Genomic DNA, 72,089 nt, shown 5'->3' with positions numbered 1-72,089 from the left:
CCATACGGTACGGTGCCTTAGAGATTGGCCCCGTCCCTGGCTTCAACTCTACGGTGAAATCTATCTCTCTCTTCGGTGGCAACCCCGGAATCTCCTCTGGAAAAACATCTGCAAACTCTCCCACCACTGGTATCTCATCAACTGTCGGAATCTCTATCCGGTCATCTCTCACATGGCACAAGATCAGAGGACATCCCTTCCTCAGATAAGACTTCAAGGTGACAGCTGCAATCAACTTAACTTTGGGTTTGACTAGAAACCCACGATAAGACACACTAACACCCTTAGGACCTCGTAAGGACACTTTCTTTTGATGACAGTCTATCTTAGCTTTATACTTTCCTAACCAATCCATCCCAACTATCATCTCAAAACCGTTAAAAGGAAACTCTAGCAAGTCTACAGGGAAATCGACTTGCCCAACTATCAAAGATACATCTCTAAACAACCTCCCACACGATACGGACTCACCCGAAGGTATGAAAACTTGCTCACTAATGAGACTCATATACTACGAAACCCAACTGTTTTACATGACTCGAAGACACAAACGACCGAGAAGCCCCCGAATCAAACAAAACAAACGTAGGAATACCATTAACAAGGAATGTCTTAGGGTGATAACGTGCGCATCTTCCTCGGTGCCTTCTTCTCCATCATGAACAACTTGCCATGGTCTTTGTCCACCTCCCGGACAAGATCTTGGCGATGCGGTCGGCTTAGCTTAGCACCCGACCCTTGATTATTGTTGTTGTTCGTCGGTGTTTTTCGATAAGAATTACCGCCGTTGCGGTTGCCTCCACTTTGGTAACTCTGACTTCCCCGGTTTGGCCATGATCCAGCCGGTAGGTCATTTGCTCGCGAAGCTCTGCGCAGTCTCGGAAATATCCGGTGCACTCGTGCACTCATGTCTCTTGTGGCCTACACCACCACAACCAAAACAGGTCACTCCCCAACTATTACTCACACTCCCACGGCCACGCCCAAAGGAAGCCCAAAGATCAACCACGACCCGGAAGAAAACCCCTTAGGCGATTGTGGTTGCCTTTCTTGTGATTCGATTGGCCACCACCCTCGCTCTCGAACTTCCTCTTCTCACCACCCGACCTCTCCGAGCCATCTCCACCAACCTCTCGGCTCTTCCGGCCCTCTCTCATAAGCTTCCTTAACATCGGTAAGGATCCCCACGGGTAACTTATCCATAATCGTGGTAGTCAACCCTCTTTCAAACCTCAATGCCAGGTTCTCCTCACTCAAACCCATATCCTCAGCATACCTGGACTTCTCATTGAACTATCTGTAGTACTCGGCTACGAGACATCTCGTGATCATCTTAAACTTATCAAACTCTTCCCTCAACTTACTCCTCACATGCTCCCAGTCACGAACTCCTTCCTCATGACCCCCTACGAAACTCCTCCCAAGGTATAGCAGGTAAGCCTTGGTTGGTGTATATCTCCTTAGCACTCACCTTCATTGAATCCCACCACTTGCCCGCTTTGCCTCCCTCGGATAGAACGCACTGTTCCACTCTCATCTCATCGGGACAATGAACCAAGTCTAAGATGTTCTCCATCTCTCTCAGCCAACTATCAAGAAGGTTAGGTTCCCTAACCCCCTTGTATTCCTTCGGGTTAAACCTCGCAATATAGAGGCTGATTTTAGAATGATCAACCTCCTTCTCCTTACTCTTATCCTTGTCCTCATTCACTCTCTTGGGGTCTCGGTAAGAGCATCCTGGTGCTCTAACATCTTAACGATGTCATCCACGGTCATAAGCTCAGCTCTCGCGTACAAAGCAGTTCTCTTGGGCGGCATCTTAAAGCTATATAAGAAAGGGGTAAACATAAACACGCGTACTAAACCTCAAAACACGAAAACACGATGCCCAGAACCCACTCGATCGAGTTCCCAAACACACTCGATCGAGTAACGGGCTACTCGATCGAGTGCCCCACGTACTCGATCGAGTACCCAAACTCCAGAACCAAACAGACCTTCTGATCTCTTTCCTACTCGATCGAGTATCTAGGCTACTCGATCGAGTGACCCCCTACTCGATCGAGTACCCCTAGTTACTCGATCGAGTGCCCCAAAACTAGATTCTGGACTCAAAATCGTCAAAAACCCACCCGATCGAGTCAGCCCCACTCGATCGAGTAACCCTAATTCGTAAGAGCTACCCGCATATTCCGTCATATGCCCACATGCTAACTTTATAAATCACATATTATATATAACAATCATGCTATTAATTGCCACGTTGTAAAACATTCAACATGCTATCGTTTCATCAACAGTTTCTATATATATCATCACTTTTCTTTCACCTCCTCAACTTCCAATTCGAACATCCAACAATCAACACATTCCATCACATTTGTAAACAAGTTAACCAAACACACATACGACTCGACAAACACTCCCCCCATGTGACCGTTTCAAAGTTGTAGGGCGACCCCCGCGACTTTAGGACGTCTCCCAAGCCTTTGCACTAGCTCCTACAACTTTTACCCCGGGTTCATTTTAATTGACTCCCTATGTTCATTAAGTTCATTGGTTACAGGTTTCAGGATCGTCGCTCTGATACCATTTGTAACACCCCCATGCTCCAAGTGCCTTACCAGGACCACTCAGGTATGAAGACATTACCATCTCGGTTACCCGAGGCAATGATAATCAAACAACAATAAAGAAACAACGTTTATTATAAATAGTTTAACGAATAGTTACAATCCATGAAACCAACTAAGAGTACGATACATTATTCTCAAACTGACTGTCTAACTGAAATGTAAATAAACTAAAGGCTACAGCGGAAGACTCCTATCATCATGTCGTGGCATCCCAGCTATCCCAGTACTCATCTCAATACCTGCTCAATATCTGCTCACCATCCCCGAATGGATCACCGCAGGTTTACAAAACAACACCGGGGTCAGTACTAATCACACAATCAATATAGATAACAATAGTAAGATAAACAGACAGCTGAACTGTCACACACACACACACACACCAACAACCAACTCCCATCATCTCAATCGATCGTCCACTTTGGACCAGCCACGCCGATGGGGGACGCGGGTTCCCACCTAAGCCCCGCTCATCATACCAAGCGATAACCCTGTCCCATTAATGTGCACATCCCCTTCCGTGGCGGGTTCCACGAAGGGCGAAACTAGGGCGTGAAGTCACTCCCGCAAGTGACCCCACTCAGCCGAGAACGCATCTCGAGAACCATCAACATCAATCACAACCACAAACACAGTACAATCATTATATCAAACAACCAAATACAGCACATCACCAATATCCCATTATGGGACTAATACTGAGTAGGAAATCCTACCTGGAAAGCACAACAAGCAGACGGTATCTACAGCTGTATCAAAACGCCTCTTCTACGAACCCTCCTCCTATCATATAACACATATAGGCTATACATCACATACTACACACAAAAACCCCCAATCCCTAAATTAGGGTTTAACCAAACTTAACAAAACATTATAAAAATTATATTAAAAGCTTACCCTCGACGCAAGGAACTCAACGATACGAATTACGACAAGAACTGACCGTCTGAACTCCGGGAATTGCTAAGAATGCGATTAGGAAGATGAACTGGCTGCTTTCTCTCTTAAACAGGGTTTTAGGTTTTTTAAAAGTGATTTAAAACAATGACGATTATGTTTAAATACCTTAATCGCATAATTAACAAAACCCGAGAAAACTCCCCGTAAAACCGGACACTCGATCGAGTACCCAAGGTACTCGATCGAGTACCCCCTTACTCGATCGAGTACCCCAGCTACTCGATCGAGTACCCAACAGGTCAGAAACTATTTTATTTCGCAACTTACCCTTACTCGACAGAGTAAGGGCTACTCGATAGAGTACCCCAAGACTTATAAATACGGAGTATTACAAGCATGCCCAATGCCTTTCATTTTTGCTCTTCTCAAAAGGTAGGTGTGCATGGCTACTACTTAGATATGATAATTGTGTTTTCCACTCAAGATAAAAACACAATACATATCTTACACTCCCTCCTCATTTTCGGTTTTAAGCATAAAATGGAGAATCCATTTTATTTTGTCATTTGTCAAATTTGTCACATGTAACATGTTACATGACATGTCACACTGTAATGTATTTTTAACATATTAAAAATCAACATACTCATAAAATATGTCATTTACAAAATCGACTAGTAATTCATAATTACTTGTACCAAAATGTTTCCAAATTATAAACTACAACATTCTGTATTTATAATAATTTATTCATTCCGTTTCAATTGTTTCTGTAAACAATAATTTCATCTAAGTAATAAAATAATTCGATTACTTAGACCGTGTCTTATTTAATCATATTTACAATAAGATACGTAAATTATACTCACAAAATCATCCGTCAATTTTAAGCAATTTAATTAACTCGTATCGGTATACGATCAATTAAATAATCAATTAAGAGTATTTCCCTATAGGTATGACCTAAGGGGATCAACTGATCACCACCGTCGCACGACAGTAATGTCAAACTCTAGTCAGCCAATCATTACCGATATGTGTGGACCAGTTGACTGTAAAATATTACATCCCACATGTATTCTTAAAATGAGATTTAATAATGATATTTAAATCATGTGATCGCACTATTGTTGAGGACACATTTCCCAACACAATATACACCTCCATAGTTCTTCTTATCTGCTCTTTGAACATGCGGTTAACCAACCTTTGATACGTGGAGCATCAAGCAGATCAAAGCCGTCTTGCAGCTAGAGTCACCTGAGAAGCCTAAAGATGTTCAAAGACTAGCTGGAAAGGTAGCAGCCCTGAACAGGTTCATTTCAAGATCTTCAGATAAATGAAGGCTGTTTTACGACGTACTAAGGAAAAGCCAGAAGTTTGAATGGACCGCGGATCACGAGCAAGCCTTTAGGGAGCTGAAACACTACCTCAGCAGCCCGCCACTGCTATCGAATCCGGAGCCAGGAGAACCACTATTCCTATACCTGGCCGTCACAGAGGTGGCAGTGAGCGCTGTTCTGGTCAGAGAGAAGGAAAAGAAGCAGAAGCCAGTGTACTACGTGAGCAAGTCTCTGCTGCCGGCAGAGACCAGGTACACATCTCTTGAAAAGTTAGTATTAGCATTGGTAGTAGCATCTCGCAAACTGCGCCCCTATTTTGAGTCCCACATCATACATGTTGTGACCAACTACCAGCTGAAATCTATCATGAGGAAGCCTGAGCTATCAGGCAGAATGTCAAAATGGTTTGTACACCTCAGTGGGTACGATATCCAGTATGACCCCAGAACAGCAATCAAATCGCAAGCACTGGCCGACTTCGCATCAGACTTCAACCCAGCCATCCAGAATCTGGCAGATGCGGAAATCCTCACCTTAGAGGGGAGCAAGGAGACAGAGGTTTGGCAGATGCACATTGACGGAGCCTCCAACCAAAGGGGGGCAGGCGTGGGATTAATCCTGCAATCACCACAGGGAGGCCTGATAGCACAAGCAGTAAGATGTGAATCCAAGGCAACCAACAATGAAACAGAGTACGAGGCCTTGATATTAGGAATGAAGCTAGCTCTGGAGTTAGGAGTCAGGCACCTGCGCATATCCAGTGACTCTCTACTAATAGTTAATCCCGTGAATGATGAGTTTATAGCCAGAGACTCGAAGATGATTGCATCCTTAAAAATAGCAAAGGAGTTAAAACAAAAATTCGCAACTTGCAAACTTATGCAGATCCCCAGAGATCAGAACGTGGAAGCAGATGCCTTAACAACTCTGGGGCAACATTCAAGCCAACAGAGCTATCCAGCATTCCAATAGCAAACATGCTGGAGCCTTCCATCCAGAAGGCTGATGAAGTGGATAAGGGAGAACTGGAGGATTCACAGAACGGGGAAGGAGCCCAGGCAGTTACAGAGGAAGGCGAGAACTCTCAGCTAACCAGACAGCTGCCTGACAAAATAGTCGAACATGCAAGTGACTGGGATTGGCGTACACCTTACCTAGACTGGCTGCGTCACAACAAGCTACCAGATGACAAGAAGGAAGTGAGGGCTTTCAGAGTGAAGGCCTCCAGGTTCATACTCATTGACGATATACTATTCAGAAAATCATTGGCAGGACCCTACTTACGGTGCCTGGAAAAGGAAGAAGCACAGACTGTGTTGCACGCTCTCCACAGCGGTGAATGTGGAAACCATGCAGGGGGCAGGAGTCTGGCAAATAAAGCCCTCAAGTAGGGATACTACTGGCCTACAATGAAGGCAGATGCAGCAGAGTACGCACGCAAATGTGACGCCTGCCAGCGCTCAGCACCAATGATTCATCAGCCGGCAGAACCCTTGCACCCTATCATTTCTCCCTGGCCATTCATGGCATGGGGCATGGACATAGTAGGACCTCTGCCATGAGCCACAGGAAACAGAACCTGGATGCTGGCAATGATAGATTACTTCTCCAAATGGATAGAGGCAGAAGCATTCACAGAGATAAAGGACAAACAAGTCATTTCGTTTATAAAACGAATCATTTGCAGGTTTGGTATCCCATCAGAGATCATATGTGACAATGGCTCATAATTCATTTCCAACGACACCGAGGGATACTGTGCCAGGTGGAACATCACCCTAAAAAAGTCAGCACCCAGGACCCCAAAGTCCAATGGGCAAGCTGAATCCAGCAACAAAATCATCATGGACAATCTGAGAAGGAGGTTACAGGAGTTAGGAGGAAAGTGGGCAGATGAATTGCCACTAGTATTATGGTCGGACAGAACGACACTGTTTTGTGTGGATTTTGCACAAGGCGAAATCAGATCAGGGTAGAATTGTGTAAGGTTAACTAGCTCTTGGTAATCTGTAGGTCAGGTTGTCAGGGTGCAATATAAAGCTGTAATTAAAATAACGATAACAATAATAAGACAAATAATTTTGTACGTGGAAAAGCCTTGAATGGGAAAAAACCACGGGCACCAAGCCAGGAGAGGATTTCACTATGTAATTTGGGAGAACTATTGTATGATAATAACAATGCTTATATTTCTCTATTTATTGCGTATGCTTCTTCTTGTGTGTGAATGAGATGTCTCCAATATCTTCAGAGTGTTCCTTATATAGGCTTCCATCTTGAACGGCTGCTTGATATGATATTAAATGCGGATTATTCTCCATTATTGCCTGTAATAATGACTAATTATTCCTCCCTTGATTACTGCATTTACTGTGAGATCTTCACACTTTAATGCTGCGTATATAATTCCTTTATAATACGCGTATATGGTCTAATATCGTCCTGATATTTTGACCGTTGTCCTCTCCATGGCCTGACGCCTATCTTCATGTGCCCTGATAGCCTAACACCCTGACGGCCTGACAGTCAGGTTCAGATGAGATACTGATCAGGAAGGTCTGCGGATTTTCAGGCCTAACAATTGCCCCTTATCTCCTTATTTGCAGTGTGCCAGGACGAAAAAATGAGGAGATAACTTTATTTTTAGGGAAATTACCCAACCGTTAAGTTTTACCTAGTCAGTTTCCTGTAACGGCTATTTTACTGCAGTTGATGACGCGTGTAGTATTTACTGCAACTTCCTTAATGATTATCCACTTCCTTTGCGGCTGAAACCCTAATCTTCTTCATTATAAATACCTGCGTGTTTTATTAAGTTGAACTCACCAAAGCAATTCTTCTTATTTCTGTCTTTAATAATCTTTCTTTTCAGTTCTCTTAATTTCCAACTTCTTCAATCTTCAATCAATTTTCCATAATCTTTCAAATAATGGCTGCAAAAAAGAAGTCTACCAGGGCAGCGGTTCCTGCAACCCCTCCTCCTCAGAATCCTGATGAAACTTCTTCTGAAAATCTGCCTACTTCTTCTGCTGCTCCATCTCCCACAATCAGTAAGCCGAGTGATTCTCCATTGGAGATGATCTCAATATTCTATGGTGATTTTCAATTCAAGCCTACGAAGGCTTTAAATGAGGATCAGTCTCCTGCAAACCGTTTGAAGCCTGAGTTTGAGAAGATTTTGAAGGATAAGGGGATCATCCCTGCTGATGCTGAAATCTGGATCCCTGAGAATTCTCCCATCAGGGCCAACTGGGCTTGTCCTGGTTGGTTCTGTATTCATGATTAGGCTTTTAGGGCAGGCTGTAAGCTTCCTTTTTCTCGTCTTATGGTTGAGGTCATAAAGGAGATCGGTGTTCCATCTTATCAGTTAATGCCAATGGTGTGGAAGGTTGTATGTTCCATTGAGAATCTCTGTAAAAAAACACAATATTTCTTTTTCTCTTGACGACTTGAAGACTTGTTATGCTGTTAAAACAAACAGTCCTGGCCGTATAAGTTTTAAGGTCAGGGCGTCTACTACTCCTCTTTTGAGTAACTTGGACAGCGGCCATGATAAAGGCTGGGCTGCTGAGTACATGTTTGTCAGGACCAATTCTGTGGGTTCTGACTTAGCGTATTTGAATCATGAGGCTTGCGTTGCTGGTGAGTCTTTTGGTTTCTCTCTTTGCCCTGCATATTTTACTTGTTAGTGAAAAAATAGAATGAAAATTAAATCATACCTTTCACGTGTGCAGTTGATGATTGGGTTCCTGAAACTGAGTATCCCACTCCCAATATTTCTGCTTTCCTCGCTATTCCTCCTTTGGAGAGGTCCTGGCCTCTCTGTTGTGGGGTTGGTCACCTTCCTCGCTGTTTGAAGGCTGATGGTGCTGCCAGGGCGGCTAAACCTTCAAGGTCTGCTAATGCTACTACCTCAGGCAGTAAGTCTATCTTAGTCTTTATTCTTTTTTTACTTTGGCTTCCTGATAATGTTTGGTTTATATTGCTAATATAGTATTTCGTGTTGTAGCCACCAGGTCATCTATTCGCCTTACCAGGTTTGGTATGGCTGACCTTTCAGCCAGGCTGGCTAAGATCAAGGAGGAAGGTTCCCAGGGAAGCGGGGATGCTGAGCCTGTTATTGACTTGATGAACAGTCGATCTTTGCCAAGGTCACATTGTACTTTTGCCCCCTTGAAACAAGTTCAAGTGCCCTAAAAAAGTAAAATTGAAGATGTTGACATTTCTGCCCCGGTCAGGGAAGTGAGAGCCAAGGTAGACAATATGGAGGCTGCTAGGGTGAAGATCAGGGATTACGCTGCTTCTAAATCAGATGTTATGCTCACCCTTGATCCTGTTGAGACTGCTACTCAGGCAGTTGCTTCAGTGGATCATTCAGTCAGCCTCTTAGTTGGTGCCTTAGCTGCTGTAAGAGAGGTAGGCTGGAACAATTTTTACGTGTGTTTTGTTTGGGTGGTTTTTATTATTGGGGTAAATTACTTATGCTTTCCTTTATGTTTTTGATCAGGGTGCTGCGACCTGTCTCCATAATGCCTATCAGGCTACTTCTTTGGTAGTCCGAATTGATCTGATGAGATCAGATTATGATAGGTTGAAGTCTGAGCTGGATTTTGCACGAGCTGACCTGGCTGCTAAAGTTGCTGACTTGACAAGGGTGCAGGCTGAGAGAGATGCTGCTAAGACTGAGGTAGTTTCGAGCAAGCGGCTATTCAGGAGGCCTTGGACAGAAATGAGGAGCTCACCCAAGAGAGGGGTGACTTGGAGTTCAAGCTGGATGATGCTTCCCTCTACTTTTATATCAAGGGAAGAGCGGCTGCTATGTCGGAGCCTGTCGAGGCCAGGGCGAAATGGAACCCTGAAGCTGAGATGGCTTTTGCTGCTTCAAAGTATCTTGACCTGCATAATATGGAAAATGAACAGGAGGTCGACTCTCCAGGGGAGCAGGAAGTTGACGCTGATCCGGCTAAGAGTAGGGAGCAGGTTGTTGATGCTGGTACTGTTTCTAAGGAGAAGCAGTAATTTATTTTTCTTTGGTTGGTATTTTGACCCATCCAGGGGGGATGTCCCTGGACAAACAATATTTTTCTTTTCCTGTCTTGGGTCAGGGAGACTATCCCTGGCTTTTATGAATATTTTGGCACCTTTGCCCTAGGGGGTAAAGGTTTTTATTAATATAGGCATGGTGGCCTTCTTTTGGCTTATTCCGCTTTTGACTTTGCTTGGATTTGTTGGGCCTGTCAAACATTTTGTTTGAATAACCTGCACATCATTTTCGTTTTATTTTGTTATTCATGAGTAATTCAACCAAGTATAGTTTTTTGCTATAATGGTTGAAGGGGTGGGAAAACCGGCCTGTCAGGAGGGCTTATGTCCCCTGCCTAGCTAGAGGGCTTGGTATTTGACCTGTCAAGAGGGCATTTTAGACTAAGTGTTTGGGAGAGAACACCCTTACACATGTCTTGCTGCGTCCAGCCGGTTGTAATCCGTGGCAGTAAACCTAGTCATGTCAGGCAATTATTTCATGCCTGATTGGTCCTGACTTTTTACTGTATCTGGTGGCGGTTACCAACTCGTCAGGCATGGTTAAGTGCAGAATTTTTGTTTCAGAAATATACAGTAGAGTAGCCCTCAATCCTGAATATTTATGCATATAATCTTTTATCATATATAATTGTTCAGGATTCAAGAAGTAAATAAATAGGTTAGTTGAACAGATATAAAATACAGACAAGGCATGTAAAACATGTAGTTCATCACGTAGCACGTCAGGTTGAGTGGTGATTGAATTTATACCTGATTGTAGCCTGATTTGATCTTTACATATGGAATAATTTTAAATGAGTTACATTCCAGGATCTTGGGATCATTTCCCCTTCTAGCGTTTGGATCATGTATGCTCCTTGTCCAACAATTGAATCGATTAAATAAGGGCCTTCCTATGTGGGAGCTAGTTTGCCTGCTGATTTTTCTTTTTTATTTGGAAATACTTTGCGTAGGACAAGGTCTCATTCTTTAAAGACCCTGATCCTGACGTTTTTATTGTAAGTCCTGGCGACTGTTTGTTGATATGATGCCATCCTGATCTTGGCAGCGTCTCTTAATTCTTCTGTTAAGACCAAGTTGTCTTGCATTAGGTCTTTGTTTGCTTCAACATTATTCAGGCTGCATCTGGATGTTGGTACTCGTACTTCCGCAGGAATGACAGCTTCACAACCATATACCAGGGGAGTAAGGTGTTTGGCCTGTTGCAGTTTTTGGAGTTGTCCTGTCTGCCCATAGTACTAATGGAAGTTCTTCAGCCCATCTTTCTCGTCTTCTTTTCAGCTTCTTTTTTAGGCAGCTTATGACTACCTTATTGCTTGATTCGGCATGGCCATTGGCTTTTGGATATCCAGGGGTTGAAGTTACCAGGTTAATATTCCATTCTTGGCAAAATGCTTGGGTCCTTTTCCCCACAAATTGAGTTATATTATCGCATATTATTTCTGATGGGACTCCATATCTGCAAATGATGTTTGTCCTGATAAAAGATATTACTTCTTTTTTAGTCACTTGCCTGAAAGAGTCAGCCTCAATCCATTTGGAGAAGTAATCAGTCATAGCTAACATGAATACTTTTTGTCCTGGAGCTACGGGCAGTTTTCCCACAATATCCATGCCCCACTTTATGAATGGCCAGGGCGCGGAGATTGAATGGAGGAATTCAGATGGCTGATGTATAATTGGTGCATGAATTTGGCAAGCTTCGCATTTTGAAGAGTATTCCAGGCAGTCAGCCCTCAGTGTAGGCCAGTAGTAACCTGTCCTGAGAACTTTGCTTGCCAGGCTCTTTCCTCCTTTGTGGTTGCCACAGTGTCCATCGTGTATTTCTTGAAGTACTAGTTTGACTTCGTTAGGCTCCAATCATCTCAGGTAGGGTCCAGCCTGCGATCTCTTGAACAGAGTGTTATTGATGATAGCATAAGTTGAAGCTCTAATTTTAAAAGCCCTTGCCTCATGTCTGCCCTGAGGCAGTATTCCTCGGAGAAACCAGTCATAATAGGGTTTAGTCCAAGAGTTTCTTTGTCTGGTTGACAGGATCGACTTGTTCGAGTTTCTTTGATGGTGGCTCTAATAAGTGCACAATTGGTATTTTGTCGAAAATAGTGGGGGTGAAATTTGAACCTAGGCTGGCTAGAGCATCAGCCTGGGTGTTTAGGTCTCTTTATATTTGATCTATGTCAAATGAAGCAAATTTAGCAGTAAGGTTTTTTGCATATTCTAAATACGAAATCATTTTTGCATCCTTAGCCGTATAAATTCCTTTTATTTGATTAGCAATTAGGAGTGAATCAGTTTTTACCTTTAGGTTTTGAACACCGAGGTCTATACATACCTTTAAGCCTGCTATCAGGGATTCATATTCTGCTTCGTTGTTCGTGGCTTTGAACTCACAGCTTACAGTCTGTGCTATCATATCTCCCTGGGGCAATTTAAGTACTAGTCCTAACCCTGTCCCCCTGGCATTGGATGCCCCATATATGAATAGGGTCTATTCTTGGTCTGGGGTTTTATTTTCTAGTTGGTTGACCTCTTTTATCAGCTCTGGTTCCAGGTTAGGGCTAAAGTCAGCCACAAAGTCTGCTAGGGCCTGCGATTTGATCGCTGCCCTGGGTTCAAAGGAGGTGTCGTATGTGCTAATCTGTACCGACCATTTGGCCATTCCGTCTGAAAGTTCAGGCTTACGTAGAACAGATTTTATGGGCAAATTGGTCCTGACTATAATGGGGTGACTTTCAAAATAAGGTCGCAATTTAGTACATGACATAATTAAAGCTAAGACATATTTTTCAAGTAGTCCATACCTCAATTCAACATCTAGCAGGCTTTTACTTACATAGTAGACTGGATGTTCTTTGACCGTCTGTTCTTTCACCAGGGCGCATTGATTGTTGTGTCGGTGTGATGATAGGTATACTGATAAAGGCTCTCCCTTCTCTGGCTTAGCCAGTAAGGGTGGAGATGATAAATAGGATTTTAGATCCTGAAAAGCTGTCTCATGTTCATCCGTCCATTGGAACTGTTTATTCTTTCTGAGGAGGTTATAGAATGTTTTGCATCTCTCAGAAGATCTTGATATGAAACGGTTGGGCGGCTACCCTACTGTCAATTTCTGGATATCCTTGACAGATTTGGGTGACTGTAGTTCCAGGATGGCTTTTATCTGTCAGGGCTAGCTTCTATGCCTCTCTTTGTGACCATATATCCAAGGAATTTGCCTGCAGAGACTCCAAAGTGGCATTTTGCAGGGTTTAACTTCATGTTGTATTTTTCTAATATTTCAAATGCTATTTCTAGATGCTTCACATGATCTTCTGCATTCTTGGATTTCACCACCATGTCGTCTATGTATACTTCCATGATGTCACCTATTTGGTCTTTAAACATCATGTTGACCAGGCGCTGGTACGTTGCCCCTTCATTCTTCAGGCCGAAAGACATGGCAGTGTAACAAAGATATGCCTCGATGCCTCGTAATGAATGCGGTACTCTCTGGTCGGCAGGTGCATCTTTATTTGATTGAATCCTTTGGAAGCATCCATGAATGTCGCATCTCGTGGCCTCTTGTTGCGTCTACCATGGCATCGATATGAGGCGGGGGAATGGATCTTTAGGACGAGGCTTTGTTCGGTCGGTGTAGTCTACACAGACTCTCCACTTTCCATTCTTTTTCTGTACAACAACTACGTTAGCCAGCCACTCAGGGTACATTACTTCCCTGATCATCCTCATATCCAAGAGTTTCTCTACTTCCTCGTTTATAATAGTATTTCTTTCAGCTGCAAATTTCCGCCTTTTCTGTTGTACAGGCTTAAAAGATGGGTCAACATTGAGCTTATGAGTAATTATATCAGCGCTAATTCCTGTCATATAAAAATGTGACCAAGCAAACCATGATGATTTATTTTTAAGGAACTTTACCAGTTCAGGCCTGACACTATCTGGTGCGTCAGATCCTATTAAAACATACCTATCAGGGTACTCAGGGTCTAGAATTACCTGATCTGTTTCCATTCTAGGAGGTGCCACATAAGTGCTCCTGACAGGGTACTGTAATTGTTATGCCAGGGACTTACCTGGCTTGGAAGGCTTCAAGGCTGCTGTGTAGCATTCTTGGGCTGTCTTGTGATCCCCTTTGATTGTGGCTATGCCCCAGTCTGTTGGTATCTTGATGCACTGGTGATAGGTTGATGGTACGGCCTTGACATTATGAATCCAGGGCCTTCCCAGGATAGCGTTGTAGGATGACAGGCAGTCAAGGACTCCAAATTTCTCATAAGATGAGACTCCTTCCACGTAGGTTGGGAGGTGGATTTCTCCTAGACTGCTCCTGGTTTCGCCACTGAATCCCACTAGGAAGCTGGATTTTTTGATGATTTGGTCCTCGTTGATCTTCATGGCTTTCAGTACGTCAAGCATGATTAGGTTCACTGAGTTGCCTCCGTCTACCAGGATCCTTCTTACCGTGGCTGTTCCAATCTGCATAGAAATTACCAGGCCATCATGATGAACATCAGGGATGCCCACCAGGTCACAATCATTGAAAGTGATTGTTGGGACATGATCCGGTTTGCAGGGTGACGCAGTCCTTGGCGTCCTGGCTATTTTCTTTGCTGCTGAACTTGTCAGGCCGCAAATCTCCGAACCGCCAGATATGAATTTTACTTCATAGATTGGTGGTGGTGGAGGGAGACCACGATCTTGCTTATGCTCCTGATTCTCTTTATCCTGGTTTGCATTCCTGCCTTTCGTCTTGATCAGGTCTTTCAAGTATCCTGATTTTAGCAGGTAGGCCACTTCCTTCCTCAGGGTGAAACAATCATCTGTGGTGTGTCCAATATCCATGTGAAATTCGCACCATTTTGAGTTGTCTCTTCTGGGATTTGGATTTTCTGACTTCCTGGACCATCTAACAGCCGATCCCATGTTGTCAAGTCTCTGGATTAATCCTACAATATCAACACTGAAGTTATGTTCGGAGATAGGTGGATAAACTTTAACCTTACCTTGATACTCATGGTCCAGGTTAACTTCTGACTGATCTGGCCTGGAATATGGAGTAGGTCTATAGTTGTTTCCTTTGTTGCTCTTCCTACTGTTCCTTTCATGATCCTTTGGTCTACTGGGTGATCCGAGTTTATAGCTTTTGTCTTCTTCCAGCCTGATGAAAGCAAGAGTTTTGGCCTGAACATCTTCGAAGGTGTGGCAGGGATACTTAGTGAGTTCGCTGTATAAGTCACTATATGGTAGTAATCCCTGTCTGAATGCCTCCACTGCTGTTCCAACGTCATATCTGGGTATGGATACTTTCTCCTTGTTGAATCTTGCAAGAAATGTCCTGAGAGTTTCATCAGGCTTCTGTGTAACTCGGTAAAGGTCACTGGATCGTTTCTCCAACTCCCTGCTACTTGCGAACTTTGGTTGAAAGCGTTGATCATGTTGGCAAAGGAATGGATGCTGCCAGTTGGCAGGTTGATGTACCATTGCAGAGCAGGGCCAGTCAGGGTCGTTCCAAATCCCTTGCACATGCAAACTTGTCTAAACTCGCTGGGAATAGATGCAGCCAGCATTTTCTACTTGTAAAGAGCCACGTGATTTTGTGGACCCGTGGTTCTATCATAGACCCTCATGGATGGAATTGTGAAGTTTTTTGGTAGGTCTACTTTTGCTATTTCGTCTATGAAAGGCGAATCAGCATAACTGTCAGGGGCAGCCTCTTCCATGCTGGCAGGTACTCCAGGTATTTTATCGAATTTTTCGTTGAGTTTCTTGATCTCCTGAACCACTACCATCATGATGGCTGTTGCGGATTCATCAGATTTCTCCTTATCATCTTCTAGTTCATCATCACCATCAACATTAATGGATTTAGGAATACTTGGGCTCCCAAAACTGGAAAAATCAATATTTTTAATGATTGATGAAAATGGGGTTCCTGGTTGGAATCTAGAGCCTGCTCCTTGGGTTTTTTCTAATTTTTGCTTTAGAGCTGAATCAGATTCTTTTAATTGCAGGATTTCTGCTTCAGTTTGGGCTACTTTTTCTTTTAGGCTTTCCAATTCAACGACTTGTTGGAGAGCTGCATTCAATTGTTCTTCAATGGTGGGTTGGGCCATTTTTGTAGGATTTTTGAATTTTTGTAGGATAAGAAAAAAGGATTTAAAGAGCTAGATGCCCCACGGTGGGCGCCAATTGTTTTGTGTGGATTTTGCACAAGGCGAAATCAGGTCAGGGTAGAATTGTGTAAGGTTAACTAGCTCTAGGTAGTCTGTTGGTCAGGTTGTCAGGGTGCAATATAAAGCTGTAAATAAAATAACGATAAGAATAATAAGACAAAGAATTTTGTACGTGGAAAACCCTTGAATGGGAAAAAAACCACGGGCACCAAGCCAGGAGAGGATTTCACTATGTAATTTGGGAGAACTATTGTATGATAATAACAATGCTTATATTTCTCTATGTATTGCGTATGCTTCTTCTTGTGTGTGAATGAGATGTCTCCAATATCTTCAAAGTGTTCCTTGTATAGGCTTCCATCTTGAACGGCTGCTTGATATGATATTAAATGCGGATTATTCTCCATTATTGCCTGTAATAATGGCTAATTATTCCTCCCTTGATTCTTTGCATTTTTGCGAGATCTTCACACTTTAATGCTGCGTATATAATTCCTTTATAATACGCGTATATGGTCTAATATCGTCCTGATATTTTGACCGTTGTCCTCTCCATGGCCTGGCGCCTATCTTCATGTGCCCTGATAGCCTGACACCCTGACGGCCTGGCAGTCAGGTTCAGATGAGATACTGATCAGGAAGGTCTGCGGATTTCCAGGCCTAACAGACACCAAAGATAGCAACAGGTCAAACACCCTTCAGCCTGGTGTTTGGCGCGGAAGCAGTCATTCCATCAGAGGTTCTAATTCCCACTCACAGGTATGAAAATATGACAGGGGAACTGAACAATGAAGAGATGGTCAGAAGCCTGGACACAATTGACGAGCTACGAGAAAGCGCAAAAATACGTCTGGCTGCCTACAAACAGTCAGTGGCCAGGAGTTATATCAAGAATGTGAAAGTCAGGCTCCTGGAGGTAGGAGACCTGGTTCTCCGAGAGGTGTTTCAAAACACTAAGAATCGAAAAGCAGGCAAATTCGCCTACAAATGGGAAGGACCATACCAGGTAGAAGGAGTTGTTGGCCATGGGGCATACAGACTGATGACTATGGACGGTAAAATCATACAACGCCCATGGAACATACTTCACCTGAAGAGATATTACTTTTAATAATAAGTAGACTTTAGCCTTCAGAATGATGTACTATGAAAAGCTAAAACATTTTGAAATTAAAATAAAAATCCAGTAGTAGGCATACTGCCAATTTCACTCTTATTTCTGGTATCTCTAGTTATTTTAAATTTTAAATTACTGCTGGATGGTGTGGTCTGGCAGCGTCCTGGGACCACAATTGCTCTGGTACCCCATGAGATGGCGACAGGTACTTCACACCATTTTAGTAGATTTTTCTATTTTCAGACTTCTCTAAGTACATCACTCTGAACCCTGGTGTCTATGGTACTTTGAAAGGATATCTAGTAGGACTGTCAACTGCCAACGCGGGGTGACAAGGCACATGGCACTCCAACATGCGTAACCTATTTTCTCCACAAGGAGCACCCTCACCAGGCGGACTGTGGAACATACGAAAGGGTGCCTGGTTGACAGCTAAACACGCTTACCCAGCTACCCCTGATACCACTCCCTGGACGTAGCTCGCACTAATCGCAATTAATCAGGGCCCCAACATGCATGCACACGAACATGGAACGTAGGGATCTCTGCGCTACCAGAATCCTGCAGCGTCCCATTAATCCTAAAATGACGATAAACTTGCCTAAATTACGCCCCTGTTGGCTTTAAACGTGATGAACACACCTTGCGTCATGAACAAGGTTAAGTAATCCAAAATTGCGGCATACGCCTAAATCGGCCATCAGGCTGACACGACAGCTAGCTTAGTCTTGATCAGCCGCTTCAGGATGACAAGACTAGTCTAAATCAGCCTCAGGTTGACACGACCACTCCTCCTTACATTGCGGCATACGCCTAAATCAGCCATCAGGTTGACACGAAAGCTAGCTGAGTCAGAAAGTCGACCTTTTCAGGACGACAGGACTTGCCTAAATCAGCCAAACAAGCTGACACGACAGTTTCCTAAACTAAGGAAATCTAAGAAATAAACACAAGATATAAATTATTTCTTGCCAAAACCGCGGCAAGGATATTCCAAAATATGGCCAAAATACGGCCCCTGAGTTTTAACCGCCACCTTGGCGGAACAGCCAGAAAAGTTCAAAACTTACAAGTCTGCCACCTCTGGGCCAGACTGCCAAAACGTTCGTTAAAAAAAAAAACAACAACAACAACTTAATTATCGGTCACATTAATGACCTCCACCTCTGGCACCTCTTCTGCCTGCTGACCTTCTGTTCAGGTACCGCACCAACTTGTATATCCTCAGCTGTCATAGCTTCCTGAGCTCCGTCAGCAGCATCCTGGGACATTCCAGCATCACTCCCAGCAGCTTGCTCAGCCAATGCAGGAGAATTCACCTCCCCAACTTCGAGGCATCGGTGCACTCGGATCGGGTTGGGTGGGGTAGAGCATCTCCAGCTGTCTCTCCTCCTCCTCTATAGCTTGCTGGGTGGGAGCCTCCTCAAGAGCAGCACGCATCCCGCTGATTTTTCCCCGCCAGGTAGCATAGGCAACAACATTGGTGGCCAGGGAGATCAGCTCGCTGATCTTCTCATCAGAGCGCTTGAGGGAATCAGAGAAAGTGTTGTACACCTCTTGAGTGTGAGCCAACTGATCAGCCCCTTCCTTCAGCTTCTTCTTGGTGACAGCAAGCTCAGTCTTCAACTCCACCACACACTCCTTCAGATCAGACCGCTGCTGCGCCAAATCAGCAATTGTCCCCTTTAGCTCCTGGTTTTTGGCGTTGGTGGCACGGCTGGTGGTCTACACTATGTTGATCATCTTCCTATTATAGAGTCTGTTGGAGGGTGCGGGGCAAGAAAGTCGAAGTCGCAAGGGAAGTCGAAGGGCGAGAATCTAAACAAGAGCAAACAAACGGGTAGAAGATGAAGAGCATTCACCATGAAGGCGTTGTGCACGTCATTCTCGGCCATCTCCTCGGGGAGAACTCGAGAATGTCTCCTCGAGAGGGGAAGAGCGGTGGTCGATCTCGGCCAAGATGGTACCTTGTCCACATTCCCAAAACCCTCTCGGGAAATGAGCGATAATACCTCCGCTAGATTAAGCACGAGGACCGACGGGAGGAGTACGCGGATGGCGAGATAACGGGTCAATCTCTAAGGGCTCGAACAAGCAGAATCGGAATACGTAGGAGGAGTCCGGAAGGAAGCGGCAGGAGCACTCCTCTTGGAGGCGGATGCCACGTCGGGATGGCGAGAAGGTCTCTTCCTTTTGGCGCTTTGGAGAATGATTTCTAAAGGATCAACTTTTGAGCCTGCAAGCAGATGTAGTCTCAGGCGTCAGGACAACTAAAGCATTAATAAAAGCAGCAAACTAAAACGATTGTGGTAAGCTCACCAGAAGACATGCTGTGAGCTGATTCAAGAGGGTTGGAAGAGGAAGCAGATGAAAAACCAGGGAGCAGGTCTGGGAACTTTCTCTCGATTCGGAGATACTGAACAATTTGCAGCAGGCAGGGATCTTGGCACCAATGCGAGTCAGGTCACAGGGGCCTGCACGAAGATGATGAAGTAAGCTAGTAAGCAGCGAGATAAATAAATCAGGTGACAGGAAGGCTACTTACTCGAAGTCATAACCCATTTCTCGAAGATGTAGTCGGCAGGAGGCTGGATAGAGTCCTTCCTCACAAAGAAGAAGTCCTCAAACCATTTCTCATCACGGGATTTGGACACATGCTTGAAGGGAGCCTCTCCACGGCCCCGGAATGAGAATTGGCCCCTACCCAGGGACCTGATGTTGTACATATGGGCTAGATCACCCAAGGTGATAGAATTACCAGTGTTTTGACCGGCGGCCAGAGAGTAAAGGAGAACCCTCCAGATGGCAGCAGAAATTTGTGCCATGGCAAAATTATTCGTAAAAATGAAATCTTGGATGAGTTTGGGAAAAGGAAAAGGGAGGCCATATTTAAACGGGTACAAATAAAAACAAACCCATCCGGGACGAAGGGCATCGGCTTTCTGACCCGTTTCAGGGATGGCAATATCCACCCCGTCACCAAGACCAAGCAAACCCTTGATCGTGGGAATGTCAGCAGCAGACAAAACAGAATCGCAGTCGTGGGGATACTTAAAGAGTCCCCGAGAAGGAAAGGTTGGGTCAAGATTGCGGTCAGCGGGTGCAGAGGTTGATCGGGTTTTACCCATGGTGGAAAAGAAGAAATGAAGATCAAAGAAGGAAAAGGGAAGAATATCCGATGAGAGTAACAATGGAGAGCGGAACAGTGAAGCCGGCGAGGTAAGAGAAGAGGAAGGTTGAGGGTTTAGAGAGAGGGAGAGTTTTTTAAATGATTTGGAGTAAATGGAAGTACAAAGTGGGAGTTGGGGTTATAAAGAGGAGAGAGGGAGTAGGGTGCGAGAAAAGAGGAGTGGAGCGGCTGACGTGATGGAGTTGCATGAAAAGAAGTACAAATGACGGCTTAGGATTTTAGCATTCGATTACGTAAATTCCTTGCTCGACACCTCGAAGCGTACTTCACAAGAAATTTGGGGCAAACTGTTTGGGCTAAAAATAGCATAATAAAGGGAAGGCCCACTTGATAAAATAAAAGGCTATGGGAGGAGTGATAAGGAGGAAGGAAGCCCGTAATTAGAGAAAGGGGAACGGGCTGGCATATACGGAAAGAAGACCAGGGGCCTATCAGAGGAGACGTCCAGATTAAGGAAAGAAAAGTCAGGGAGAAGTTAGGGAGAAGTCAGGGAGATCAGAGAGAATTGGGGAAGATGGCCGAATATGGAAAGAGTTCTTATGGAAATTATATTCCCTTTCCATAGTCAAGGTAGGACATATCTAGGGTTCTCACCCTATAAATAGCCAAGGAAGCAAATCAAGAAGGACATTCAACACATCCACATATTCACACATTGACGTGAAAGACATCAGCATATTCTCATACTCACATATACATTCGCCCAAGATCTTGCAGGCCTGATACCTCGTGCCAGCAAGACTAGCACTACGTCAATATTGTAATCATCCTCCTATTCGAGCATAGTGCAATATTTGGAAGGGTACCGTCCCTCCCGCGGTTGTTCCCACATTGGGTTTTCCGCGTCACCAAATCTCACGTGTTAATTTATATTTCGCACTTAATTTCTTTATTTACGTATCAACATACGAACAATCATACGATCGACCAACGAGTAAGACCGCATTGACCCTAATCAATCAACTCGGTAAAAAATACCTAAACAGTTCTCATTTCTACTCTTACATAATAATTCTCATGCATATATCTCATTCATTCTCTCTACACATAAAAATTGTTTTTATGCATAATATTTGTTCTAGATCTAATAAGACCAAATGGTTACTATAGTAGTAATAAAATTATATTAGATCCAAATTTAAGGTTACTAATACATATTATCTAGTTAGTAATTGTATTAGTGTTTGGGATTAGTCTTGGGTGCAACTAAGAGGAGTGTCTCTATACTTGAGACTTGAAGATCTTGGAGGATCATTCCAAATGTATTGAGCTCAAGAACAAGTGAAGGTAGGAGACGTTACTTGTGCCCCAAAATTCGAACCATAATATATGTAAGAAAAATGATTTTCTCCTTATATTTTGTTCTTTTGTTATGCATGCAACTAGATCCACGTAAATATAAATTATAAGTAATTTATAAAATGATTAGATGAGTCTAATAGGGGTTTATGGACCTAACAGTGCTCTCCCCCATGGTTGCTCACCCACCATTGGTAAAACAACCTGATGCTCCAGTACATGACGAGTCGACCTATCGGGCTATTATAGGTAGTCTTCAGTATCTTAATCCGACTCATCCTGACATCGTATTTCCCGTCAACAAACTTGCCCAGTTTCTAACTCATCCGACTTATGACCATTGGACTGCACTTAAACGTTTATTAAGATATCTCAGTGGCACTCTTGATCGTGGCATTACTCTTCATCGTCGTTCTCCTCTTGCATTACACGCCTTTTGTGATGCTGACTTGGGCGGCGACCAAGATGACTATGTTTCGACGACTGGTTACATTGTGTTTATGGGCAAGAATCCGGTTTCTTGGTCATCTAAGAAACAGCGTGCACTCTCCCGTTCCTCTACCGAAGCTGAATATCGAGCTATTGCTGACACCACTGCTGAGGTTTTATGGCTGAAGTCTTTGTTGTCTGAGCTCGGCATTTCCACGACCACGGACCCTGTTGTTTTTTGTGATAATTTGGGAGCCATGAACTATTCTGCTAATCCAATTTTCCATTCCCGTATGAAGCACCTTGCTCTTGCATTTCACTTTGTCCGTGAGCAGGTGCAGCTGGGTGCTATTCGAGTTCAACATATCAACGGTGATGATCAACTCACTGATACGTTGACTAAGCCACTTCCTAAAGATAGGTTTCTCCTTCTCACTTTCAAGATCGGCCTCGTTCCACGACCGTCCATCTTGCGGGGGCGTATTGAGAATATATCACATGCCTAATTCTCGTCTTTGTAATATATTTAGTTATGGTATATATATTTCCTATATCTATCTTCGTATCTTATGTATATCTCGCTTTCCTTATTCTGTAATTATGTAACCCTAGAGTCGTAGCCTTGTAATCTAGTATATAAACTGTATTCATGTTTCGTAAATAATCAAGCAATTCATTCTTTACACAAACGAATGAACTAAACGAACAAATTAATTAAAAGAAGCAAGAAATAAACACCTTATAAATTAGGAGCGATATTGATTTTGAAATAAAATTTCCTTAAACTTATAAAATAAACTCTCTCTTATATTCAAGGTCTGTTGGTTGACGGGTGTTGAATAAGAGGTCGTATTTATAATTTTAGGGTGTCCAGTCATTTATTACCAACAAATTATGCAGTTTTTTTAACCTTTGGGGTGTCCTAGGACACCACTTGCTATACCGTACGTCCGCCACTGCATAATTGGATATCAAAAATCGTAAATTCTCCTATGCAACAGCCGACAGTTGTACGTGTGACAAGGATAAATTGCCCACTTTTTTATGAATAGTGACCATATTTTATTATTAAAAAATGACCATTTTTTTAAGTGGTTACTATTTACCGAAAAGTGGCAACTATTAGCTAAAAAATGATCGTTTTTTACGAAAAAATAACAAGACCGTTGTTGAAGAGAATTACCGGCCAAAAATATAACGTAATATAAAGCGTGTTGACTAATAAATAACCGCAGAAACAAACATTCCCCTGTTAAATTGTGGCCAAAGTCACAAATTTAGGTCTATTTAAATTCAATTGTTAAAGTCAACTCCCTTGATACACAAAGTCTTCCATAACACAAAATTTCCAACTCTTGTTAATGGAATACTTTTCTTACACCAAATTGCACAACTATTTCTTCTTTGAAAACACACCCTTGTTCATTTTCTTTGAAATTCAGAGACTTTTTCATATACAAGGAATCCTTAAAAATAAAGAGTGAGCAAAGTCATGTTAGACTGTTCTTCTATTTTACTTTGTCTAATTCATTTTATTTCTCTATATTGGAATGTTAAAATGATGGTTAATGGTTTCTTGTGAAAATAATGCTAAATTTAAAGACTGGGTCTAACCCCCCACTTGTTTTGTAGGTACTTAATAAAGTTGGACTTTTGATGGTGGCTTGATTTTTGATCTAACAATTTACAAAGGAAAATGCTTGATTTTTGGTCCATCAATGGATTTATCATATTGGTTTTCATTGGAGTTTTTCAGCTTAATGCATCCTTTATTTGGTCTCTCAATGATGAAGGTATGTACTTTATGATACTAGTTCACTTTTTTTTTTTTTTTTTTTTTTTTCATTTGTATAAATGGCAACAAAAGGGCAAATTTGATGATGACGGAATTTGAACCCTGGACATGAATACTACCTACTGCTACCTCCGTCCTGGTCATTTGTTTACCATTTGTGGATGATTTCATTGAGTGACAAGTGGACAATAGGTCATGTGTTTTTATCAAATTACCCTTTAAAATATTATCAATACAGAAAGCTAAACGAGACACCCGTAAATGGAAAAGGTAAATAAATGACCGGCAAAGAGGGAGTGACTATATGATCATATGGCAGATTTTAGCCAAATGGTCGAGTTATGCTGATTTTGGGAAATGATAAACATTAGCCAATGCTTCTAAGGCTCTCGCTGCAGACGAGATAAAAATGAAGGGACCATTTTCACATAACATATAATGAAAATTGTCTAGATTAGACAGATCAACGACTGGTGGCTTTTTAAGATCATGCATGGTTTTAGTATATAAGTGATGAATGATGATGGTTCCATTTCAGATGAAGCCATGGGTCTCATTATCTGTTGGTTCAAAATTAATATGGAATAAGAAAGAATGACTTACTAAACTTGATTCGCTTTTTTTTTTATTGTGAAGTAATTGTCATTCGATGCCATTCTTGGCGTAATTTTGTGTTGCTGACACAAGAGTATTTGTTGTTGTATGTTTAGATAGACTCTCCTGATTTCAATAGTGTTTATTTTAAACCTTAGTTCATCGGCTCAAATCTTGACGTCCTCCGGCCTGTTTGTCACTTCATTTCCCGTCGCTCCATCGAAAACTAACTATATTGACCGACTGTTACATAATGATATATTGGTGTTTCGTGACACGATGATTTTGATGAAATGGTTGATGTGTTTTTGTATTTGGATGAAAAAGGAATTGCTTTGTTGAAGTTCAAGGAAAGAGTGGTGAATGATCCATTTGAAGCCTTGACAAGTTGGAATGGAAATATTGGAGAAACATGTCCATGTTCATGGTTTGGAATTCAGTGTGATGACGGGCATGTGATTTCCTTGTGAGTAACTCATCCTCCCTTCTGTTCTTGTACCCCCTTCGTCCTAATCATTTGTTTACTTCTGATTAAATAATTAAAAACATTAGAAAATGGTGTTGGGTATATAACAAAAGTAGAAAAACATTTGAAAATTTGCAGGAACTTGGAAAACCTTTGTCTTGAGGGAACACTCGCGCCTGAACTTCAACATTTGTTGTATATAAAGTCAATGTAAGACATCCTAAAATAAGGATAGTCCAAAACAGTTTCTGATTCTTAATGCTATCAGTAGTGTGTTCACTGTGCACTTAATTTGTTTTTGCAGCATTCTAAGGAACAATTCCTTTTCTGGAATGATTCCTAAAGAAATTGTAGTCCTTAAGGAACTGAAGCTGCTAAATTTGGCTTATAACAATCTTAGAAGACCATTCCCACATGAATTTGAATACGACATCCCGATTCTGTAAGTTCATTACTCTGAGATCATAACCATGTCCGATATGACACTAGATGATATGGGTATCGAATTTATACCCAATCCTTACCAATCTAACACTTCTCATAGTAGAGAGTAGAGACGAAAAGCTGGACTCACATGACAAAAGTAGATCAAGGGACTGTAGTTTTCAGTTTTAAGCCTTATGTCTCAAACTTCTCATTGTTTCACTCTAAAAACATTAAATATTTAAAACTTATGTTTAACTCTTCTTTGGAAAGACATGTCCCCTAAAATGTATCCCAAATCTTGACAGAGTCGCAATATCTCAAAAGTTGAGTCATGGTGAGTGACACTTACATACCAGTCTCCAATGCACTGTACTCTCAAGTCCGAGTAACATAGTTCACAGGTCTTTACAAAATGTTGTTTTCTCTGAAATCAAATAAAATGTTGTTCTGTTGAGTTTGCAGCTTGTTAGACAACAATGGGCAGTCCTGCCACATATCTTCTCAACTCGAAAACCTTGCACTGTTTTCCGACACTCAAGGGGATGAGAAAAAACTGACCAGTCCTATGGAAATATCTTCAGCAACTAGGTATTACAACAACTTTGATGTGACTGAGAAATAAAAAGTGAAAAAACTGCTACGTATGTTATTATGAGAATATATTCGAAACTATTGGTCTTACAAATCACTGTCAACATTTGTTAGGCAATATGGTGAAAAGAGAGCAGCAGTACATTCCAGGAGGCTGAAAGAATTAAATGGCCGGTCTTCAACTAATTCACCACCACTAGTAGCAAGCAATTCTGGTGAGGAGGGATTACCACCACCACCGCAATCACCAAGTTCCCCTGATCCATCCAAGCCACCACCTACGCCAGAGAGACCCAATTTCGCTCCACCTTCGCTTGATAATGTCCCCTCTCCTCCACCATCTTCTTCTACTAAAAAGAGCCAAGCACCAATTTTTGTAGGGGTTGGAGCAGGGTTAGGGTTCATTGTTTTGTCTTTAGCCATAGGTGTATGCTTCTGGAGAGGCAATAAGGTCAGGAATAAGGCAGATTCGCCCAAAGGATTGACTGGACAACTTCAAAAGGCATTTGTGTCAGGTATGTAATGCTTCTTGTCCAAAAGGGTATCTCTTTATATAAGCATGATGGTGTTCAGAATGTTCACAATTGTGTACATGACAAACAAATGTTAGGTTATGATAGATCAGATGGAGTGGATGGTGACAAACCGAGTTTTGTCGAAGGTCAGAAGTGTTACATTCAATCCTTTCTCTAGAATAGATCATATATTCTTCACAAGCTAGGTGCTTATACAAAGTCTAAATTGGCCTTGAAATCTTTTAAGAGGAAGGAAATCTTACGCGTCAATGCTAAGTTAAACCATATTTAAGTGAAAATAGTACTCTCTCCATCGGTTTATATTGTCCCCGTTTGACTTTGTTTTATAAGCGATGTTGACTTTGACTGATATATTCTCACAGTATACGACTATTACAACTGTCAAATTGAATCTGGAGAAATCCATAGAGACAGCTGATGTTAGTTGATCACCTAAGTCACATGAGAACAATGTATTAGGGATGGAGCTAGTATATCTTTCGTGCTCGTATATTCAGTTAAGCAGCAAGCTGGCAATATATGCATAGTTTTCCTTTATGGCTGGCTATAAGTCTATAACCTTTCACAAAAACTTGTATAAGCGAGTAAGCACTTTTGGGACCATTGACCCTATAATTACATGAAGAATGTACAAGTAATTAGATTGGTCTTACATGTAAGACCGTCTTATACAAGACTTGTGTTCCATTCACAAAAGCGTGATGCACTGGAATCTGAAACTGCAGGAGTACAGAATTTGAGAAGGTTTGAGCTAGATACTGCCTGTGAAGATTTTAGCAATGTTATTGGGACTTGTTCTATTGGCAAAATTAATAAAGGAACACTTTCAAATGGAGTTGAAATTGCCGTCATTTCTCTTGCTGTATCATCCGCGAAGGACTGGTCAAAGAATCTGGAGTCACAGTTCAGGAAAAAGGTGAGATCAGATTTAATAATTTTAGATTAATGATCCGATTATCATGGAAACTTCTCTTCGTATTGTTTCTTCCCTTTATTATCTATTTTGTTTTGCCAATATGCGGGTGTCTTTCTAGATTGAGACTCTATCAAAGGTGCACCACAAAAATTTCATCAATCTCATAGGCTACTGTGAGGAAGAAGAGCCTTTTACAAGAATGATGGTATTCGAATATGCTCCCAACGGCTCACTCTTTGAGCATTTGCACGGTAAGTATTTTAATTTTCATCCTTATGTTCAACGACAAATAACATTACCCAGTGCCCTGTAGGATTTCACCTATAGCAAGGTACAAGGTTGGATATATGTGATCTTAGGGGGTCAGAATCAGAAGCACTTGGTCTTACACTCCTACCTCTCTTAATAACACTAACGGGTGGTTACCGAACACTGACAAATATGGCACCATTTGCATCCGCCAATATTTCTATAATGCATCGTTATTCAAAAGAGAAAACCTTAACTGAAAGATTGTCGCTAAAAAATTTACGCAAATCTTGGCACAAGATTTTTAAACTCAGAAAAGCTTGATCTTCCCATATGCATTATTCCTCTCTTCATAAAACGCTGCTGTATTCCAGTTTTCAACTATATGGCTGGTTATCATATTGATTATCCTAACAGTGAGAGAAGCCGAGCACTTGGATTGGGGAATGAGACTAAGAGTAGGCACAGGAATGGCCAACTGCCTTGAGCATATGCATCAACTATCGCCGCCTGTTACTCATCCTAACCTCAACTCGGCCTCCATCCACCTCTCTGAAGATTACGCAGCTAAAATATCTGATTTTTGCTTCTGGAATGAGGTGGCCGCCTTGCAAGTCCAACCCATTGATTTGGCCAATTTAAGGACATCGACAACTAGCCCTCAGAGTAATGTCTATAGCTACGGGTTGGTGATGTTAGAGATGATCACAGGCCGTATTCCTCACACTGTCGTGAGCAACGAGGCGGTTGATGATTGGGTCTCAGAGTATTTGAGCGGCGAGAAACCAGTTCAAGAACTGGTTGACCCGATGCTTAGACGGTTCAAACAGGATCAACTAGAGAAGGTGAGTGAAGTGATAAAAAACTGCCTTCATTCTGAGCCACAACTGAGACCTACAATGAAAGATGTTTGTACCGCAATCAAGGAGATAACAGGCATTGATCGGGAGAAGGCGGGCCCAAGGCTATCGCCCCTTTGGTGGTCTGAACTTGAATCCAGGGGATCAGTCAACGGAGAGCAGCCAGCGTAGTTGAGTAAGCTACAAGGTAACCAACCCAGTATATTTTTCATGTACACTGCTGATTGTACATATGTCTCAAAAAAAAAAGAGTTGAGTAAATGAATGAAGTTATTTTAATTTCTTGTCTAGCACAAAGTTTGGTTTTTGAGAAGATTGTAATTGTGTATGGAATACAGTTTATACTTTCCCTTTATTGGTGATTCTCTAGAGTATTGTACGGCAAACAGAGGACAATTATACCATATTGCCTATTTGCCTATATTCATTTCAGTGCATGACATTCGCATACGGCACAATATACAATGGGAAAAGTGAGACGACTATCACGAAATGTAACGGCTGTGGGTTCCCTTTCATCCATTAAAAAAAAAAAAAAAAAGTGAAACTGCTATTGGGTAGCAAAGACTTGCAAGCAACCTCAATTTAGGGGAAGCATTGTTATTTTGCATTGCCGAACTTGCCAAGAATAGAACTGTAGCGGAGTGGGTTAACATTCTTGACATGAATGGTAGGATTTTAAATTAAGCCAAGGTTGTCCAAACACTATCAAGGTGTCCCAATATATCGTGCATTTGTGTGTGCATGGTTTTCACTAGCGGTTTCTTGATCTCGAAATCAGTCAATGCACCATAATATAGCGAATACTATGTCAAATTATACCTGGGAACCAATAAAAACCTGGATGTGATATTGTGATGTTGCGGCCATGAGCCACATATAATATCACACCTATATGTTGCGGCCTTGAGCTGAAGCATCTATCTCAAAGCACAAATTCAACTTCGAATCTGTCTAGTAAAAGATACGGAGTACATCTGAGCTAAAGTTAAGATTCTTAAGAACAAACTTGTGTTCTTAGCATATTTGACACCTATCTTGCTCAAATTCTTCATATTAGATCAGATCCCCGTGTAGATACGGTACGACACCTTAGACATTTCATTTTAAGCCAAAAATAGGATATTTTTCAGTAAAATACGCAAATCCGACCCTTAAGACCTACATAAAACCGATTATGAGTAACATATTACGGAGTACAGAACAAAAGTCATAAAAGGAGAAAAAAAAACAGTAAAGTGGTCATATTTAAAGTTGTGGAGTTCACGTAAACACTCTAATTTACGTTGATTGTTGAAATCTTCTCAATTGTGCAGGCTAAAAAATACATTACCAATAGTAGCCTGCATGTCTATCTCCATACATAAGAGAATCTAAAACAAGCTTAAACATTCAACATTACTAGCACCCACGTCTATCTGACCTTCATTCATCAACTTCTCCAATTACTTCTGAATTCAATTATAAATAAAGCCCTTTTGCTCAACAATCTTCTCAATCCAATAATAATCCACCTACCAATCTCAAGAAAACAAAAAAAATAAAAAAAACATCAGAAAATGGCGAAAACCAAGAATTTCCTTCTCATTTCTTCTGTTCTACTTGTAGCCCTAGTCTTCCCTTATGTAGCTGCTTCTGATTACTCAGTATCGTCCCCACCAGCCAAGCCATACGACAAAAAAAACGACGTGATCGTGGAAGGAATAGTCTACTGTCAGAGCTGTGACTACTCCGGCACCTGGAGTCTTGAGGATGCTGAGCCCATTTCCGGGGCCACAATCAGCGTAATTTGCAGGAAAAACTCGGGAAGGATTAACTATTACAAGGCATTTACTACTTCTGAAGAAGGTTACTTCTATGCTAAACTTGATGGGTTTGCCATGAGGGACCCTCTCCTTGATCATCCTCTTCAGGCTTGCGCCGTCAAGCTCGTTGACTCTCCCCTTGAGACCTGTGATGTTTTTACCAACATCAACTACGGTATCAAAGGGGCCTCACTCCGGTATGAGAAAAAGAGTTTTGTGACTGAGAATTACCAGACTGTTATTTATTCTGCAGGGCCTTTGGCCTTCCGCCCTGAGAACTGTCCTCCTAAGCCATAGTCATCTTGCTGCTTGGTTCAACTTTCCTTTATGAGTAATGTCGTTTTTGTTTTGTTTTGGTTTGCAACATTCAATTTATCACGTATTTCAAGCCGCGTAGGACTCACAAGGCTAGTAACAGTCTACCTCCGGTTTATACTTGAGACTTGTAATAGTCCAAGTGTGTGTAATGTTTGTAATATGATTTATTATTATTATTATTATTCAGATGAAATACAGGAACCATTGTTCCTTTCATTAACAGATGTCAATTTCTATCATATTTTTTACTGAGCATTTGGCAAAGACGGGTTTATCAGAGCTCCCTAAGAAAAAGAAATCATAGGACAACTGATTTGCAAATATGAGAAGGCAGTAACATAATTCAAAGAAGCAATAATACAAAATTACAGATCACAATGTTTAAAAGTCGAAAGGGATAGGGTACAAGTTGTTGATATAATCCATAACCAAAATGAAAGCAGTTGGTTCATAGAAGTCATCTCATTGAATTCATCATCCAAGTATCGAAAAGCCACCATAAATCATTTTTCTCCAAGACAGCTACTTTTTTCTATGCTTTCATCTTCTAATTGTCCTCGCAAAATCAATTGACTTCAAGAGCATGCCATTGCTGTCTTCCATGGCTTCTTTCAAATTTAATTGTAGGGTCCACCAGCGGTGGCGGATATCTTCGACCTCTGGTTCATCCAGAATGGCCAAACCAGCAAATTTACCAACAACTGTATCCTCCCTGAAATTAGTCCATGTTTTTCTTGATGATTTCTCTTAAATCATGTCACTGGAAGATACTAATTAACGATTATTAGGCCCTTAGAAGCATGAACCCCAAGAAATGACCATCACCCGTTGATATTTGAATTTCACCTCGGTTAGAAAACTTAGCACCATTCATGGGTGTTGGAAATATGAACAACAATTGAAAGGTCGTGTAAGATTACTTCTATAAAAGGTGAGGAAATAGAAAAGAATAGTTATGTCAACTAATTTACCAAAAGTAAGGAAGATGAACTATTGACTAGTCTTGGAACCCGTGCACTGCACGGGTGATAACTGAAAGGGTTGATGAAATTAATTCTTACCCATTTCTTTGTAGTGGAAATGCAAGGATTAGTTAATTATAGTAGTATATTTTACTGTATAACAAACTTTTAGAACAATTTTGATTTGTTGACCCATACACTTCTAAAAGGTTCATACCTTAATTTTATCATAGTACTTTTGGACACCCCTTGACAAAACCAACAAACCTCCCACCCTCTACCTCCAGTGACAATCAACCTTTCAGACCAATCACTCACACCAACCTCACAGATTACGACCACCTCTGTAAATAGAAAAAATCCACCATTCTTCGGAAACGTCTAACAAAAAATGAACCTCAACCCACAAAACAACGCACTCCCATATATTATATTATAGGTTTATACCGATAGGTAAACCGGTAGTGAATCAAACATGATGTTATCGCCTATCGGGTAGAGTTAAAATGGTGTAACACTACATTCCATTAAAGTGATTGGGCAGACACTAATTCGACATAAAACTAATTTAGGCGGCTAAGTTTAAGTTTAGCGTTTCCGATACGAACACTATACGTATAACCTAATTATTGTAAAGACAATTGTTTTCTTATTTATAAATTTCAATGTTAGAACGATCAAATGATTGCCTTTATATTCTATTCATAACCACTTTGATAAATGTAAAACGACTTGCAAATATTTGTTTTTGCAAAATCACAAGCTCACAAAGTCACAACCTAAGATGTTGAATTTTGAATTGTTGTGTACACCTTTTATCGTGTCTTTTTCCCCATGTAATTGTTGTGTTTAATCACAAATCTTGGGTAAGACACTAAGACGGTCATGGTGTTTTACACAAAAAATATCGTATAATGGATACTTTTGAATTTTGATAACCATCTTTTCAACTTTTGTGGGTCATTACTCGCTTCAATGTCTGTGAGATTCTAGTAGACAATTTTAAAGTAAAAACGCTTTATAAGAAATAAATTATTGTATTATTCAGCAGAAGAAAAATGTAAGACATACACGAAAACAAACAATGCGGTTAAGGGCCCAGATTCAAGCCTTTTTAAGAGCAATCTTGTGGAATATTTATAACCCGAGTCTATGTGTTGTAGACTTCGAGTCTGTTGCTCTCAGGTGACTTAGGCCCTGTTCTTTTGATTTGAAATTGTCTCGAATCGAATCGAATCAACTTAATGGAGTGAATCGAATCGAATCAACTTAATGGAGTTTGAATCGAATCGAATCGAATCGAATCGATTCGAATCGAATCGAATCGAACTAAAATAATAATAAAAAGATTATTATTATTATTATTATTATTATTATTATTATTAATAAATATTATAATAAAAATAATACCCAATAATAATAATAAATATTATTATAATATTAATCATTAATAATAATAATAATAATAATATATTAATATAATCTAATAATAATAATCTAATAAGATATATAAAAAATAAAATATTAATATAATAATAAAAAAAGTAATAATAATAATATATTAGTAATATAAATGATAACATTATTAATAATAATATAATATATTAATAATAATAACTAAAAAATAAATAATATAATAATAATAATAGGTCTAATATAATAACTTATTAACATAATAATATTAAATATAATAATAATAATAATAAATATGTGATTAATAATATTAATAATGAGTATATTAATAAAATATTAAATATTAAATAATAACTTATTAGTATAATAATATTAAATATAATAATAATAATAATAATAATAATAATAATAATAATAAATATATTATGAATAATATTAATAATAATAAATATATTAATAAAATAATAAATATAACATAATAATAATAATGATAATAATAATAATAATAAATGTATTAAATATAAATATAATAATATAAACAATACGAAATAATTATTAATAAATATAATAGTAATATAATAAATATAAAAATAATAATATAATAATAATAATAATAGTAAATACATTAATATAAAAATAAGAATAAGAATATCAATAAGAATAATAATAGTAATGTTGAAATAAAATGAATCGAATCAATCAATCAATCAATCAATCAATCAATCAATCGATCAATCAATCAATCAATCAATCAATTGAATTGAATCGAATCAATGAAGCCCCGAATGAATTGAATCGAATCGAACTAAAGCGATTAGAACTGAAATTAAGTCCAAAAGAAACTGATTAGAACTGAAATTAAGTCCAAAAGAACAGGGCCTTAGGCCCTGTTCTTTTGGACTTAATTTCGATTTAGTTCGATTCAATTCGATTGATTCAGATTCGATTGATTGATTCGATTGATTGATTCAGATTCATTGATTGATTGATTGATTCGATTGATTGATTGATTGATTGATTGATTGATTGATTGATTTGATTCAACTATATTATTGTAATTATTATTAGTATTGTAATTATTATTACTATCGTTATTATTATTATTATTGTTGTTGTTGTTGTTGTTGTTGTTGTTGTTGTTGTTGTTGTTGTTGTTGTTGTTGTTGTTGTTGTTGTTATTATTATTATTATTATCGTCGTCGTCGTCGTCATCTGGTTCTTTGAAATATATATAAATAGACAGTAGTGTGTAATAACGAAATTTTAAGTTCAGAAATAGGAGTCATGATAAAATAAAAATAAAAATTATTAATGTCAATACATCAAATGCTTGCAATTGTGAAAAATGTTTAGATTCAACGCAAATTACAAAATTTAGTTATTCGGATCATCTACTTCCATATGTTCTTCTTCGTTGTCATTTTGTGACACTCCATCTTCATGCTCTTCGGGATTGTTATCTTTCCAAATAGCTTTAGCTATATCCATTCTCACTTTAGACATAAGGCTCATTCGATCTTTATCATCCAAATTTGTATCTGTTCTCCCAATAACTGCATCATGTTGTACAATTGGGATACCAAGCTTATGCATTCGTATGAAATTATGAAGTGTGAAACATGAAACGATAATTGACATCTGATACTTTGGTAACATCTGGGGCATAGTTTTCAGCACCTTCCACCTTTTCTTCAATTGACCAAACGCACATTCAACTTTCATTCTTAATGAAGAATGTCGGTAATTGAAATGTTCTAACATTCCTATAGGTGGTCCGTGCTTAAATTCCGGCAAATGGGATCTGACGTTGGGATCACAAATAGGAGACAGATATCCAATAGTATTAAGATATCCGGAGTCCACCAAATAGTACTTACCTACAAAGTAAAATAAAAATTGCGTGAGAATCGCAAAATAATGAGCTATAAACAAATAAAGAAAATTAGTTAATACTTACCTTCAGGTGGATGAGGAAAAACATATTTTGAGGCAGTTAGAGAATCTCGCCATACTGTAAGATCATGGGCACTCCCTTCCCAACCCACGTTGATAAATGTAAAAATCCTATCAAATGAACAACAACCCAACACATTCCAGGTCTTACGACCATTGCGATTTCGAAATGGTGTACTAGTACGATCACTAATAACTGCTTCTATATGCGTTCCATCTATGGCACCAATAGCATCCTAAATAATAGTAGTAATAGAGATGTTAAAACTCAAAGACATAAGGTAGTAAAAAAAATATAAAAAAATAGCTAAATGCACGAGGTACAATATTACCTTGAAATAAGGCCAATAAAGTGAGTTATTTTCTACCTCCGGAGGCACCTCAAGTAGATCGCGGTGTGGTCGAATGATATCATGTGACAATATAACCAAGGCATCCAACACTTTTTTAAAATACACACATATTGTAGATATGGAATGCTTGAATCTATCAGCAACATCACGATAGGAAGAGCCTTTGGCCAATATGTATAAACAAATTCCTATTTGTTCGTCCACTTTTATATACTTACCATCAACTAACAAATTCCTTTCAATCATCAAATCTACAAGTTGTAGAAACATTACCCTATCAAGTCGTAGTTGTTCAAAACATGATGTAGCGTTTTCATTCAACAACCTGTGAATGTATTCAGCTCCACTTTCCCCTCTTTCTCTTCTAGGCCGCCTACTTGATGATGCTCGTTGTATACTAGCATCACTTGGTACAAGTGATCTTCGCAATTCTTCTAATGCAATAATTATAGATGCACGTCTAACATTGTCCATTCTACACTAGAATAATTAAAACACAATTATATCAAGTTCAATTATTTTGATATTAAAGTTCAAATATCTTAACCACAAAGTTCAAACATATGAAAATGAAAAGTTCAAACACCTGAAAATGAAAGGTTCAAACACACAAACTTGAAACTACATAGTGCTTCTAAAACAAGCTAGTAAAGGCGAGTGAACAAGGGATCTACGTCCATCACTCTTAGATAGATCCACTTTTGATTATCATTTTTAAGGGATAGGAATATCTTGGCACGTGTTTCATCACTTAAATATCTGACAGCGGAGACAAAGTACGCGTCACCCGATTCTTCTGCAACTTTCATTCTAGTCAATTCATCACTAACCATCTCAGCTGTAAAAGGCTGCTTACTTGAAGAACAAACACCAGTTCCGGATAATAGTGCGATAACTCTATCAAAACTAGTTTCCCTTCTCTTACGTTCTTCTGGACTAATGGGTTCTTCAACCTTTCGTTTACGCGAGGTTCCCACAAAAACTTTTTGGTCAACTAAAGTTGGTGGAGCTTTATGCTCATCATCAAACATGGTTTTTTTAAATTCATCATCACCTGAAACTTCATTGTCTTGAGATGTTTCATCATTAGTAAGATCCTCAATTTGCCTACTCAAGTAAGATGGCCCTGTTGCCATTGCCGGAGAAAAACAACCACCCACCCCATGCGCAAATTTTCCATCAAATAGTTTGCTCATTTCATCAATGTTAGCCAATTCTCCTCTGATTATTTTTAGCCCATACTTTCCATTCCATTTGTATAAAACAAATTATAACTTAAATTTAGATTTAACTAATAATATAGCAAATTGGAGGTAATTTTAAGATGAGTTAATAATAATTTTACCTCTATGAATGCGTTATATCTCTCCAAAGACTTCTCATCTACAGCAACTTTTTTTATAATAGGATTGAATGATATGCCAGATAAACCTTGCAATTCCTCCCAACCCTTGTATCTTTCTTTCAAATCTGAATAATGATTTTGCACTTGTTTTCCAGTCACATTACATTCTTTTTGTGCATTAAATTTCTTGGCAATGTTTCCCCAATTAAATTTGCTAACTCCTCTGTTTTTCTCCTCATTTAGAATGTTGAGCAAAATTCTTGAATTTTCATCGGGCCAAGAAGTTCTTCCCATTACGTTACTTTCAAATAAATCGACACAAATTCATTAAAATATTATCGATACGAAAATTATATATAAAAGGCATTTAAGCAAATTCATTAAAAATAAAAACTAATTTAAGCAAACTAGGCTTATATTTTCACTCTACTTTCTGACTGTTACTTGCATCTGGACGAAACAAAAGACTTGCGACTCTTGGTTACCAAACATAAGGGAGATTCTTTTGAAAAGCTGGCTTAATTTTATAGGCTTATTGCCGAGGAATGCGATCGTGTCTCATTCATAACAGACCTAAACTTCAAAAACATTGTAGATATAAATGCAGGGAACTTGGATTTCAAGCATTTCAACTCTGAAGTTTGCAGACATGTGAATGAATCTACAGTTGAATTATTGGCAAAAATGGTTCAAATGAAACTACAATTGTTCATTTTAGAATAAGACGGTCTCAATCTGTAATGAGGCGGTCCATTTTTTTATAAAAAAATTGTTCATTTATTGTTAATAAATGAGTTGTCTTTGTATATAATGGGACCGTCTCACCGTCTTAACACACAAGAGTTATTGTTTAAAAAAAATACTCCATAAAATAATCTTGAACTGTCATTTATTGCAAGTTTGCAACTCTTCGACTACTCGGTACTAGCCTAGGGTAGATCAATCTTTTTGATAAAAAGAATTGCCTATAAAAAAAATGCCGATAAAAAGTTTCGAAATCAAGACCTGCTGAATGAACTCCCAAGTTTTTAACCATTGAACCATGATAGATTTCTGATCTATAGTTGTTTCTTTATCTATCTTAACAACTTTTTTTTTCTTTTTTTCTGAAACCAGGGGATGCAAGCGCACCCACTGCACCCCCCGAAACGACGCCATTGTTTAGTCATACCGCATACTGGAAGTCCCATGGCTTTCTGCCCTAAAACTAAAAACTACAGTATTTATCAAAAAAACAAATGGACACATACTGTAGAGTCTGAAACAATGAAATTTGATTAATGAAATTCATTTAAAGTATTATCGATACAAAGATTATTTATCACGTCTTAATATCACAATTGCAAAACAAAAGCAAGAAATAAAAACAAACCCATTAAAAAAAATATGTGAATTCAATCAAGGCACAAAAGAATCAAAGGGTAATACAGAATTAGTGAATACCTTCAAAAGATTGTCACATTGCGTCAAGGTAGGATTTTTTTATGAACAAGTTCTAAGGGGAAAGCGAGTTGAAGGCATGATGATTTGTTAAGAGAAATTTTTGAGTAATACGTAGGGTTTTTTTTTTTTATTTTGGCTCGATTCAGTCCATTAAGTTGATTCGATTCGATTGATTCGATTCCAGTCCATTAAGTTCGATTCGATTCGATTCAGTCCATTAAGTTGATTGATTCGATTCAGACGGATTCAGTCCAAAAGAACAGGGCCTTACTTGGTATACATGTTGTGCAGAAAGTGCCGGCTACGGGATCTCTCATCAAAATAAAAATAAATAAAAATAAAAGTGTACGGAAAGACTATTCTTTTAATTTGGACATTTTGCATTGAAAAACCACCTCGACATCTAGTATTAGTTAGCTTCATACCAATCGTAATGTTTTTGTGTAGATTGTTATGTATATAACAGTAAAATTTGATGTTGACTACGTCGTAATTTCATAAAAACTCGTTTTGCCCTAAAAAAATTGATGTTTAGCTACTATATTACGGTAAAATGTATTTTTGAGTGCATAATTAAAGTATATAGTAATTGAAATCAAATCATTCTTCTTCTCTTCTTCCCCTATCCTTCACGTTTTGAGGAATTTTCATTGAATTTTCATTTTACCGGCAAAGAAATTCAAAACTTCCTTCTTCACTAATCCATTGTAATATAGACCATATACTAACTGAATATAGATATACAAAAATCAAAGCAAATATATTTTTTAGTAGCAAATAAAATGTACTTCATTTGTTTACCTTTGATTACAATATCTCCATAAATAATAACAAAAAAAGGTAAAGAAATGATTGAGACGGAGAAAATATTAACGTACAAATTCTCTAAAAACACCTAAAGACATTTCGTATAAAAGAAAAAAAAAAACTAAATTCAAGAAATTATTTCTCGATAATTTGTAACTTTTGTTTCCAAAGAAAAATAAAATAAACACTTCCAATACAAACTAAATTGAATAATAAATGCAAATTTATTAGATTCGGAGAGGGGAGAAATTCATAAAGCGATTATCGTATTATTGATAGTTTGTTCGTGTCTCCAACCATTACAATGGTTTGCATTTTATAGTACTTCTAAGATCTGAACATAATAATATAGTATCTCTTAAATATGGTAAACATAATAAACTTATTGCATAATATCGATATTATTCTAATTACGATATACCATAATATACCGTAATCTCCTAAACCCCTTAAACCCATGGTAATTTATCGAAATTTTCATGTATTTACCAAATATAGGCGCTGGCGCTGTTTGGTAAACAGCATATTGGCCAAATTTTAGCATATTCAAGGCTTTTAGCATGTTTGACCAATCAATATGTCAATTTTAGTGTTTGGTAAACAGCATATTGAAACAGCATATTTGGGGTCAATATCTTTGTTTTTACAATATCGCTTACCCAAAGATATTGGTTAGCATATTGTAAAATAGGAAATTTTTCTCCATTTTACAAAGAAAACTAACAATCTACTAATCGTAATCTGTCAATTACCAAACACTCAAATCAATTCTCCTAATTATAATATGCTAGTCAAACCTTCTGATAAAATCTGCCATTTATAATCTGCTTTTGCAATCTGCTTATGCTGAAATTAATCCGCTGTTTACCAAACAGGGCCGCTGTTTGGTAAACGACATATTGACCAATTTTTAGCATATTCAAGGGTTTTAGCATGTTTGACCAATCAATATGCTAATTTTAGTGTTTGGTAAACAGCATATTGAAACAGCATATTTGGGGTCATTATGCTGTTTTACAATATGCTGCTTATCCTAGCATATTGGTTAGTATATTGTAAAATAGGAAATTTTTCTCCATTTTACAAAGAAAACTAACAATCTACTAATCGTAATCTGCCAATTACCAAACACTCAAATTAATTCTGCTAATTATAATATGCTAGTCAAACCTTCTGATAAAATATGTCATTTATAATTCTGCTTTTGCAATCTGCTTATGCTGAAATTAATCCGCTGTTTACCAAACAGGGCCATAAAAAAGAAGAATAATTCGAATTGGTAATTGATAATTTATAAAATATGCATATGACAACTGTAAATTAATTAACTTGCCGTTTTTTACCGTTGATTCTTTCAAAAGAGGAAGGAAATATATACATGCCTATATGGGATTACGGGTGATAATTGCTGTGTTCATGCTTTCGAGTCCTAAATATTTGCACAGTGCATTTGAAGCAAGTTTTAAAAGTTGACTTTTTTTTATGGAATATGAATATGATTATATTATATATGATGATTTTTAAAAATATAAGTTAAATAATCTTAGAATTACAGCAATTTAACACGTGGCACACTATAAGGCTATTGACACGTGGCATCGTATTAGGCTGATGGTTTCAACTTTAATATAATATATGATTAGATTGTACGAAAATAGAAGGTGAGAACATTGGAATGGATTGAAGGGAGTATATGTCATGTCAATATTATATCACTAACCTTTTTTTTTGAAAGAAAACGCCCGAAGGCATTACTCAATTGATAACCGATCAAATAATATAGCAGCATTCGCAGAAGGCGGTAACCCATCTGCTCAAAGGACTCTACCAGTAACTCTAGGAACACCATGCGCTAGAGCATGAGCAACACAATTATTAATGCGATTTGTATGTGTGGACATGGGCCACCTGCGCGCTAGGCCAATCCGCGGACGCACAACAATCGGAAAGCCACGCTCGGCGGCGTAAGAAATGCTTTCGACCGGATCACTTTAGATCGGTCGGTTCCGTCTCGGCAAAGGTCTCAAAACGATGCAGAGATGTTCGGAGTCGCCACCAAGCAATTATGGGATGCCTGGAAACCGTTTGAGTCCACTTTATACCTAGGTCAATCAAGGCAAAAAGCGGTGCTTGACATAGGTACTAAAGATAAGGAATCGTCCCTCTTTAGCATCCTATCACTAGAATGACTCTCGTTCGCCGTCGATAAGGTCGTCCGCTATCCAAAGTTTCTAAGTAAGAGGTGAGGGTACGTATTGGAAAGCCCTTTAATCGGACACCCAATCCCGCCCGCGGTAGCGGCCTCTACTAATCAATCTTGGTTGGTTAAGTGCAAAAGTTGATAAAACGGTTTAAATGCATGAATACGCATCCACAAGTTTAAACCTAACATGCGAAAGTTTGCTAAGTCGGTTGTTTATCCAAGTATCAAGTAATTGATGTCAAGTTGGATTTAATGTTGTTTTTCATGCAAGAAGGAAATTAAACATCCATTTACCGAGTTGGGTTTATGGTGCATAACATGATCCATTTGTTTTAGAAAAGTATTTTGTAAAATGGAAACTCATCAATCTGATCCGTCCTATATTCGGGTTAACCGAAGTCGGGATCGTCCTAGACGAGTGCTGGAAAGGAAACAGGGGCAGCACTAGGCGGCCTATTGAGGTGCGAGCCATGAGGCGATGCAAGGGAGCCTGTCCTAGTTTGAAAATTGGAAAGCAGAGAGCTTGTTTAGGCGCGAGTCAGACGACGACCTAAAGAGGTGTCTCCTGGTTATTTAAAATACTTATGAAATTGTTTGTGAAAATCGTTTGTAAAAGGGTGTCAAAACCCGTTTTGTTGATAAGGTCCTTAAGACCACTTTTGTGCTAATATGAGGAACTGGACTCGGAATAGTTATCATTATGTTGATAATATTCGATGTCGGGTTCGGTTTTGCAAGCTTGACATGAATAGTTTTGTGAAAAAGGATGTGAAAATATTTGTGATGAACTAATTATGTTAAGTTCATTGCTTTGTCATTAAAGTGTAAAAAAGCGCTTGATATGAACTAATTGTGTTAATGCCATTGCTTTGTAATTAGTCAAAGTTCATCATCGTACTCGGATTAAACCGACATGGTATGTAGAACCAAGGATGATTATTTGTGTATGACTAACATGGTTTTTGCAAATGTAAACAAATGAATAGAAAAGGCTTTAAAATACCCTTTAAAATGTAATTAACCAAATATTATCACCGAAACACGGATTAAACCGTCATGGTATAAGGAACCAAGGGTGAATATAATTTATGGTTAAAAAAATGCTTGTAAAAAGGATTTGAAGTATTTGAAATGGTAAAAACCGATTACAAATAATGAATGAAAATGAAGGAAAGATGAACTCAAACACATTTGAGCTCTGACCTGGGGTGCCATAAGAGGCGCGAGCCACCTAGTTGTGACTAGGGGCTTCTACTTCAGGTCAAAATTCAGTTTTGGCTCAATCAATCCGTATTTTGGATCATGTTATACATGTTTTAGCATGTTAAAGTCCTAAAAATAGATAAAAAGAGAATGAAAGATGAGGATTAATTGCACCCTCATACTTACATGCTAGGTTGCTTGACGAGAAATCGACAAAGTGTAAAAACTTATGAGTCGAAAAACTCGATTTAAAACTGTTTTTGTAAAATATGGAGTGTTGCTTTGCTTTAGTGATGGTGTAGTTGGTCGAAGTGGTAAGTCAAGTGATTTAATGCACGATGAAGGTACCAAACAATGTGTATGGCTCGTATTCTCAATCGGTAGGTCGAAAATACGTGTTGTTTGTTGACTCGGGAAGTCGAGGTCTAGAATTTTAAGGGAGAAAAGAGGGGGCGGACGCTCGCGTGCCTTCAAATGATGGCATTTGAGGGGTATTTATAGAGGATTCTGTGGTTGTGTGCATTTTGAGCGACGTGGCCACATCGGCTGCTTGAAGAGGCGCGAGCATGTCCGCGGGTCTTCAAGTTTTCTTGTCACTATCACGCATTTGAATTTGTGGTTTATTCTATTCTAGGTTTTGTAGGATATGATTATTGTACTTGACCATCAAGTATACTGTGTATACTTAGCATGGAAGGTTTGTGATGTTTGTTTTTTGTGTTTGACTCGGTTTGACCCGTTGTTGGAGTCGGGATTTGAATTTTGAGTCGGTTTTTGGTCCGGTGTCGGTTTTGACTATAGTTAGTGTCATTGCGACCCTGTCGTCGTGCATAAAACACTCCAGGTGCATTTGAAATGTTTTGTTTTCGAAATCATTTTTAAGTTTTCCGACGTGTAGTTTATATAAATTGTCGATCAAACGTAGCGATTCCTAAGCATGTTGTAGTCCGATAATCACCGGGTGTTTGTTAGGTATTCAACAGATACTGGGTATTGTGGACACGGGGGGGCCCACGGGGTCGCTTGGGAAAACAAGAGTTTGCATTTGTGGAGTCGCCACCAATTTTTATAGGAAATTGGAACCGTTCGAATACCTCGTGTCATGCCAAGACACAAAGTAATGACATGAACACTAAGAACTCGTTACCCTTAGCATTCTATGTCTAGAATGACTCTCGTGGATGCTAATGAACACAGATGTTCACAGAGATCTGGAGTAAGGGGTGAGGGTACGTATTAGGAAGCTCTTTTGATCGAACACCTAATCCCGCCCGCCTCGATAGCGGCCTCTACTAATGATTAGGGAAAATCATCTATACTTGATATGTTGTCGATTATATGCATGCAATGCAACATCCAATAAATTAATCATAGCATGTGAATTAAACTATATAGGTGAACACGTAATTTAACATACAATGGGTCGAAGTAGAGATTTAGGGTTGATTACATGTGAGAACAAGCAAACAATACTATAATAAAGAGTATAATAAATGAAATACGATAATTAAAATTACAATAATTATAATGAGTTGATTGATTTACGTCGAGAATACACTTAAAACGGATAATTTGAGAAAAGAAAAGGAAAATAATTAAGGGTTAAAAACGGACAGATTAGTGATGATATTACGAGTAATAGTTGATTAATAAGTAAGACTAATAAACTACGTCAAAGCAGAAACGGAAGTTCAGGGACAGAAATCACCCCGGAACAGGCGCAGCAGAGCTGCGTCCCTTGGAAGAGGCGCAGTGGTCACTGCGTCTGTTCCTGAAGTGAGTTCTGGCTGTGAAGCCGGAACTGCATATCGTTAATGTTCATTGGTGATTTTAATGATCGATTATTAATGCTCGACTCAAGTAGAAGTGATTTAACGGATTATTTAAATGCAAATTGGTCATAAAAGCAATAACGAACAAACTTAAATTAATTAGAACGAATTATAAACTAATTATGGGTGAATTATTTAGGTTTGCTAATACGATTTAATGAGGTTTATTTACACAAATTAAATTAGATTAAGTGATAACGAACAGACGAAAATATACAAAAGATGAATTTTAGAGACTCGATATGGACGAATCGGATCTCTAAAACCCGGATTTGATTTTAATGACGAAAACCCGCAAATATTGGTTATTTGGGATTTAAGCCGGAAATTGAAAGTGATAAATTACTAATTATATGTTAAAATTATTATACGAATGAATAGTGAAGAAAAATATGAAAACGGAACAAAAGAGACGAATCAACGAAGAACAAAGGAAGAAGAAGAAAAGCAGAAACAGCGACAACCTCAGGAAGAGGCGCAGCAAATGCTGCAACTCTTCGAAGAGGCGCAGCAGTTGTTGTGTTTCTTCTCGACGTCTGATCTCTGTTAATCCGAAAAAAAAGGGTTTGATAAAAGGTTTTGTAAATCGGTTTTAAACATGCTTTCGATGTAAATCTTACAATAATTTATACAATAAAAAGGTACAATAATAAAACATGGGATTTACACCCTCAGACTTACATGTTTGACGAAACGAGATTGACTAAGTTAACGATTAGTGATTGCTCGACTCAAATGTACGACGAAAGTGCCCTCTTAAGAGGAATAAAACTAAATTGATTAAATTGATTGAGTGGAGTTGGTCAAATTGGTCGGTCATGCAAAACGAGGCTGGTACTCAGAAGGATTCGAGCTTACGTGGTCGAATGTTCAAGCACGTAGACGTCAATAAGCAAAGAGAGCGGTCTTAGAATGCAAAGGGAGAAGAGAAGGGCGGACACTCGCGTGAGAAATATGAGGAACGAAGGTCCCTATTTATACTAATCACACGAAGGAATTAGGGTTTTGGTAAAACTTTGGAAACAAATCTCGAAAAGATCTTCAAATACGCAGAAAAGAGCTGGGGAAGAGACGCAGTAGCCACTGCAGCTCTTGGAAGAGGCGCAGCAGGTGCTGCGTCCTTTCCCCGGGAGTTTCCTCCCGCGGAAGAAAGATTTTTCGCGTTTCTGTTATGGAATTGCGGTAAATCTCAACTTCCTTATTGTTTTAAAATATAATTTCGGGATATATTTTGCCAAAATATGAAAAGATTAAAATTATGGAATAGAAATATCCGGAATACTCCAGAACATTCCGACTCGGCAGTTTAAATGGTTTATTAGAAATGAAGACGGTTTTTGACCCGAATTCCAAATGAACTCTAATTACTGTCAAAACGACCGTAATGGCGTGTATATGACGACCAAGGGGTAGACATAAGTATTTGAGCTATCACTTGACGATAAACTTACTAATTTTTCATAAATCGTTCCGTGTACCAAACATGCGGCCCAATCATCACCGGGTGGTTTGCGGGAGGTGCATAAATGAGGTATCTACAGAGCCCCCACTTTGACTGAGGCTTGGACAAGGCAAAAGTCAAAGTATAGCCATCAGTTCAATCAAAGATTTTAACCTGACGACTATGGCGACGCGAGGAGGCTCAAAGGGTCTGAGCCAAGGACATGTCGTCGGGAACATTTTAGAATCTGTCGACTATCGGGGAGGGTCGTTTAAAGTCCATTTGACTACGTAAGGAAGCTCGATAGCCATAAGAAGAAACCATACTTGAGACTTCTTTCTCGAGATGCTTCCGAAGGCGCGTAGGAGCTAAGGGTAAGCATAAGAGCTAAGGTTAGGACCTAAAGGATATATAAAGGTTATGCTAAGGGCGTGGGACCCTAAAGGAATACATCGGCGAGAAGGTGGCCAAAGGGTAACTAAGGTTTTGGGCGTATGAACCCGAAAAAAGGCGATTTCGAAGGAGTGCGATCCTATCGGTGAAGGCTAAATGTAGGAAGTGTAGGAAGATAGGTAGTTTGGGAACCTACGGGATAACTGGCATGAGAACAAAGTATAATATAATATCGAAGACAGCAGGACGTCGGTAGAAACTGCTGGGGGAATCTGCTTGCGTCGGTCTCAAGCGAACTCCATATCTTGAGAGGTACAATCATCGGCTGTCATGAACTCTCGCAGGGAAAATAATTGAGGCGTGTCAAAACACCATCGGAGAAAACATGCTCGTTGTTGCAAGCGAAGCCTTGATAAAGTACTGCGAAAATTCACAGTATGCTCGAAAATACGGGTCCGGACGAAGAATAAATACCAAACAAACCAAATATACGATATACGGTGCTGGAGAAGAGGCACACCAAAGATGGGCCCACGAATAACGAACTCGTAGCGAATTTTTGAAAATCGAATTGGAGGGAAGCTGGGGAAGGGGCGCAGCAAGAGCTGCGACTCTTGGAAGAGGCGCAGCACCTACTGCGTCTTTTCCTGGGTTCGTCCCTGTCTGAGTAAAAACTCGACAGAACCCGTGTTTCTTCATTATTCAAAAAACACAAAATCTTTCAAAACTCTCTCAAATTCCGTCAACATTCTACCAAAATTTAATCAAAAGCTTGCATTAATTATAAATAATCGAGGTATGTGCCTCATTCTTGCTTAAACATCCGCGTTTCGCTTAATTTGAGTCGAGAAAATTAGGGTTTTCAACCCAATTAACTCGAAAATTTGGGGCTTTTCCCCCAAATGAATTTGCCTTGTGAAATTGACATTAGAACTGGATAATTGGTAGTGTAAAGAACATAACCATGTGTTCTTTTTGAATTTTCATTGAGTATTGAGCATTTGAGTAGAATTGAGACGGTTTCTCAGCTGTTTCGTAAATTGCTTCGAAAATGGCCTTAGGAATGCCCATTTGTGTTGAAATTTGGTATTTGGAATCCTTGTGTGATGGTTAAACTTCCTACCATCTCGGATTTTTGATTTGTGACGGCTTTTTCAGGACACTTTTTAAGGCATAATCGCCGTTATAACGAAATGCTGCCGAAATTTAGACTTGACCTGACCCATTTTACCACATGAGCGATCGTTCTAGAGGAGGCATTTGCTGAGCAGGCTAACGAGGAGGAGGTTGTTGAGGAGGAGGCCCCGAGGCGGTCACCAGTTAGCGAGGGCACCCCAGTGGGCTGAGAAATGGGATGCCCGACATCTCATTTGGGCAGCGGAGAGTCACCTGTCTTATAGAACGGTGACGAGCTTGGTAAATCTCAAACTCGTCACTCCCTCATCATCTTTCTTTACTTATTTATTTGTCGTTTCATTTCTCTTTCACTTCGAGCTAAAGATAGCTTTGCGTCGAATCGATATAGGAGGCTGGGAACATAAGGTCCTTTTCTGGCTACATGACGATGATGAAGACTTACGGGAGACTGTCAGAGGAGGAGCAGGCCATTATCGAGCTTGGAGCTTTCGGAGCCTTGGTTGGAGCGTGGAGGGAAGGAAGCTTCGGGCTAACCTGTGCCTGATTCGAGCCTTCCTTGATTGGTAATGGGACACGACCTCGACCTTTCACATGCCTTTTGGCGAGGTTGGGTCATGTTGGAGGATTACAGCATGATTTCTGGTCTGCCGTGTGGAGTGGAGGCTGTGGTGTGGCCGTCAACGGCCATGAGGGTGGACTCGGCCGAGGCCAGGAGGCTGATCGGTTGGAACCTAGCGGCGAGTGCTGCTACGGTTCCCGGTTTAGTGCCTAGCACTTACGTCAGGGATTACTTTGCGGGTAAGACCCCGATGGTGGTGACGATGGACGGGAGGGAGGACGGCAGAGGGCTCGTTTGTGGATCTGGTGGTTCTTGTCTTCACTCTACCTTGGAGATAAGGGGGAGAGACTGTCGACGAAGCTTCTTCCCTTCCTTTCCGACCTGAGTGACCTAGGTCATTGGGACTGGGTCACTCCTGGCTTTACGGTCCTCACTCGCTACATGAGGGCCATGGTTCATCCTGAGCTGCTAGAGAAGGGGACTTCTCCTGCTTCTGTCGGGCCTGGACTGCTGTTGGAGGTATGAACCTTCATTTCGTATCATGAATGATCATTTCTTCTTCTTATTGAATCGTGAAAGATCGTCATCGATTGTCTTGCTTTCCAGGCGTGGGTGTACTCCTACTTTCCGGGCTTTGCACCCAAGAGGACGGAGCCTTGGCCGAGGGCTTATACCGTTGTGAGGGATTGGGTGATGTGTCGTAGGAAGAGCCAGCGCTCTTCTTACGATGTCTGTCGACGGGGCGTGAATGCCCTGAAGCTGAGTGACGTAAGTACTTTTTAATCACTTTTCTTTCATTTGTTTATTCATTGTCCCTTAGGAGCGATCATAAGAATGACCTCTTGTTTGCTTCTCTTAGTGGGTGCCCAAGCCTTGGGTAGACTACTTTGACGCCCCTCGTTTCGTGGCTGAGGTCCTTCGACCTAGGAGCTCGAGTCGGTTGCTGTTGAGGACGTCGATGGGTCCAGTTTGGTACCTGGGCGAGCGCCTGGCTCGTCAGTGCTCACGTGATGCTTTCACGGTTCCCATCGATCCTCCTCGGACGATATTTAGGGAGCCTTTTGACGCTGAGAGGGAGGCTGACCTGGCAGACGTCGGTGGCGACGCTCTTCTTCTTCCTGGTGAGGAGTACTCCGCGTTCATTCGCCGGAGGCTGGCGTACTGGCCGGTCGTGGTAAGTGCTTCATCTTCCCTATTTGAGTTGACTTGATAAAATGATGAATGATCATCAAATAAAGAATTCATTTGAATTTTCAGGAGGTTGAGGAGGCGGGCGTCGAGCCCCCAGCGTACCCCGAGACCCTCGAGTACACTGACGCAGCGGGGATGACGACAATCTCCGAGCTCCGCGACTTTGGCGAGGCGGTGACAGATGCTGGCCTAGAGGAGTGGCAGCACTTGGTCAGGAGGGTAAGTTCCCGATTCAGTTGGCTTTTGCTGTTGTATAAGAATACACTTGTCCATTTTATTGAAAACCTTTGTTTATTAAAATGCAGGTGGCGCCGTCTCGGCATATGGCATTGTGGAGAGTGGCCAACCGGCTACGGGCTACTGCCATTGAGGCACTTGGTGGTGGTCGAGGACGACAGGTATGAACCTTTCGTTTTACTTCATTTTGAATTTTGTAATTTCCTTGTATTTGAAACGATTGAAATGAGGCATTTCTTTGTCATTTGGAGAGGGACCGCGACCTGGAGCATGAGCTAGCGTAGTCCCAGGAGGAGACGACTCGCCTGCTGAGGGAGTTGGAGGTTCGAGACGCCGAGATTGCCGCTCTCGAGGCCAGGGTCACCGAGCGAGGTGGCGACCAGGAGTAGTTGTCTTTGTTTTTTGTTGCTTCTGTTGTTGTCTTCGGCTGTACTCACATTTTGTACATTTAGGACTTCATTTTGGACTTGTTTTGGACTTGTTTTGGACTTGTTTTGGGCAGGATCCCCCAGTTTGTTGTACACATAACATTTTGGCTGTATATATGACTGCCTGAGTGCGTTTTGCTGTTGGGTTGTATGTTCGTTCCTGCAGGTTAGCTTTAAACAGGTTTGGTAGATGACGGTTTTCGCCGTCATGCTGCCGAAATTTACATAGAAACTGCACATAGAACACATATTGTACATATGGCTTAAACTAGCGCAAAACGAAGAAAAGACCTAAAAAAATGCAAAAAAATTGCCCAGAAATGAGCGCAAAAAATTGCCGAAAATGACCGGACGGTAGGGAGGGCTACCCCCTAAAAAAACGAAAAAATGAAATGTACAAGTTTAAAATGTGAAGTTTGAAATTTGAAATGAAATGTGAAACGGGAGTGAAATGATTCCCCCAAAAAAAAAAATGAAATAGGTAAGTGTGCTTATGTGACGAAAATGTCAATGTCGTCTCGAAAGGCGTGCTCGAAAAAATAGGAAACATAAAATATGGTAATTTGACGGAATTACCAAAATAATATCCTATTAGAAATAGGAAATTATATCAAGAAGAATTATGAAAGATCCAACGCGGAAAAAAAATCACAGAAACCCTCTGAGGAAGAGGTGTAGCACGAGCTGCGACCCTTCGAAGAGGCACAGCAGGTGCTGCGCCATTTCCCCAGTTCGCCAGTTCTGACGGATTTTAGGAAACAGCTTTTAGTATAAATATAGACGTCGAGGGAGTTTTATTCACATAATTCTTCCGTCCTTCTTCCGTCTATTTTATAAAACTCTCCTATTACATAGAAAAATTTACAAATCATGGATGCCTTGGAAAACCGTCTCAAAGATTGGACAAATGAATTTACAAACGTTGAGAAGCATGATATGGGTGCTTTCAATTTGGGGTCAATCTTGAGTTTGAAGCTGGTGAAGGTTGTAAAACCATTCTTGGATGCTTGCCTTGAATATTGGGACCTTAATTTCCACGTGTTTGCCTTCCCTGGAGGCGATATCTGTCCTTTTCCTGAGGAAATTGCTGCAATTGTAGGATGGGACCCAGAAAATATGCCTGCTATACCTTCTAGCTCTCAAGGGTGTAAAAACAAGTTTAGAGATTTGCTTGGACTGACTAAGGCTGAGGTTGACCGTCTTGTAACCTCAAAAGGAGTCCGTATGCTCGACTTTATTGATCGATTTATAAACAGGGAAGACCCTTCTATCTCTTATATGGTGAGGCGTAGGGCATTCGGGTTTTACCTACTGTATGGTTATGTCCTTCAAGGGCATGTTGATAAGGAAATGAGAGGAGATCCTCGTTTCTTGAGCTTGATTGAGCAAATGGAGATGCGCAGGAGCCAAGCTTGTCTGTGCCTAGGAGAGATCATTTTGGGGCTGGATAACAGGAAAGCCAACCGCGAGCTTCCTTATTTGGGAAGTCCTATCATTTTGCAGGTAAGAACCTTCAATACCAACCGTTTTTTTTTTCTTTTTTTTTTCGTCTCTTCTCTTTTTCTCGATCGTTTGTTTTATTTTTTTTCTTTTTTTTTTTCGTTTTTTTTTCGATCGTTTTTTTTTCTTCTTTTTTTCGGTTGGATACTAATTCTCGTCTTTGGTAGGTTTGGCTCATGGAGCGTCCGCGGTTGATCGAGCCCCCAGCTAATGTACCCGGATATCATGCTCGGTCGATTGCAATGAAGACCAGGCTCTATATGGTGGACTTCACTCGGGTTTGCAACTATTGGGAGAACAAGCTGAAGAATGAAGGTGGTCCCTTGATCAGATGGGTTGTGCCATGGTGGCATATCAAGTCAGTTACCAGAGTGTCATCTTTAGACCCTACTCGATCGGTACGCATTCCTGGTTTGGAATTCATGGTATGCATCTTCCCGGAGAGACTGATGAGGCAGGTGGGCCTTAAACAGAGGATTCCTAAGCTTGATACCGTTCCTCAGACTGCAGTGGCACATACTGCCGAGAGTCGTAGAGAGTGGGCCCTCAAATGGGCTCAGAGAAACATGTGGTTCCTACATTCTTCTGTTAGTTCATTGTGGGTATCAGATTCCTATTTGCAGTGGAGAAAGGCTACCACTCCCGAGGAGCGCGAGAAATTGAGGAAGCGTGAGCCTGTTGAGTACAAGATCCGTGAGGTAGCAAAGGAGAACCAGAAGCATTTGACTGACGGGGAGGAAGAAGCCGGATTCCGAGTTGTTCATCCGTCGAAGAAACCGAAGACCTCTCCTGCCGCAGAGATAGTGGTTGATCGAAATGGTAAAGCTAGACCATGAGAGAGACCTTTGGTGATTAGGTCCGAGATACCACAGGAGCGCCCGACCCGTGGTTGAGATAAGAAGTATGACAAAAATGACAAAGGCAAGGGAAAGATGGAAGAGTAGCCTGAGTCGTAGTATTATTTATTATTATTATTATTATTTATAATAAATGGTGGGGTTTTTAGAATCCCAGCCTTTTTATTGTTAGCATTTATATTTATGTGGCGTACTATTATTATTTATGGAGGAAAAATGAATAAAAGATTAATTAGTTATGAAACTATTGTGATTTTTCTTTTATTATTCTTGTCGAATTTCAAATGCAAATGCAAATGTCCTTCTATTTACATTTAAAATAATGGGTTGTATCCTGTGAAGGATTGCCTACGTATTCATTTTAAAAATGAAATCAAACCCTTGCGCGTAGTTCGAGTAAATGTAAAAGAATAATTGTTCTAAGCAAGAGCTTATATTGAACTAGAAACTGAGCATGGGCCTTACTTACTCCTAAAACACAATTCGATTAACTTGATGATATGAGGATGACGAATTGTCAAAATGCAAGAGCAAGGTGACATGAGCTTTATTTCAGCGGGCCATGGGCCGTTTTTATTTCGTGTCGCATGAGCGGCACATGGGTGTTACGCGTGGCGCGTCTTTGTCCTTATTCTAGGCATAATATCGTTTTAGTTGGTCGATGTTAGTTGGGTTAGCAAATTCGTTCCCATCTACGTATGTGATTCTAACCGCACCCCCCGGGAGTATGGACTTGACCAAGAATGGTCCGGCCCAGTTGGGTTTGAACTTTCCTCGTGGATCGACAGGTAGAAGGGTTCTAACTGATTTGAGGACTAAATCTCCTTCTTTGATGTTTCTAGGCTTAACCCTTTTGTTAAAGGCTCGTTTGATACGTGCTTGATATATTTGCACATTATGTAATGCGCGCAATCTTCGTTCATCCAAGAGGATGAGTTCTTCATATCTATCTCTCTTCCAATCGGCTTCTGGAATTGACTTTCGAGTAGAATGCGTAAGGATGGGATTTCTAGTTCAACTGGTTGCATAGCTTCCATGCCGTAAGTCAAATAGAAAGGAGTAGCCCTAGTGGGCATCGTAACGGATGTACGATATCCCCATAAGGCGAATGGTATCTTACTTGGCCAATTTCGATAATTATCGATCATTTTCTTGAGGATTGTGACAACATTCTTGTTGGCTGCCTCCACTGCGCCATTAGTTTGTGGTCTGTATGGCGAGGAATGGTAGTGCTTGATTTTGTACTTGGCTAGCAATTATTCAGTCTCAGCCTGGAAATGTGACCCATTGTCACTGATAATCTTATGTGGGCAACCATATCGACAAATGATATTGGTTTGTATGAACTTTGCCACGTTTTTTGGCTGTGAGACTAGTGTAAGATGCTGCTTCTACCCATTTAGTGAAATAATCGATAGCTACCAGAATTAAACAGTGACCTCCTGTTCCGGCTGGGGTGATCTTCCCGATGATGTCGACTCCCCAAGCAGAAAATGGCCAAGGAGAGGTCATGGTGTAGAGTAGTGAAGGAGGTACGTGTTGCACATTCCCGAAGATTTGGCAGTTGTGATAATGTCTGACATATTTGATGCAATCGGATTCCATTATGGTCCAGTAATATCCCAAGCGCGTGATTTTCTATGCCATCATTGGTCCACTCATGTGAGGGCCACATTCTCCATCATGGACTTCTTCCATTACCTTATGTGCCTGTAAATGATCAAGGCAACGCAAAACTACACCAAGAGGTGTTCTTTTATACAATTCTCCTTGCATAAGGATGTATTGAGAGGCGAGTAGGCGTATACCACGTTGTCCTCTCTTATCCATATCCGGCGGATAGGTGCAATTGAGCTTGAAGTTCAGAATGGCTTGAAACCAAGGTTCCCCTGGGTTTCCTCTTCATCTGTAATTTGGTGCACATAGGCTGGTTCTGACTGTTATTCGATGCACAAAGGCATTTCTACCATATCGTCTGGCACGTTAATAAGAGATGCAAGTTTTGCAAGAGCGTCTGCAAACTAATTTTCTTCTCGAGGTAGATGTAAGTAAGTCACTTGATCGAAGAATTGGGCAACTTGGTCTATCCTGGCCTGATAGGGTGTTAGACTTTCACTTCAAATTTTCCAAGATCCCGTAATTTGGTTGATGATCAAGGATGAATCTCCGTGAACTCGAAGATTCTTGATGCCTAAACCTACTGCCTCTTGTAGCCCAATGAGACAAGCTTCGTATTCTGCTGCGTTAGTTGTCACCTCGAAGTCGAGTTTGACAGAGAGTGGCGTATGCTCACCTTCAGAAGAAATGAGCAATACTCCTATTCCAAATCCCCTTAGATTCGATGCTCCATCAAAATAAAGGTCCCAAGAGTCTACATTGGTTTGGAGTATATCCTCATCTGGAAATGACCATGTGTCTACTGCTTGGGTGTCGTTGATGGGATCATCTGCGAAGAACTCGGCGACGGCGCGCCCTTTTATAACCTTCAGAGGTACGTATTTGAGATCGAACTCTGAGAGCATTAAGGTCCATCTTGCCAAGCGTCCGTTGGGAACGGGTTTTTCGAAGAGGTGTTTGACAGGATCCATTTTGGAGTACACCTTGACGGAGTAGCTATGCATGTAATGGCGTAGCTTATTTGTTGCCCACACAAGAGCGAGGCATGTCTTTTCGAGTGGTGTGTATTTGCATTCATACTCCAAGAAGTTCTTACCAAGGTAGTAGATAGCTCTCTCTTCTTTTCCAATGGTTTGTGCTAGCATAGCCCCCATGGCTGTTTCGGTCACTGTGAGATATAAACCAAGAGGTTGAACTCGTTGAGGAGGCATGAGCACTAGTGGTTTGGCTAGTATGTCCTTGATTTTGTCGAACGCCTTTTGACAGTCGTCATCCCATATGGTGTGATCTGTTTTCTTTAACTTTTTGAAGATTGGTTCACAGATCATGGTAAGTTTCGATATGAATCGACTTATATATTGCACCTTGCCTAAAAATCCCCTAACCTTCTTCTCTGTCTGAGGTTGTGGCATTTCGATTAAAGCTTTGATTTTGGAAGGGTCGATTTCTATTCCTCGTTGACTGACGACATATCCCAGAAGCTTGCCTGACGTTACCCCAAACGCGCATTTCTGAAGATTAAGCCTCATGTTGTACTTTCGTAGTCTTAGGAAGAATTTGCGGAGGTTATCAATATGCCCCTCTCTATCCTCTGACTTGACAATCATATCGTCTACGTACTCCTCTACTTCTTTATGCATCCTGTCATGTAGGAGCGTGGTTGCAGTGCGTTGATACGTAGCTCCAGCATTGATTAATCCGAACGGCATAACAGTGTAGCAATAGGTGCCCCATTGAGTAACAAAGGCGGGCTTATGCATGTCCTCTATGGCCATCTTGATCTGATTATATCCCGCATACCCATCCATGAAGGATAACAACGCATGATCTGCCGTATTTTCCACCAATATGTCGATATGTGGTAGAGTAAACTCGTCCTTGGGACTCGCTTTGTTTAATTCTCTGAAATCAACACAAACACGGATTCTCCCATCCTTTTTGGGTACGGGTACAATGTTGGCTACCCAGTCTGAATACTCGGAAACTTTGATGAAGCCGGCTTTGAATTGTTTATCGACTTCTTCTTTGATCTTAAGAGCCCATTCCGTCCTCATTCGACGAAGCTTCTGTTTTACAGGTTTGAAACCTAGTTTAATCGGAATTCTGTGTTCGGCGATATCCCTGTCGATCCCTGGCATGTCTTTGTAGGACCAAGCAAAAACGTCTTTGAACTCGTGTAGGTGGTCTATGAAGCTAGCCCTTTCGGTTGGGCTCAAGGTTGTCCCTATCCTAAGTTCTTGGGGTTCTAGTTCGGTTCCTACGTTGATGGGTTCAGTGTTCTCTATAACTGGTGCCCCTTCCCCCTCTTGTAATATTTCTTTGGCTATGTAGGGAGGTAGCTCGATTGAGTCTGGGTCTGGGTCATCCTCATTATCATCGTAAATAGAATTGCATTCAGAATAACACAAAGAGTAAGTTGATGCGTGTCTTCTATATGATGTTTTACACCCTATTTTACACGCATTTCAGAGCTCATTTATGTAGTTTAAGCTACCATTTTCCCAATTTTCGTCTACTTTCGTGTTTTCTCGTAATATTGCAGATTATTGCGGAAATGAGTAGAAATCGAGCTAAATCCGTCCCCGAGTACTAGGCATTGCATTTGACGTGAAGTATTCACTCAAGAAACGAACTTGGTGCGCGTATCGAGGCCCGAAAGATGAATTCACGAAGCTTTTGGAGCCAAGTACCAGTTACTTCAGTCGATCGACTGCTGCCCATGGTCGATCGCCCAGAGCACGACTTCCAGTAGCTCCTGTTCAGCGCTGACCGGTCGATCGACTGCCTTGTATGGTCGATCGACCAAACCGTTTATTCTGACGCAAATTAAAAGGACGAGAACTTAGAAACCCATTGTATATTAGGTTTAGGAATAAGTGTTACGTTATATTCCTATATAACGTAACCTGATGTATTCAAGTTTGGAATCAAGTTTTTGATCATCAAATTCATTAGGGTTAATTCATTAGCTTAGAATATTTTCCGTCAATAAAAGTTTATTTTCCGCATCCGGTTTTGATCTTTATTCCTGCTTCCATTCGGTATTTCTCTGTTCTATTATTCAGTTTTATTGCTTATTTCGTTCGTGGTTAGAAATTGCTAGAGTAGTATTCCCAAAGCCAATTATCGTTTCATGTTATTTGCTTGTTTAGTTAATTTAAGTATGAATTCTTTAGCTTTATTCGATAATCTTATTGTTGTTTTTGCCATAATCATGAGTAGCTAAATCCCTTGTGCTAGGATGTAGGGAATCTATAGTGTAGGCGGCATTAGAAATATGTAAACCTGAAATCGCGCCATGGTCGATCGACCGCTTACCCTGGTCGATCGACCGGCTACGTGAGATTTGTTTCGTTTTAATTAATTTAATTGTTATGTTTGACGAATCGAGTGCACGCGACTAGTTGAATGCTTAGGAATTGACCGACCCGATAAGATCGAAAGATAGGGGAGGGAGATAGACTACCTAATTAAGACGACTAGATTAATGAGATCGAAAGATAAGTTAATTTAGGTATTTAAATCACTTTTCAGGACGAAAGTTAATATTAGTGATATTAGGGACCCGTAGCTAGATCGAAAGATGTTACCTGTTAAGAATGGACCGAGAGGACTTCTTATATTCCTGTCTTACGTGATTGTTTCAGACTTACCTAGGATGCTGCCGCCGATACTATAGTGAACCGACCATCTTAGCACCCTTGTAATATTTGATTTCGTCTTTTAGCTTAGTTTACTTTTCATTTATTGCCTTTAGTTTTAGATCAACTCAAATCAAATCCCCCTCACATTTGTTACCTTAGACTAGAATTAAACAACTAAAAATTATATTCGCCTCTCTGTGGTTCGACCCTGACTGCCGCTATCTATAGTAGTAGTTTGGAAATATAAATTTATCTTTGGTACTCTACGACGGTATCATAAGCAGAATCTGATTTATTCATATTAAATTTTGAAAAGAGTTGAAACAAGGAAGCCATTTGTTCAGTAGTCAGTGGCGGCAAGGGGACAGCTGTTGGGACATTTCCCAAACTACTGTTACTACTCGATACTATGCTAGGAGAAACAAGGGGATTGGGAGTGACGACAGGAGGAGACTCTCTAGGGACTTCTCTAGACTCCAACTCTGATTCCGACTCCGACTCCGACTCTGACTCGAATTCGTGGTCATCTGGTTCTCCTTTGAACATCTCTCCTTCTCCAGTGGTAAGCTTGAAGAGTCTTCCTTGGTTGTTTGTCCATTTAATCGATTTTCTCCATCCTTTTTGCTGATTCGAACTGGTTTCAAGGATTAACGCGGCAGGGTTGAAATGGTCGTCTTGAAGTATCAAGGTAATGATCTCGTCCTGCGCAGCTCTAACAAATCGATCTTCTCCAAACGGAAGGCTAACGGCCTGTTCGTCTAAGCAAGGTACTTGACGAGTCTTGACGGTAGGAACCATTTCTGAAGGAATGAAGTAGCAATCGTGAAAGATCTCGATTCCAGCTAGTTGCCTTCCTTCGTAGCGCCAAGGTTCGGGGAACCCATGAAAGTATTGTTGACTCCCTTCTCCAACGAAGTATCCATTTAGGGTAGGTAGGTAGGGTCGCATTTGGATTCCCACGTTTTTACGGTTTTGGAACTGTGTGAGCATTTCTAGAGCTTCTTCTTTCGTGGGTTTGTATCCCAATCCTAATGGTATCCTTTGAGAGTTTCCTTCTTTGTAAGGTGCAAAGGTATTTCTTCGGACAGGATTCAATGGCATTCCCGGAAAGTATCCCTGAGACTTGAGTATGTGGTTGACCACTATATTGGAATATGGATTGAAGTACAAGGGTGCCAGTTCACTTTCTACAAGGTTTATGCTATGGAAGCCCCCAAGCTCATATACTGGATCTATAACTACTTGGTTGCTTGTCATCTTTTCTATCACTGCCTTAATAGGTGACGAAGTGATTGTCACTACTTTGCCATCTAGTGGAATCTTGATTTTCCGGTGGAGGGTGGATGTTACCGCTTTGGAAGCGTGAATCCAAGGCCTTACCAGAAGTATGTTGAATGATGCTCTTTGATATCCACTATTTGAAAGTTAACCTTTCGCTCAATCGGCCCCGTGGCTATGGTGAGATTGACTAGGCCTACCACTTTACATCGTGTACCGTCGTATGCACGAACACCTTGGTTAGTAGGGGTCCAATCCGACTCTTTCATGCCCAACTTATATGCTGTTTTTAATGGTATGACGTTGACCGCAGAGCCATCATCTACCAAAGTCATTGGCACATTCTTCTTTAAACAAATGACAGTAATTTATAGGGCCAGGTGGTGACTAGCGCCGAAAGGTGGCAAATCCTCATCCGAGAAAGTAACTGGGTTACTTAACTTAGTTGAATCTTGGAAGACGAAGTTGACTACATCATCAGGTGTAGCGTTGTGTGCCACGTTTAATTTAGCCAAGGCTTGCAGCAAAGCTTGGCGATGAGGGAATGAGCTTGCAACTAGTTGCCAGACTGATAGATCAACCTTTGTCTTTTGTAATTGCTTTAGCAAGTGGTCAGTAGACGTATCTTCGCCATCATTCAGTGCGACGATGTTGGTGCTAGTAACTGAACCATTAGCTATGAGACCATTCTGAGAGACATTTTGATATGGACGTCCTGAACGAGTAAGGTGGTCTATGTCTTGGTCTTCACCATTTTTGACTATGTCCTCGCTAACCTTGACTAGGTAGTGCTCAGTGAGGTATTCGTCTTCATCATCATCGGCTCATATTTCGTTGACAGTAGCAAGTTCTCTCAACCTGATGATTTTGGCTTCTAAGTGGATTATTTGATCGATTAGGTTATCAACCACAATTATCACTTCTTGCATTGTAGAAATTTGGGAAAGATTTAGTGGCGTGCTTTCCTTAGGTGTAGTACTTGGATTGCGGAGGGATGCCACCACATTTTCTAGTTCTGAGACTTGTCTATTTACACTCATTGCCCATGCAATGAAGTCGGTGATGGTAGGAGAAATGGTGGAGTAACTCCCTTCATCTTCTAATGCATGGATCTCATCTTCGACTGGAGAAATGAGGTGTGAACAATCTAAGGTAGATTCTTCATTTGTAATCATCAGAACTCCAAGAGGATTCTGAGTATTGTTAGGCTTAGCTCCAGGAGGTATGGGTAGGCGACCGTCTTCGATCATATCTTGAAGGACATGCTTTAGCTTGTAACACTTTTATGTATCGTGCCCCTTACCTCTATGATATGCAGTATGAATTTTCGTCCCAGAACTTGGACTTCTTTTCTGGATCGGGTGTAGGCCCTATGGGTTGGAGCTTACCCTGTTTCATCAACCTTTTCAAAGCATTGGTGTACGTGTCACCAATGTTTGTGAACTTCCTTTGGGGGTTATTCTTCTTTGACGATTCGAGAAGGTTAACCTCATCAGTCTTGCTAGTAGAGCCGTAAGAACGACTTGTCGAGCCTTGATATCCATGACCCACCGTTTTGGACAAGAGTCCTTTACGGATGTCATCTTCGATTCTTGTCCCTAGCACAGGTAAATCCTTGAGGTCTTAATGTTTTGGTACCTCAAGTGATTTGCATATATGGGCCTTAAATTATCCACGAACTTTTCCACAAGGGTAGCTTCATCAGGACGCTCGACGAGTTGTGTACTAGTCTTCCTTCACCTACTTAGGAAGTCGGTGAAGCCTTCTTTCTCATTTTGGGTAAGAACCTCTAGAGTGCGCATATTGACTTGGATTTCAGCATTATCCGCATATTGCTTAGCGAACTCGATTGCGGCGTCATCCCAGGTGGCAATCTTCTTGTGCTCTGGGGAATAGAACCATTGCTTAGGAATGGTGTCGAGAGATGAAGGAAAGATCCTTAGGAACATCTCGGGTTTGATGCCTTTGATAGACATGTAGTCTTTGAAAGCACAAATGTGGTTCAAAGGGTTTTAATGTCCCTTGAACTTCGGGATATCAGTCATGTTGAAGTTGGTTGGTAATTTGGCACTCACGGCCTCATACTTGCGATTGTTCTCCCTATAGATATCATCTCCTTTGAGATACATCAATTGCTCCTCTAAGTATTGGAGTTGCTTCTCAGCTTCAGTAAGACCTACTAGAGGGTTGGTTTCTGGTTGCCCGACATAAGGTGGAAGTTTGTCATTCAAACATTGACTAGGAATGTCATCTTCTATAGGAGGTAGTCTAGTTTCTACCGCAATAATTCGGTTCTCGATGGCATTAAGGCATTAATAAGCTTGTTCTTGATTTGTTTGGAGACGAGCGAGCGCAGCTAGGATTAGATCATTACCATTCGGTGGTTGTCCATTGACACTTGCGTGACTAGTTCCAGGCATCTTGGAAACTGGATAAGAGATCGACGATGAATCAAAACACGATCGACCATTCTAGCACACTTACCCAAAGAAAAGACTCGAATTGTAAAGTGGGAGTGCGCCACTTGTGTCAAGTGAGGTTTGAAAACGACAAAGTTTTGAAATGTTTGTCCTAATCAACTGTAGTGTAGTTGTAGGAGTGTAGACTCGAAGTTTGGTTTTGAAATGGGCTTTTGAGGCCCGACTTTTGAATCGATATTTGGACAGAGTTTCGACTTGTTTTGCGCTAGTTTGGGCCATTTATCGAAAATATTTACATTTTGAAAGAGGTTTTTGATTTTACAAAAATTCGTTATGGTTTTGTTTAGAAAATGGAGATCACATATGATACAATCATTCAAACAGGCATTATAACGGTATGCTGAGTGCATTTAAAGGGTTTTGGTTTAAAGGGTGGGTTGCCATACCGAGCAATCAAACCCGGGTATGTGGAGAGGTCCGCGCCAAACAAGAGTAAGGCCGATTCCTAGTCCATTCCCTCGAGTAGTGAAAGCCCTTGATACAAACAGGAGTAAGCATCGTGGTATGGTTGACGTCAATCGCTATCCATCCTTAGGCCCAGATAAGAATTTGGACCGTCCAGACGGGACGATTGGTCGAATGGGTTGGGTTGGGCCTAGGAAGGCCGAATAAAACGATCTAAGAAGATCGAGTAATGCAAACCGACAACTGTCTCATATAAACTATTCCCTAACCTTGTTCAAGTTTCACCCTTGGCAACACGTAAGTGTATTATTCCCCAGCAGAGTCGCCAAACTGTGGACACGGGGGGCCCAGGAGGTCGCTTGGGAAAACAAGCGTTTGCATTTTTGGAATCGCCACCAATTTTTATGGGAAATTGGAACCATTCGAATACCTCGTGTCATGCCAAGACACAAAGTAATGACATGAACACTAAGAACTCGTTACCCTTAGCATTCTATGTCTAGAATGACTCTCGTGGATGCCAATGAACACGGATGTTCACAGAGATTTGGAGTAAGGGGTGAGGGTACGTATTAGGAAGCTCTTTTGATCGAACACCTGATCCCGCCCGCTTCGATTGCGGCCTCTACTAATGATTAGGGAAAATCATCTATACTTGATATGTTGTCGATTATATGCATGCAATGCAACATCCAATAGATTAATCCTTGCATGTGAATTAAACTATGTCGGTGAACACGTAATTTAACATACAATGGGTCGAAGTGGAGATTTAGGGTTGATTACATGTGAGAACAAGCAAACAATACGATAATAAAGAGTATAATAAATGAAATACGATAATTAAAATTATAATAATTACAATGAGTTGATTGATTTACGTCGAAAATACATTTAAAACGGATAATTTGAGAAAAGAAAAGGAAAATAATTAAAGGTTAGAAAACGGACAGATTAGTGATGATAATACGAGTAATAGTTGATTAATACGTAAGACTAATAAACTACGTCAAAGCAGAAACGGAAGTTCAGGGACAGAAATCACCCCGGAACAGGCGCAGCAGAGCTGCGTCCCTTGGAAGAGGCGCAGTGGTCACTGCGTCTATTCCTGAAGTGAGTTCTGGCTGTGAAGTCGGAACTGTATATCGTTAATGTTCATTGGTGATTTTAATGATCGATTGTTAATGTTCGACTCAAGTAGAAGTGATTTAACGGATTATTTATATGCAAATTGGTCATAAAAGCAATAAAGAACAAACTTAAATTAATTAGAACGAATTATAAACTAATTATGAGTGAATTATTTAGGTTTGCCAATACAATTTTATCAGGTTTATTTACACAAATTAAATTAGATTAAGTGATAACGAACAGACGAAAATATACAAAAGATGAATTTCAGAGTTTCGATATGGACGAATCGAATCTCTAAAACCCGGATTTGATTTTAATGACGAAAGCCCGCAAATTTTGGTTATTTGGGATTTAAGCCGGAAATTGAAAGTGATAAATTACTAATTATATGTTAAAATTATTATACGAATGAATAATGAAGAAAAAATAAGAAAACGGAACAAAAGAGACGAATCAACGAAGAACAAAGGAAGAAGAAGAAAAGCAGAAACAGCGGCAAACTCAGGAACAGGCGCAGCAGATGTTGCGACTCTTCGAAGAGGCGCAGCAGTTGCTGCGTTTCTTCTCGACGTCTGATCTCTGTTAATCCGGAAAAAAAAGGGTTTGATAAAAGGTTTTGTAAATCGGTTTTAAACATGCTTTCAACGTAAATCTTACAATAATTTATACAATAAAAAGGTACAATAATAAAACATGGGATTTACACCCTCAGACTTACATGTTTGACGAAACGAGATTGACTAAGTTAACGATTAGTGATTGCTCGACTCGAATGTACGACGAAAGTTCCCTCTTAAGAGGAATAAAACTAAATTGATTAAATTGATTGAGTGGAGTTGGTCAAATTGGCCGGTCGTGCAAAACGAGGCTGGTACTCAGAAGGATCCGAGCTTACTTGGTCGAAAGTTCAAGCACGTAGGCGCTAATAAGCAAAGAGCGCGGTCTTAGAATGCAAAGGGAGAAGAGAAGGGCGGACACTCGCGTGAGAAATATGAGGAACGAAGGTCCCTATTTATACTAATCACATGGAGGAATTAGGGTTTCGGTAAAACTTTGGAAACATATCTCGAAAAGATCTTAAAATACGCAGAAAAGAGCTAGGGAAGAGGCGCAGCAGCCACTGCGACTCTTGGAAGAGGCGCAGCAGGTGCTGCGTCCTTTCCCCAGGAGTTCCCTCCTGCGGAAGAAAGATTTTCCGCGTTTCTGTTATGGAATTGCGGTAGATCTCAACTTCCTTATTGTTTTAAAATATAATTTCGGGATATATTTTGCCAAAAGATGAAAAGATTAAAATTATAGAATATAAATATCCGGAATACTCCAGAATATTCCGACTCGGCATTTTAAATGGTTTATTAGAAAATGAAGACGGTTTTTAACCCGGACTCCAAATAAACTCTAATTACTGTCAAAACGACCGTAATGGCGCGTATATGACGACCAAGGGGTAGACACAAGTATTTGAGCTATCACTTGACGATAAACTTACGAATTATCATAAATCATTTCGTGTACCAAAAATGCGGCCCAATCATCACCGAGTGGTTTGCGGGAGGTGCAGAAATGAGGTATCTACAGGTATCTATAGAGGTCCCACTTTGACTGAGGCTTGGACAGGGCAAAAGTAGTCAAAGTACAGCTCCTAGGTCAATCGAAGATTACAACCTGGAGACCGAAATGTCAGCGAGGCTCAAAAGGATTTGGGCCAAGGACCTGCCATCGGGAAGGGCGACGTCGAGGCGACTCGGGGATTCGAGCCAAGGACCTGCCGTCGAGAACAGTTTAGAGTCCGTCGACTGCCAGTGCGGGTCGTTTAAAGTCCAATAGATTAGGTATAAAGGCTCGCCAGCCATAGGAAGGAGTCATACCTGAGGCATCTTCGGGATATGTCCTTGAATCACTTCTTGTCCGTGCGTAGAGGCTCGCCAGCCATCGAGGGTCGAGTAATCGACTGCGGGAAATAGGCTGATTTATCGAGCTTATTTCATGAGGTTGGTGCATAGAGACTTGCTAGTCGTTAAGGGTGCGTAGAGGCTCGTCAGTCGAGTAATCGACTGCGGGAAATAGCCTGATTTATCGGGCTTATTTCAAGAGGTTGATGCGTAGAGACTCGCCAGTCGTTGAACGGCGCGTAGAGGATTGCCAGCCATTGAGGGTCGAGTAATCAACTGCGGGAAATAGCCTGATTTATCAGGCTTATTTCAAGAGGTTGATGCGTAGAGACTCGCCAGTCGTTGAAGGTCGAGTAATCGATTGAGGGAAATAGCCGGATTTATCGGGCTTATTTCAAGAGGTTGCTTGTTATTAGTGGACTCCGCGGGGAGGTTTCTTGGGGTTCCGCTGGGGGATTTTGACGTTTATGAGGGATGTTTGCGGTGCCAGGAAGAGATAGGCTTTTTTTGGTTTGAGCCTGGCTCTTGTAGATGGCGGCCTCTATTATTGTCATTCGTAATTTTGAAGAGAAGTAATGGTTTTTATTGTCGTCGCTCAGAGTTTGCGGAAATAATGAATGTGAATTTCGTCATTTGCTATTTTGTGTTTGGAAAATTTCGTTGTGATAACAGCGAGTTTTAGTTTCGCAATTTGCTGTTTGTGGTCTTTTTTTTTTTTTTTTAAATAATGGTTTTTAATTCCGTTATCTTGCAGTTAGTGAGAAATAGCGAGTTTGAATTTTCGCCAATTGCTATTTGGTTTTTGTTTGAAAATGACGGTTTTTAATTCCGTCGTTTGAAATTGTGAGAAATAGCGAGTTTGAATTTCGCTATTTTGTTTTTTTGTTTGAAGATGACGGTTTTTAATTCCGTCGTCTGAAATTGTGTGAAATAGCGAGTTTAAATTTCGCTATTTTGCTATTTGTGAAGAAAATGACGTTTTAATTCCGTCGTTTGAAATTGTAAGAAATAGCGAGTTTGAATTTCGCTATTTTGCTATTTGTGAAGAAAATGACGGTTTTTAATTCCGTCGTTTAAAATTTTTGTGAGAAATAGAGAGTTTGAATTTCGCTATTTGGTTTTTTGTTTGAAGAAAATGACGGTTTTTAATTTCAGCATTTGAAATTTTTGTGAGAAATAGCGAGTTTGAATTTCGCTATTTGATTTTTTATTTGAAAATGACAGTTTTTAATTCCGTCGTTAGAAATTTGTGGAAAATAACGAGTTTGTGTGAATATGGGCCAAAGCCCAAAATTTCGCCATATTGGTGGGATCACCTCAAAGAGGCGCGAGTCTTTGTGCGATGTAAGGAGCCTCTCCTTATTTTCTTAAAAGGATGCGAGAAGCAATAACTCCTCATTCCTGCAACAAAATTTTTTGCATTGTGATTCATTTTTAAGCCAAAAGAAACAGTCCAAGGAACAGTTCACAATTGAATGCATTTCATCGCTTTTTTGAAGTGTCATCACAGCAAGCCTAACTTCCAAGCTCAATATCTCAAGTTTTACTCATGCAAATACGACGATTCTTATGTCATTGGAAAGCTTGGGATCTTAGGCAAACCATGGATTTTGAATCACCTACATATAAAGTTTATAGCTTGAGTTATGGCCAATGCAAACAGACTACGCATTATTGGACAACCCATGACCTATGTGAACTAAACGTTGAATAACTCAAGATTTACTCCATGTTTTAAGGTGATTATTTTTTGGAGTGAAAGTTAACTTCATTAGCTTTCAAATGAGATATCATAGTCCTTAATATTCATCTGGAGTTAAGAGATATGGCTCCTAAAAGATGCATCTGAATTCCTGAGTTGTTCTTCAACCTGGTTTTGGTCCGTCTTTTGTTTTGAGGTCCAGGAGCTTTACAAATGCCAAAGTCATGAAACCGAAGCCTAGACTGAATAATTTAGAGAGTTTGGAGTAACTTTATCTAGGGTCATTGGTCCTAAAAATGCAGGATTAAAGAAGTAGCTTAAGGACACATTTTATCTATCAGAAATTGGGTTATTTTAGAGAATGGGTGAAATGTCGCTTTCAACTTCCTTCTTCTGGCTAAACAAGGGCTGGGCACGACTTGGAACCAGCGCCTAAACACTCTTGAACTTGTTGCTTGCTCAAGCATCTACTTGAGCCCATTAGAACTATCCATAAACAAGAAGTTGCAGCAACCTCCAAGCCTTAAGACGGATAATTTCCTAAGCTCCTTTGAGGGTGAGATGTGTTGGGATTCAAGCAAAGGTAAAGCAAGAGGAGGAGCTTGGGTTGTCCCATACGTAAGTGTGACAAATCTTAACTCATGCACCAGATCTGATTTATGTTTCAAAATCAACATCTTGGAAGGCATAATTTGTCAAAAACCTACTCCTCACTTTCATTTTTACATGTTGGTAAGGTTACAAGTTAGTCTTATTCATTTGGGTGCAATTCCATATATGTTAAATGAAGAATCCAAGCATTTGAATGCTAACTTATCTAAATTGTTTTAGAGTAATGAGTTGAATCATTTTGAGAAGTTTAAAGACTTAATGTATATTTCTTGGATGTTGAGGCTTCTAAGTAGGATTGCTGTTTTTAAAAAGTTCATTCTTACTCATTCATGATGGAATTTAATTTTTGAGAGTGAAATGAATCAATTTAAAACTTGTTGTCCCATTTTGGGATTCATGTGTTTGGGGTTAAACTTTGTTCAAATTCATTGTAAGAGCTTGTTGGAATTGTTTGGTACATCAAGTACAAGATCTCTATATGGTTTAGAAGGAGTTGTATCACATTTTGGTGATGTTTTTGTTGAGGGTGATGCACGAGAACAGAAACAAGCCCTTCGTTGCGTTATTGTGCTCTACTAGTTGTGTTAATGCTCATTATGGCTTGAGCTTGGGCGAGTATATGCTGCTGGTTATCCAATGTGGTGAAAGGGTTGTTAAGCTTGGAGTAAAGCCACCTTGGCCTTTTGGTGATGGGTACATGAACTCAATTAAGGGGAAAGTTGGAATGGACATAAGTGGTAACAATGAGCCTTTCATGGGTATAAAATTTTCAACTCTATTTGCTGAATTTGATGGTGTTACTCACATCCGACCTAGCCAAGCAACTATGAACTTTATTCCAAGAAGGATAAGGAGTATTTGGATGAGTGAGCAAACTGAATTTTGGAATGGCACAACACCTCTCTTTCCATACACAATTCTGGTCTATGATCCGGGAGGAAGTCATGAGATCCCATCTCTTGAAGTGTGCTTGCTCTTTTGATAAGTGGGAGGACAAGAGCCTTGGCAACAAGTCTCTTCATTTTGATCCAACATAATTTGAGGGCAAATTGTTTTGAAGAAATGGAGTTTGCAACAAAATTTGTTGCATTGTGATTCATTTTTAAGCCAAAAGAAACAGTCTAAGGAACGGTTCACAATTGAATGCATTTCATCGCTTTTTGAAGTGTCATCACAGCAAGCCTAACTTCCAAGTGCAATATCTCAAGTTTTACTCATCCAAATACAATGATTCTTATGTCATTGGAAAGCTTAGGATCTTAGGCAAACCATGGATTTTGAATCACCTCCATATCAGGTTTATAGCTTGAGTTATGGCCAATGCAAACAGACTACGCATTATTGGATAACCCATGACCTATGTGAACTAAACGTTGAATAGCTCAAGATTTATTCCATGTTTTAAGGTGAATCTTTTTTGGGGTGAAATTTAACTTCATTAGCTTTCCAATTAGCTATCATAGGCCTTAATATTCATCCGGAGCTAAGAGATATGGCTCCTATAAAATGCGTCTGAATTCCTGAGTTGTTCTCCAACCTGGTTTTGGTCCGTCTTCTGTTTTGGGGTCCTGGAGCTTTACAAATGCCAAAGTAATGAAACCAAAGCCTAGAATGAATAATTTAGAGAGTTTGGAGCAACTTTATATTGGGTCATTGGTCCTAAAAATGCAGGATTAAAGAAGTAGCTTAAGGACACATTTTGTCTATCAGAAATTGGGCTGTTTTAGAGAATGGGTGAAATGTCGCTTTCAACTTCCTTCTTTTGGCTAAACAAGGGTTGGGCACGACTTGGGACTCCTCCTAACCTCTTGTGATTGAATATTTGCAGCTGCCAAGGGCCATTCTCCTAAGGCTTACACATCTTATTTGACCTTTAGCAAGCAAACAAATCTGAACTCACTTTATTACTTTATGCTTTATATGCTTTATGCTTTATTGTTTTCTAGTCTTTATATTCCGTTTTTGTAAGATAAAATAGCTATTATTTTGTGCTTTTGTAAGGCTCTTTCGTGGCCCTTAGATCTAGAATTAATGGTGGAGATTGTATTGCCTTGGTCTATATAAACCAAGCAAACCTATTGTAAACAGGCAGATTTGAGTTGATGAAAAAAACCTAAGTTTGAAAACTGAGTTTTCTACTTAAAATTCTTCTTGCTTAGTGCGGAAAACCCTCCATTTGCTTAGTGCTTTGGGGCGGAATTTAGTCTTTGCTTCGTGATCTTGGACGAGATTCCTAGTCTTAGACTTGCTTCGTGATCTCGTCTAAGTCATATCCTTGTTTCGTTCATTGTTTTTCGCGTCCATTTCAGTCACAAATACAACCCATTTTCGAGTCTAATTCTGTCCAAAATCGAGTCCTTGACGTTTTACTCCAATTCCTCTTCATCTTCTTCGACAAAACAACGAAATCGCCTTAAAAACCGCCATTTTGTATCCCATTTTTTTTTTTTGCTTGTGTTCGTGCCATTGCCATTATGTCATCTCAAGGTATGTAAATCCTCTTGATTCCATTTGAATTTGTTTGCCTTTTTGTTGACTGAAATGGAACGAAACCCTAACCCTTTCGAAATCGATTTGCGCGTTTTTGTTTTGCCCATTCTCGAGTGGAATTGATGCTTGCGTTAGGTTAGAAACCTGTTTAGGAGTATAGGGGTGCTTTTAGTTCGCATTTTGGTCCCCGTTTCCTCTCCCTAGGTGCGAAAAACGCGAATGAGATAAGAAACCTTCTCATTTTGCAATGTCGTGCTTGTTTGCTTGAGTTGTATTCCCCACTAGCTTGCATTGTAATCGGGGAAGGTTGTCTTTGCTATGTCGAACCCTCGTTGGGTGTTAGGGGCGAAATTCCACATCTTGCCCTTATCAAACGGTCTTATGCTGACGAAATGAGTGTCTGTTTGGGCTCGAATTGAGTCATATTGCTTAAAATAGACCTTAACGGTAGTTTAGGTCGTCTTGGGGCGTGATCGAGTCACGTTGCGTTGTTGCGGCCGTAATTAAATTTTGACCTGTTTACGCTCAATTTGGGGTAAAATTGCCCTTTTTAAGCTGTGTAAAATGCCCAGTTGTGTCGGGAATTTTTGTTGCTTATGTTTTTGCAGACCTTGTGTGGGCCCGGGGGTGGTGGGTTGTTTTTGGCTGCTTTTTTTTTGCTGTTGTTTTGACTCGTCTTTTGCTTGAAAAGAAGGGCGAGTCGCTTTTTTTTGTGAGTTTTTTTTTTGCTGGATGGCATTGGGCGGGTTTGCCCATGTTGTTGATTGCTTTGTTTTGTATTTGTAGGTGTGTTTTTTTTTTTTTTGCTTTTGGGACTTTGTCTGTTTTGTGCCGTCGTAATGCCGAAATTTCGCATGACGTTTTTTTTTTATTTCATGTGGGTGTTCGGGGGCTGCTAGGCTCGCTGGGTCCGAGGCTGAGGCCTTGGAGGAGGATGAGGAAGATCCAGGAGGAGGAGAGACGGTTATCGTCCTGTCTTCGTCCAGTTGTGTTTTTTCCTGGTGGCCTTTGATCACGTGTTAATCCTCGGCTGTTGTTGTAGACATCTCATTTCTGCACCTCTTGCCAACCACCCAGTGATGATTGGGCCGCATGTCTGATTATGCTGAGCGATTTATGGCATTTCGTAAGTTCGTCGACACGTGATAGCTCAAACAGTCGAGTCAACCTCATGGTCGTCATCTACGCGCCGATAAGGTCGTTTTGATAGTAATTAGAGTTCATTTGGAGTCCGGGTCAAAAACCGCTTCCATTTTCTAAAACCGTCTAAAACCCGAGTCGGAATATTCTGGAATTCTCCGGAGTAATATTCTTAAATTTCATCTATTGTCACAGAAATATCTACCTTGCGTAATAAGAAAGCTTACATCTTCCCTAATTCTTAAAATCAACCGCGGAAATCTTTCTTGTTGAGGAGGAAACTGCCTAAGAGAGAACGCAGCAGGTACTGCGCCTCTTGGAAAGGTCGCAGTTCCTGCTGCGCCTCTTCCTGGGCTGCTTTTTTCCAGTTTCCAGATTTCCTCCGGATTCCTTTCCAAATTCTACCTTTTCCCTAATTCCTCCATGTGATTAGTATAAATAGAGGCCTTCGCCTCACATATTATTCACGCGAGTGTCCGCCCTTCTCTTCTCCCTTTGCATTCTAAGACCGTGCTCTTACTTTTTGACACCTACGTGCTTGATCAATCGACCACGTGAGCTCAGATCATTTTGAGTACCAGTCATGTTTGCATGACCGACCAATTTGACCACTACACTTTAATCAACTTAATCAAATTTTTCTAAATCCTCTTTAGAGGGCACTTTCATTTTACATCGAGTCGAGCAATCACTAATACGATAACTTATTTAATCTCGCTTCGTCAAACATGTAAGTCTGAGGTTGTAAATCCCTATTTACTATACTTTATTTTATATCGATTAATGTACGAGTTTATATCACGAGTATGCTTAAAACCGTTTTCAAAAACATACTTTAAAACCCTTTTGACGGAACAACAGAGAGGCACTGTCGAGAAGAAACGCAACAACTGTTGCGCCTCCTGGAACAGTCGCAGCACTTGCTGCGCCTCTTCCAGAGGCTGCTTAGCCGCTGTTGCTCTTCTTCTTCTTTCTCGTGTTTCTTCATTGTTTTGTTCGAAGGTTTTCTTCCGTTTTCTCCCTTATTCCTTTCAGGTTTTCATTCTTTTTATTTACAAATTTGTTTTATAAAATACTTTTCAATAATTCCGACTTAAATCCCTTATAATTCGATATTTGCGGGTTTTCGTCATTAAATTTGAACCCGGATTTAGGAGGCTCGATTTGTTCATATCAAGTCCCTCGAATTCGTCTTTGATACATGTTTTTAATTATGTTCCTTCTTCATTTTTTATCTTTTAATTTCCGTCTCTAATTTGAAGTTTGTATATAAACCCGTTTTCGACATCGCATAATAACCATAACTTGTAATTATTCGTTTTAATTCGTTTTTATTGTTTTACGACAATCTCATATGCACGTAATACGATTAAATCACTTCTACTCGAGATATATATCCATAATCAATGTTAATCAACCAAAGAACTATAACAATTAACGAGTCTGACTTTCACAGTCAGAGCCCAACTCAAGAACAGTTGCATGAGCTGATGTGCCTCTTCTAAGGGATGCAGCAGATGTTGCGCCTGTTCTGAGGTGGTTTCTGCCTCTGAACCCGTCTTGTTTCGACGTAGGCCTTCTAACTAGGTTTTAATCGGTATTTATCCTTATTATCACTGCTAATTCGACGTTTTTTACAATCTTCTAATTCTTTTATTCTTTTATTTTCTTTTCAAGATCCTTTTTTCAAGTGTACTTATGACATAAATTCAATTATCCATTGTAATTCCATTATAATTTATTTCTTTT

At 40.3% G+C, this 72,089-nt stretch overlaps 3 protein-coding genes across 6 annotated transcripts; 2 read left to right on the top strand and 1 right to left on the bottom strand.

Moving 5' to 3' along the window:
* The first annotated feature begins 23,368 nt into the window (after positions 1 to 23,368).
* LOC141605612 (inactive receptor-like serine/threonine-protein kinase At2g40270) lies at positions 23,369 to 28,989 on the top strand. 4 transcript variants are annotated; one of them, XM_074424465.1, is made up of 11 exons: positions 23,369 to 23,627; positions 23,766 to 23,926; positions 24,850 to 24,988; positions 25,127 to 25,198; positions 25,293 to 25,430; positions 25,877 to 26,002; positions 26,120 to 26,520; positions 26,616 to 26,666; positions 27,267 to 27,457; positions 27,576 to 27,708; positions 28,124 to 28,989. In XM_074424465.1, exons 2-11 carry the CDS (start codon positions 23,830 to 23,832, stop codon positions 28,735 to 28,737), a joined length of 1,962 nt encoding a protein of 653 aa, XP_074280566.1. In that variant the 5' UTR covers positions 23,369 to 23,627; positions 23,766 to 23,829; the 3' UTR covers positions 28,738 to 28,989. The 4 variants fall into 4 exon arrangements, with proteins under 4 accessions (XP_074280566.1, XP_074280588.1, XP_074280582.1 ...); XM_074424473.1 differs by having other exon boundaries at positions 23,419 to 23,613; XM_074424487.1 differs by lacking the exon at positions 26,616 to 26,666 and having other exon boundaries at positions 23,385 to 23,613.
* A 904-nt stretch (positions 28,990 to 29,893) lies between these two features.
* Positions 29,894 to 31,199, top strand: LOC141589712 (non-classical arabinogalactan protein 30). The gene has a single exon (XM_074410358.1). It carries the CDS (start codon positions 30,126 to 30,128, stop codon positions 30,666 to 30,668), a length of 543 nt encoding a protein of 180 aa, XP_074266459.1. The 5' UTR covers positions 29,894 to 30,125; the 3' UTR covers positions 30,669 to 31,199.
* A 3,239-nt stretch (positions 31,200 to 34,438) lies between these two features.
* Positions 34,439 to 35,844, bottom strand: LOC141646950 (protein ANTAGONIST OF LIKE HETEROCHROMATIN PROTEIN 1-like). The gene is made up of 3 exons (XM_074454964.1): positions 35,350 to 35,844; positions 35,022 to 35,253; positions 34,439 to 34,941 (listed from the first exon to the last, which is right to left on the bottom strand). Exons 1-3 carry the CDS (start codon positions 35,842 to 35,844, stop codon positions 34,439 to 34,441), a joined length of 1,230 nt encoding a protein of 409 aa, XP_074311065.1.
* Positions 35,845 to 72,089: the final 36,245 nt, after the last annotated feature.

The sequence above is a fragment of the Silene latifolia genome, chromosome 1, assembly GCF_048544455.1.
Source record: "Silene latifolia isolate original U9 population chromosome 1, ASM4854445v1, whole genome shotgun sequence".
Taxonomy (NCBI): Eukaryota; Viridiplantae; Streptophyta; class Magnoliopsida; order Caryophyllales; family Caryophyllaceae; genus Silene; species Silene latifolia.
Note: the sequence above shows the minus strand (reverse complement) of the source record. Positions and strands in the feature narration are given on the sequence as shown.

What these genes read in the sequence shown, in the direction of transcription:
- LOC141605612 (XM_074424465.1), top strand. Translation starts at nt 23,830, where the DNA reads ATGCTTGATTTTTGGTCCATCAATGGATTTATCATATTGGTTTTCATT. An exon ending in CAAACCGAGTTTTGTCGAAG is followed by an intron (nt 26,667 to 27,266) that starts GTCAGAAGTGTT and finishes CTGAAACTGCAG; the next exon opens with GAGTACAGAATTTGAGAAGG. An exon ending in AGTCACAGTTCAGGAAAAAG is followed by an intron (nt 27,458 to 27,575) that starts GTGAGATCAGAT and finishes GTGTCTTTCTAG; the next exon opens with ATTGAGACTCTATCAAAGGT.
- LOC141589712 (XM_074410358.1), top strand. Translation starts at nt 30,126, where the DNA reads ATGGCGAAAACCAAGAATTTCCTTCTCATTTCTTCTGTTCTACTTGTA.
- LOC141646950 (XM_074454964.1), bottom strand. Translation starts at nt 35,844, where the DNA reads ATGGACAATGTTAGACGTGCATCTATAATTATTGCATTAGAAGAATTG. An exon ending in TTTATTGGCCTTATTTCAAG is followed by an intron (nt 35,254 to 35,349) that starts GTAATATTGTAC and finishes ACTATTATTTAG; the next exon opens with GATGCTATTGGTGCCATAGA. An exon ending in TTTTCCTCATCCACCTGAAG is followed by an intron (nt 34,942 to 35,021) that starts GTAAGTATTAAC and finishes TTTACTTTGTAG; the next exon opens with GTAAGTACTATTTGGTGGAC.